Raw genomic sequence first — 64,509 nt, 5'->3', positions numbered from 1 at the left:
ACATCGAAATAAATAATAAATAGATTCAAATTTATTTGTTTGTTTTTTAAGTTACTTAGTCTCATAAACAAGAGACCTAAGGATTATTTGGCCTGTAATTAGCTTACACAACGCCAACTCAAATTTTCAGCTATTTAATAGTAGCTAAGTTTTCAATAGTAAAATTTGTTCAAAACAAGTGTCTTGCTTACCGGTTATAGTTTATAGTACCACGTTTATAGATTTTAAAAATTCGATTATATAAAATATTCCTCTCATTCCCTCTGTATTCAAAAATTCGATTAAATGATCGAATTCTCCAATTTTAGAAAAATTTACCCTTTGAGAAGAGTATTTGGAGCATGAAAAAATAATATGTGAGAAATCCTGTAGAACTCCACAATTTTCGCACATAGCAGAGTTTGCAACTCCCATTTTATTCAGGATAATAAGTGTAACCAGACAAAATTCTGTTTGCCATCCTCAAGTCGGCGGCCTTTCTGTTAGTTGGGTCAATGTCATTGTCCACTGTCCAATAGTCTTTTAGAGTCCTAGGAAAAAGACTCCCAAATTCAACGCCCTTGGAGTGTTTGATACGATCATATTCAGTGCTCCATTCTCCCTTGAGCATGGACTCAATAACTGCTAGGGCATCTTTCAGGGGCCAAGGAATTTGCATCAATTAGCCCATTCTCCTTGCATTACGTGCCGCATTATCTGCTCTCTCATTTCCGTTTATTCCTTTATGACTGGGAATGTAAATTATCGATAGCTTTTCAAAAACGGTCTGTTCATTTTGCCTAGAATTCTCTCGATTCTTTAGTGCAAACATGCTGGCCCTGGAATCAGTAAAAATGGCTAATTTACTGAAGCCATTTTGGATAGCGAAATCTATAGCTAATTCCATAGCATTCAATTCGGCCGAAGTTGATGAAAGAATTTTATGTGAAAAACCAGAGCTTGTCGAATTGGATCCCAAATGATAGAAGGCGAAACCAGTAAAATTAGTGCCTACAGAGCCATCTGTGAATATGATTTCATAATTGTCCTGTTGATAAGTGTAAAGTTTCTCCAGAAAGATGCTGTTTACAATTTCAGATTTAGCCTGATCTTTCCTTCAACATATTCCCTTAAAGAAATTGAAATCGAAGTCGATATTAACAACGTCTCCCAGATTGTTACTCAGAACTCCGACGTCATCAAAAATGAATTTATATTGATGAAAAACTGAGGCAACTCCCGTATTAACATCCTCCAGTTCATCAAGATAATTAGAAATCGGAAGTTTGTACACGATGGTCTTAAGTATTACCCTAGCGGTGGCCAAAATAAATCGATACTTAGGAGGCAGTTCGACGGCGAGATTATAAAGTATGTGGACAGGTGTAGATTTCAAAGCTGTTTTTCAAGATTAGAAAATGACGAAACGGCATACTCTATACGAGGTCTGATAAACGAACGGTATACTTGAAGTGCCCTCTGGGGTTCAATTCCCTTGTTTCGATGATTGAGCAAACGATAGAAGTTGCATGTTCTGTCGATGTTGTTGAATGTGGTTCATCGAGGAGTTATTGTAAGCGATTGTCCTACCGAGATATTTGTTGGGGTCTAATTTTTAACTTGTTCATAAATATTCGATACTTTTTCAATTTTAAATTTAAATTCAAATATTTTTAGATTTTCCAAATGAGTAACATTTGATTTGTTTTTTTTTGTCTTCTTACAATTTTGAATATTTGAACATTTTTATCTAAGTAGTCTTCGATTTTTTTTTATTTTTATTTTCAAATTTTAGTTTAAATATTTTTAAGGTTTTTCACTCAGTTGCCTTTGACTTTGTTATTTTGAAATTTAAATTTTAGTTTGAATATTTTTCTTTATTTTTAATCATGTTAGCTTTGATTTATGTTTTTATTTTAAAATTTGAATTTGAATTCAAATTTGGAAAAGGTAGAATCAACTGAGTTGGCTTAGATTTTTTCCTATTTAAATTTTAAATTTCAATTTGAATAATATTTCAAATAATAAGGCTAAGGCACACTTAGCCTTGCTTTTTACCCAAATTCAAATTATAATTCAAATATTTTTGATTAAGTTAGCATTGACTTTGCTTCAAATTTAAATTGCAATTCAAATATGTTTATTTTTATTTCAATCAAATTACCTTTGATTTTTGGGAATTCATAAAATGCTTTGGTATACTGTTTTGAAATTTGAAAATGAAATTTGAAATGTTTTAATATTTGAAAATTTTAATCTAGTTAGCTTTTTGGTTTTTTTGTTGAAAATAATGTAGAAAAATTGTATGTAGGTAAATTGTTATTTTTGAAATTTGAAATTTGAAAATTATATGTGATTGTCGTTTAGGAAATTATTTTTTTATCACGTAGGCTATGGTTTTGGAAATTTTGATTGTTAGATAGTTTTAGGTTTGTAGGAAATTATTCATAATAGTTCTGATTGTTGAATTGTGCGGTAATAATTTTAAAAAGGAAAAGTAAAACGAGAATATTAAATAGTTTATATTGTGAAAATTGTGTATTTTTGAGAAAATAATAAAAAGGATATTCTGAAAAGACTGGAAAGTGAAAATTAAGGAAAAAGGATAATAAAAATAGACACTATGAAAGGAATATTTTGGCAGGCCATGTTCAGCCAGTGAAGTTAAACGGATATTTTAATAAACGGATAAGGATTATTTTAATAGACATGTGGATAATTAGTGAAAAAAAAAAACAAAAAGGAATATGAGTGAACTTTGTAAGGAAAAGGAATACATGTCAATATATTTGAATGAGAACATATTTTATTGAAAATTTGAATATATCAAAACCTAACAAGATAAATGTGAATATAAAATGTTTGAATTTTACAAATGAAAACTAACGTTTAGAATGAAATGAAAATGGCGGAAAAATAAAACTTATTTGAAAATGAAAATTCTTCAAAGTTTAAAAATTATTTAAAATGAAACAAAAGAACAGTGATAAAAATTGCATGCATTATTCCTATTTATGTGCATTGTAATATCACAAATATTTCGAGTTAATAAAATATAATTTTATGTGTACATTAGAAAATGTATCAATATTTTTAATAAGTACTTTAGTTTACAATTGGTACTTTTGTACGCAAGGGTAATTTCTTTACACTTATTGACATTTACCCAACACTGGTAAATGTTCTCACATTTAGAAATGATCATATGTTATTATCACTTATTTCTTTTTGTACAGATATCATGTAAGTTGATCTACATGATAAACATACATGATAATAGGGTAGGTGACTGAACATGCACTTTTATTACATGTACTCTTTTGAAAGCTTTAGAGTTTTTTTTATTTCTTTTAATGAGTTAAAAGTCATTAATTAATACGCAAAAAAAGAAGGGTAATAAAAGATGTTCAATCCCCAGTTCAGGTCTTTTTGCATAAAGACATTGAACAATTAACATTAAAAAGTGTGGAAAGAAATACAAGTAAAGAAAACGTGCCATATATTTAAAGTTTCTGGAATTTGTTCAAGTTTAATTAAATATTGTCTAAACCTAATTTAGAAAAAAATCTTGTTTGAATTTCCAAATTTGAGAAAATTTTGTACATTAATCCATCTGAAAATATATAACAAGGTAAATATTTAGTGCCTTATGTCATTTTATTGGAATTCATAAGTGTAATTTTATACATAGGAATTCAAATACTCTCGAGGAGTCTTCTCGGAAGACACGTGGTCCAACCACCTGTCCATTCCATCACCCTCGAGAGACATAACGAGCGGTATTACCCATGGAAACACTCCATCATATTTTCCATCACACAATCAAATTTCAAAAAGATCTTAGATGTTGTATAACTAGAGAACACATGGTTGCAAAAGAAATTTAGACAGGCCTATTCAACATAATCTACGCATTACATTACGACATATCACATGGTTTGAACCAAGTCTACCTAAAGTTTGGACAAATAAAAATCCTTAAATAATCTTCAGCCTAAAACCGTGAAATTAGAATACTGACCTAAAATAGTCTATATTTAGTATTGATTTACTAAATCTAACATTAATTTTATTAATAGGAACAAATATCTAATATGTCTTAATCCAGTTAAAAATTTCTTATAAATAATATCACAAAGTTCCTAAAACATTAGCACCAAAGTTCTTATAACTAATATCACAAATTATCTATACCTAAGTAATATCACAAAACTTCTACATCTAACATCACCAAACGCTATAAGTTTATGAACTAATTTCTTTAAATTTATTTACTTATTTTCAATATAACAAATATTATCAAAATATCAGTATTGAATATCATAAGCAACTAATCTTGCCATGATTATTACCTAATCTTGTATTTCCTACTTATTATGTCTTCTAATTTAAATCTATACCTAAAAAAACTACAACAATTTAAAAAGAAAATGTCCTACTTCCTATTCTAAAACTGACCTAAATTCAAAACAAAATATAACACTTTATATGTATACAACTAATGTATGTATAAGATAAAAGCTAAGTCTAAAACCTTATACATTTTTATGTTCTAATCTAAGCTAAAAATTCCTACAGTCTTATGCAAAAAAACTTACAACATGCTTACTAACCGTTGTTAAGCTAAATTCGATAAAAGTATATCCAAAAACGATAATTAGCTTAAAATACCTGTAGTAAACCATTGTTAAATATACGAAAGTTAATAATGGTTCAACCGTACTTTAAACCTATATTAAAGTCAAATGTCATTATTGTATTACAATTTATAACTGTTGACGTTTTGTGAAAAATATTGTTGTGTTAATTTTTTAAATAAATTATAAAAAAAATAAATAAATAAAAAACAATATGGATACACTCAATTTAATTGTCTCCATATTTTTTCTTTTCTTTTTGCCAAAAACATAAATTTTGTTTATAAAATAGTTTAGTGATGTGTAAAATATCAATGCAAATTTAAAGAAAACGTTACTCGATTACTTTCTTTAATCAAAATATAATTTTGCTATTACATTAGTTGTTTTATTTGATTTATACGTTGTTTTTATTAAATAAACAAATACAACCCCATTTTTATGTTATTAAATACAATTATTTTATATAAAAGCAGAAAAAAATAATATTAGACACGAATACCAAATGAACTAATAATCGTCCATATACAACATTATGAAAATATTGACAGAATAAAATAATGGTGTTGCCAGCATCAAATATAAAAAAACATTAAAATGTATTTTAGTTAAAATACTGTTTTTGCATATACTTTTTTAATAATGGATTATTAAGCTAAAAGTCGTTGTTAACTAATGTACACTTTAAGGTCATAATAAGGTTTTTTTTTGCATAAGACTGTTAAAGATTAAAAACACGAAAGATTAAAATCACAAAATTCACATATACAAAATGAAACCAGTTTAACATTAATAAAAAAAGTTTGACATTTACAAAATGTAAACAAAGTTTGACATTAATTATACACCACGGCGAAAAATGAACATAATAGCAAAAAACTATCAGCTGTTCAGATAACACTACCTTATAATTAATATATCTTTAGGGTTCTATAGTTGAAACGAAAAGTCGACTTTTCAACTTTTTTCATTTAATTAAAAGTCGGCTTTTAGACTTTTCGACTTAAGTATATGTTAAGTGTTTTCGACTTCTAGTCGGAACTATTTTTTGACTTTTTTTCGAGTTTTTCCGACTATTGTAGAGTTTTAGACTTTTTTCCACTTTTTTCAAATTTTCGACTATTTTTGACTTGTTTCTACAATTTTTGAGTTTTCGACTTTTTCCGACTTTTCGACATTTTTCGACTTATCGACTTTTATTAACAAAGTTGACTTTTAGACTTTTTCACAGACGATAGTCGAGTTATCGACTTTTTTGGAACAAAATAGTCGACTTCGACTTTTTTCGACAAAAAGTTGATTGTTCGATTATTCAAAAGTTGATTTATAGAACCCTAAATATCTTGGCTCTATGTGTACATTTCTCTGCCGTTGCTATCTGGACAGACGTATTTTTAAATCAAGGCAACACTAAATTAGAAAAATTAAAAAAAACCTTAATTATAATTAATTTATCTTGGTAGGATGCACTAAGTAAGGTGAAATCGTTAAGGCAGCTGATTTTTATTTCCTTATTTATAAATGGATTGGATTGTGTCAAAATAAATTTACTTGTATTCTAAAATAATTTCAAAGCAAAAAATAAATTTAAAATTATGAATTAAAATATTCATAAAATGTTTTTAAATAAGAAAATTGAGATGAATAAGCAATAAAACATTGTCCTGCTGCAGATACAAGCTAAATGTAACGACGGTTTTATATATAATATTGTGAAATATACAATGTTTCTTATTTCTCAATTTTAGAAATTTAAATTTTTTTCAAAACTACATACATACATTTATACATACACACACACATACATACATACATACATACATACATACATACATACATACATACATACATACATACATACATACACATGTATGTATTTATATAAAGTGCATTAATGTACACAAACCTTTTTTGACCCGTATTTTAAGATTATAAAGGTGTTGGACAAGTTTTATTTACATTTTATAAAATTATTCGAACAAAGAGTTTTATTCGTTATTCGTTCGAACCGAATAATTTTTAAAATTTGGTCGAATACTCGAATTATATATTGAATGTTTTATTCGAATAATTTTTAACGCGAATAATTGACATCCCTACTAAACAGTATTTTCGATGGCTTTTTTGATTATTCTTACTTACAGTGTCTCTCATAAGTATTCGAATTTAGGTATTGTATGAAAAGAAACCAAATTTAATAACATATTTTGTATGCAAAATTAATAAATTAATTTGTTAAATTGTTTAGACAGTCCTTAGCTTTAATATCGCGCTTTTTAAAACTTTAAAAATTCACATTTACTTAAATAAATTTAGCTTTATTTAAAAATAGTCAATAAAATTACCTCACAAAAGTATACAAATTTTTTCTGTATTTCATAATTAGAATCGAATAATTTTTTTGCTAAAAATTGTTTTAAGGGGTAACTATCAACCGAATGGATATTTTTTGGACCATTTGGTCCACAACTTTGAAGCATTTGTACCATCTTTTTATGTAATATCATTAAAATGGCGGTTTTTGGCAATATTTGTATTTTTTCTCATTTTTCCCAGAGATAAAACCAAAATTTGTTATTGGGATTTAATATACCCCTTGGGGTATCTAAAAATAATATTTTTTATTACAAGAATCTGTATTTAAACGTTCCAAGATATATTATTGGAATCATTCTTCTATCGCTAATTCAATTTATTGGAACTCAAGTCCATTTTTATAATACTAGGGTAAAAATATTCGGGGAAACTTGTCTTCTATATATTGTTTTAGTTATCAGCTGTTATACATTTTAAGTTTTCAATATATTGAGGAAGTTTATAACTCCAAAGCATGCCTCGAAGAAACGCCATTCAATATAGTGGAATCATTATTTTTATAACCAATGGCCTCTAGGCTGAATGTCACCATATCATTATGGTCTAACTCAAAAATATTAATATCTATTTAAATAATATCTACTATGATCATAATAAGCCCAAAATTTTTTACATTCAGTGTTGTTGTAATGGGCAACATAATCGTGAATGTTATGAGTAGTAAAAACTAAAATCTACTGTGTAGGATGACGTTTTGTTAAGGCTTGTTTTGTAGTTGTACACCGCTACGATGTCTTAAAAATTTAAAATATATTAATGCTAATATCTACAATTATATATACTAGCCAACTTTGTTGGAAAATATCGATCCTAGTGGTACGAAAAGGCACTTAAGATCCAGATAATTCAGTTAGAAACAGAAGAGCGATACCAAAAATATATCATGGAATGCTTAAAGACAAATCCTTATAACAAAGATTATTATTTTTAGATACCTGAAGGAATCTATTAAATCCCTATATTAAATTTTGGTTTTATCTCTTGAAAAAGAGAAAAAATGCCAACTTTGGCCAAAAATCGTAATTTTAATGATATTGTATGAAAAGATGGTACAAATGTCCCAAAATTGTGGACCAAATGGTCCAAAAATATATCCATTCGGTTGATAGTTACCCCTTAAAACAATTTTTAGTAAAAAAACATTCGATTCTAATTTTTGTGTTTCGTATAATATAGTCAAATATGAAATATAGAAAAAATACTTTTATGAGTTAATTTTATTGACTATTTTTAAATAAAGCTAAATTAATTTAAGTAAATGTGAATTTTTAATGTTTTAAAAAGCGTGATATCAAAGCTAAGGACTGTCTAAACAATTTAACAAATTAATTTATTAATTTTGCATACAAAATATGTTATTAAATTTGGTTTCTTTTCATACAATACCTAAATTCGAATACTTATGAGAGACACTGTATATACAACATACTAAACAACTTCTTTGTAAGAGATATTACAAGTACTTCTTTAACTCTCTATTTGCAAGTGTTAAATTAATAAGTTAAATAAAATAAAATAATAAGTTAAAATGCTTCTCCATGCCTCTCCAAATTTTTTGAACATATGGTGTTTAAGCAAATAAATAGTTATGTATGTATATCAATGTCAATAATCTTATTAGTGATTGCCATTTCGGTTTTCGTAAATCTCATAATACCACACCTCTATTGTTAACTCTTACTGATAGACTAAGGACGGGTTTCTTACTACTCAGTTAAACTAGGCTTAACTTGCTGTTAAAATAAACTCAGAACAAATTTAAGCGAACTTTAACCGATGATTGTGTTTTTCAGTTTTGGATTTAAGTTCAGTTAACTTTGTTAGTATTGCCAACTTTTCACTCAAAAATATAAACATATAAAGTTATAAAGTTAAAATTTTTGGAAAAATGTTAAATGAACATTTAAAACAATAATATATAAGACAAACCAAATCAAAAAAGTGCAATTCATTTCAAATAATAAGTTTTTGTTCTTTCGAAATCATTGGCTCCTCAGTTAAACTAAGATAATAAGTAATGTCACTGTTTACTAAAAAACACAAAATATATATTAAACTGGGTTTAAACAAAGAATGTAAATTATCTTTATCTGAAAAACCCGCCCTAAGACATACTCTTAACAAGAATGGAGTTGGTGTTCTATTAGCCTTCGACTTATCCAAGGCTTTTGTTAAAATTAACCACAACAATTTGATAAATAAAATTTATACACATTTTAAAGTTCTCTTTTACTTTTCAAACAGACGGCAATTTGTGTCTTTTGGGAAAACTCGTTTTTCACGCTTTACATGAACGATTTTGTAAGCCATTGTAATATACCAACCTCTGATATCTTCTTATGTATATGTAGATAATATTCATTTAATTTTCTTAGGTGAGAGCCAATTTATTGATTCCTTGAATGAACGTATTAATTATACTTTGTCTATTACCGATTCCTGGATGGGTCACAATTTTTACACATTAACGTGAATAAGACAAAGGATATGAGTTTTTAAAATAATAAATCCCTCCTTAATTTAAGGATGTCCCATAATCCTGTCGAAATTGTTGATAATGTTCCCTTTTTAGGTGTAATTTTAGACGAGAAACTTACTTTTGTTATACATATTAACTCAGTTAAGTCTAAAGTTTTGTTAGATTTATGGTAGGTATTGGGAAGTTTATTCATTATTCGTTAATAAGATAGTCAATAGAATTGTTAGGTACATTTATGGATTGACGTTACATGACCATGTCTCTACCTATGTTAAATGTTTCCTTGGTTTATCCTTCGTATATAAAACTGAGGCTACTTTTAATATTTTACATGATAATTTATACAGGATATCCGAGGGCATTAAGGAATAATTTTGTATTTTCCCACTCTAGTCGTTCGCCACAGATTGTTATAGACAGAATTTTAAGATATTCATATGAACATTCATTTGTGGTCAGAGTTTCTCGAATCTAGAATAGACTAACAAACAATCTTAAGATATTCTCATTTATCTTGCCAAAAGCCAAATTGATTTTCTCCGACTTCTTATCCTCCTAATTGTCTTAATGTTCCTTGTTGGTGTGATGAGTACATTTTCTTTTTTTATTATAATGATAATATAGTTCAATTGTTATATTATTTTTATATCTCTTATATGTAACTATTAATAAAATACATACATAAATAAAAAAAATGTTAATGAAGAACTCATTACTTTTCAATGTAAGTTTTTCCTGGGATACTTTACTTTGTGTGAATTTGTATTAAAATTCACATAAAATAAAGTATTATTTTAATATATATTGTGATATGAAAATCTAAAACATTTTGTAGTTTGAAATGTATTAAGCTTTAAAAATTACGTTTCTTCATCATTAAAAAATTAAATAATATAAATATATTGAAACAGGTGTAATAAAATAAATATTATTAAGTTTAGTTTCCTTTTACACAATTTTAAATAAATTTTCATAACGTAATAGACGGCGTACAGTCAGAATTTTTAGTGTCAGCCGCTGTCGTCGTTAAATATAGTCGGCGTAGACTTTTGCTAATTTGTAACAGCTGATATTAATATTGGAATGATTCAACGCGCATTTAGGCCGGCGCAATTTTCCAGTCTTCATGAAAAATTGTTGCAATTTTTTTTCTAGACATGGTTGTATTTTTAAGTATTTTAAATTTGTAAATTTGTTTTAATAATTAAAACTAATATGTTAGGATCTTTGAGGCAAAATAATTTTGTTATAAGCATATAAATTATATATTATAAACTAAAAAATAACTACAAAAATATCAATTTTAGAACACGAAGATAATTTCAATTTGTAACGGCAACACTGACTGGAAGGTCTGGGCAACCCTACATAGTGTAGAAAAATACTACTGCAGAGACAAAAAATTTTTTCACACTACAGTACTTGATTTGATTTTTGTCTGCCATTAATTTTTGTGAAAAAATCTTATAATGGCATAGGTAAGTCAAATAATTATACATATTAGTTAAAATTTAAAACTTTATCATGTGAAAGTTGTGAAATTATCAAATGAAATGTGAAAAATATTGTAACAAGTACATTATAATCTGAAAGAATTTCTGGAGTCTACCACGAGCTCAAGAACCTAGCGGACGAAAAAATGTGTGTGATTGTGTAAAAAAGTTCTTTCTGTGCAGACGTAGAGACCGAAACGAAAGAAATAAATATCTAAAAGATTTCATATTAAAAATCTATTTTTCTTATAAAAAGTGTTTAAAAAAATCATAATTTAGATATAACTATTTAAATGAAGGGCATGGGAAAGCGTCGTTGCAATGAGAGAAGGTGGAAAAATTTTGTTCAAGGACACAATTGGCCCCAGTAAATTGTTCAAACGAGTGTGTGCTTCTTCTTATATTTCTCATACATATAAAAGAATTTTTGAGTTTGTGTTGGTTTTATTTTTTTTTGTCTACTCAGAGATTCCATGTTAGAATTTTGTGCTCTTTTGTGTATTCGTCGTGTAAAAACAGAAACGATAATTACGTTCTGTTCTGTTTTCGTACTGGGTGTAAAAGTAGTTATTGAAAAAGGAGACGGACGAGAAAACGTGTGGTCGTCGTAATAGGTGTATGGATGTTCCCTATGGTAAATTATGGTAAAAATCTGTTTTTATATATTATGCACTAGCTACCATTGTAGCAGTGGTAGTAATTGTTGTAGTTGTGTTCTAATGATGTTGCTATTTTTTTTACCCCAGACTGCAAGTCGCGATTGCATTAATATATAATAAATATTTTTATAATTTCTATTGTTTATTTCTTGTTTATATTGAAATTTTTAGGTCGGGAAAATGTATTAGCTAACAAAGCTAAAGTAAACACTAAATTCAATTAAACCTCATGTACACTTAGCAAAAAATGGCAATGACTTGTACTTAATTAACAACTTACTTTTCAATAACTAGTAATGACTTAAACATAATATTCCTACTCTAACCATTAAAGATTTGTACATCTAAACAACTTTAAGTATTAGTTGAGAATTTTAAACATTCAGTTTTATGTGTTTATTATAGCACAATAAAAATCCCCTTATTGCTTAAGAAAATTATTCCCAACAGTTTTTATTATTATTTTATTTATCTGTTATGAATATGTATATATGTAATTATTATTATTTCAATAATTTTTGCTTCACTCTTCGTAATTTTAATATCAATTTAAATTAAGCTATATTATATAAATTAAAGCCAGTTGTCAATTTTATAATAATTCTATATCACTCTCATTAAAAATTTTAATTGTGAGTCCAAAAAGGAACTTCCAAGGTAAAGTTGTATCGTTGAAAAAATTGTCTGCTTCAAGAAAATGGTAGAAAATGTATAAATATATGTATATGCTTAGGTTTTTGTTCATAAACTTTTATCATAGGTTTATAGGTCAATTTTTCATACAAAATTGGTTCTGTAAACATTTGATAAATGTTTATGAATAAAAAAATATACCTCTTGAAATTCATAACTAACTTGTGCAACATTTTTGTCTTATCAACATATTTTAGACCGTTCAATCCTGGTAACGCTTGTATAAGAGAAAGGTGAAATCATTCACCGATATTACTCATTTTCAATATCAAAAAACCTTATAAATAGATAATTTTTATAAAAACTTTCAGCCTTTTAGTTCCTTCAGTAAGAGTTTTTTTTTAACTTGGTACTATAAAATTTCATTGATGATACATCATTTTGTTTCAGAAAAAATAAATTCAAAATAAATAAAAAGTTAATATTTTTTCTTCTGAAATTGATCTTTTATCGTGTTTTACACATAACTTTAAAATAATCCTCTTATCTATAAAATAGTTTTAATTTTATAACGTTTTCCTTTAAAACTATAAAAATTAATGATACGTTATTTTGCATTATAGTGACAATATGTATATAAATAGTTGAATTGTTTTAAAAATTTAAAGTTTTTAATCTAAACGTGTGAAATTTCATTATGAATCGGAAAAACCGTTTAGAAGTAACAAAATTATTTCCTTCTCCTATATTTCTATACCACTATGAATCGCGTGGAATCTTAAAAAAGATATTTCCTAAATTAAGTTAAAGAAAAATTTAAGATTTTTGTTTAATCACATATTTTTGTATATTTTATCCATAAGAGCATAATTTTGCTGCAATATTTTATTCATAAGATCATAATTTAGAATATGTCGTAAGTATATTGAAGACATATTTCGGGGAATTAAGATAAAATTCAAAATTATTGCTAAATGATACACATTTTTAACATTTTCATTGTTTTTAAATAAATCAAGGGATTTAAAAGTTAAACCAGATTTATATATTTTACGTTTAAAACAAAAAGTCAATCTCATATCTGAGATAATAGACAATGTATGTATCAAGAAATCGACAAATCTAAATCATAGACTTTAATATGACGAACGTTTTGTAGCCCTCAGTTCAAAAAATGAAAGATTTATAAATATAAGAAATTTATAAATATATTTTTACATACATATGTAAGTATGTATATTTTACACTTAAGACGGCGTTAATGCAGATAGTCCACACGTCATAGCACAATAGAATTACAAATTTATTTTGTCATGGTTGCATGCATACTGTTGGTTTTTGTTTTCTTGACTACAAACATTAGAATAAATCCCAAAAATTTTATTTAAAAAAAATTTTTTTTAAATAAAATTTTTTTAATTTATTTTTTAAATAACTTTCAAACTGAATTGAAGATCGGATAGTAGTTGTTAATATGTTTTTCATCTGAACATCGTTTTTAAAATTGTTAAGATAAAGATGTTAATGTTTAATATGATACATATTTTCCAGTACTCATTCAATCAATTGTATATTAGATACATATCGCACTTATTAACTTTAATACATAGTGACATAACTTAAAAATTGTTTTAACTATGTGCTGCATCCAACATTATAAAATATTTTATAACATTGAAAATATCCATTACATAAAGTAAATAATTTTTGCATAAAATAACGCAAAATCATATACCTCAGCTTTCAAAATTTTTTGTTATCCCTAAAAAGTAAAGTTTCTGTTAAATGCAAATTCACAAAATTTATAAGTCAGATAAGTTCATATTTTAAGTAAATTGATAAAGCAAATTTTATTTGACACGACATTTTATTCGAATTCGAATAATATGAAAGAATGTGTATGTACGTCTGCGGATGATTAAAATAATGCTGCGAAAAAAAACAAATTAACACAATTTAACAAAAAATAATATTCTTTTATATTTTGTAATACATTTCAAAACAAATTTTTAATTTGTATTTGTTTTATTTTTTTCTACATTTACAAAAGCATCGTGATTGACAAATATATTTAAACTTCTACTTCACAAATTCCATAGATAGTTTGACACTTTTAAATTTCCACAATTAAGGAATGTGAACAACCTTTTCTCATGAGATACCAAGATCGCTCATTCCCCGACAGCCGGTTCTACGTACCGGAATGACCCGAAATTTTTCGGCCAAGGGCAGTCAACCTCAGCAACAACTACACAACTACTACACAAAAAATGCTACATGTTCAATATTTATAACGTCATCCACGCACGGTGGGAGAAATGGCCAATCTGGGGTTTACTCTGTAACTCGATTCGAATGAAAAACATTTCGAATTTGTATGTTAAATACATTGTGTTTCGAAAAATTTTTCTTTCGAATCGAAATACGGAGTAACCGCACTGGTGTCGCTTTAAGGAAATTTTAAATTTGAGAATTCTGAATTTTTTTATTTTTCTGGCAATTAAGAAACCAAAGAAATTTTGTTTTTTTTTTACTTCATTTCACTTGCTATATTCTCACATTAGCGAGCTTCTTTCAAACTACATATGCATATTTTTTATCAATTGGATTAATTATTTTTTATTTTTTAAAGTTTAACTGTTGAGTTGAAATTGCAACAACTTAACTTTAAAACAACACAACTTTTTTTGGTATTATGAATTACACTCAAACCGATTGAGATTTATTAGTTTCGCAGAAAAACACACATTCGAATTCGCACAAAACGATACACTTGCGATAATTGGGTTTTTAATAAAAAAGCGCACTATTTCAAATTATTCCCTCAAAAGCCAAACAAAATCGCATAAAAAAATCAAGAAAAATTTAATTCTATACTGAAACTATTAAAAAGTGATGAAAAATAATGGTAACAAATAATAACACAATACAAATTCCAAATAATGAAGTATACATACGTACAAAATTTCTTAAAAATACAAAATAATATTTCTTCGTGTACAAATGATTCAAACAATACTTTATATATCCGAACCGGAATTGGTAAAAAATCAGCAGTAGTACTTTGTTCACTAACATTTTTCTCAAAATTATTTTTGCAAATAAAAATTTTAGAATTTTGAAACCGCACTAACTCAAATTCGCATAGAATAAATACGCATAAAACGAAGTTTGAGTGCACAACTAATTTCACTTGAATCGTGTTGATATTGTCAACCTAAACTAATTAAGTAAAAAGTTTATAAAATTATGTTTTTCGTTAATGTCAAATGTATTGAACATCTTTTTATTGTAAATTCGTTCGAAAATCAATGATTAATGAAATTTAAGAAAACTTACAAAAAAATTACTTTGTTAAGTTGTAATTTTTTTTCAAAATATGTGTAATAAATTCCAACTTAAAATTTCAATAACAAATTGCAAAATTTCAACCAAAGAATAGTTGATTTCTTAAATTTAGATACTTTATTTGGAGTAGGTTTAATTGAAATTATTACGAATGTATTAAGGAAAAAAATTGGTTTGTGGCCTCTGCTTGTAGGGGTTAGTCCAGAATTGTTTGTACAAAAAATGGCCTTTGTAGGAGAGTGTTTTATTATGTGTAACATAATCTTCTGTTGAATAAAAATATGGTGGATTCGACAAGTTCCGTTCAAATTTTTAGTTTATTAGTCTTTTTGGTCTATTTTCTATATCAAGTAAGAAAATTAGCTGCAACTTTTTGACTTATCACGTTTTTATTGATTGTTCCAAATAAAATATAAATACTAGTGTATCGATGATATTTAGCAAAAATAACTTTATTATAAACATAAATACCCCCGCTTTATTTAATGAATATTGGTCTATGTTTGGACCTATATAGCCCTCTTTCAAAAAATAATATTTTGGAATTTACATAGAACTTAACGGAAATGGGTTACAAATAAAAAATAAACCACATTTTAAATATTAAAATACAAAAATAAAATTAAAAATAGTAATAGTTTCGGTCCATGCTGACTTTAGGGTATAAGTCCAAATACTAATGCATATATCACTTAAAATGTCGAAACATGATATCGTTTTCAAAAAGTGTTCAAATCGAATGGAATACAAAAATTTTAAACATAATACTACTATTAAATATATGAACTATCGAGGCAGACCGATACAACACTTTATGGCGCAGCACACCCTGTAATAATGTGGCATGTTCCATTTGTAATAGAATAGATAACTATTTATAAATATATAATTGAAGATCCAACAGACAGACCATTTGTCCCACTGTGCCATGGTTAGGTTATTACAGGTAGCCGATTTCGACTTTACTTCGGTCCAGGTTGATCCCTTTGTAAGAATACCTGTTAGAAGAAAAGAGAGATAAAAAAGACAGGATACGGTAGGATATTGTATAGGTGAAAGACCAGACCTAAAAGCCGTGATACACGGTTGTCAGATCTTACAATGTCAGTAAAATGTTCAGAAAATGTCTAATAATCGTGTGAACTTACAATTTTTCTTTCGCAAAGTTGTCAGAAAAAGCATTACCGAAAATATTGCAAGACCAAATTTGTAGGTTGACAGTATTATTAGACATTTTCAGCAGATTTTACTGCCAACGTTGTAAGATCTAACAACCGTGTATACATAAAAAATATTAATATGAATTTTGGTTTTTAGAAAATAATACACATCTTGAACATGTGACACTGCCCTATATATTAACTTGTTTTATTATAAAAAATGTTTTATAAGTAACCATTGCGTTTAATATGAATTCAAGTAAAAAAAAATATATTTTTATTTAAATTTTGCAGGATGATTGAGAAGCAGACTAATAATTAAAGGGATATAAACAAGCGAGGCCAATACAAGGATTCTTTTTGTCAAAGACCAAAAAGAAAATAAAATCCAGGGGAAGTGAAAACAATTTTAAAATACAGAATATATATATTGTTTAAGAAAAGTGAAAACAATCAGCAAATTTTGAAATCTTTTAAAGACACTTTTTGCTGTTTGCATCATATTTTTGAAGCTAAAGGCGGTGGCACATTGTTTTTTTTTTGTTTTTGTGAAGCATCAAAATAAATGCAATAATTACATCAACCAATAATTATAAAAGAAAAAAAAAAAAAAAAATAAAGAGTTATATCAAAATAATAATAAAAATAGTTCACATAACCAACAATTATTGCAAATATTTCGCGAATCTTTTAATGAAAAAATACCAAAAAAAAAAGTTTAATAAATCAATAAATTATTAACAATTTATATATAAATTGTTTAAAATATGAATAATCAACCAACTAACCAAAAAGTATAACGAATATTTATTCATTGTAATTTTTCGATTTTAATTGAAAACAAGACAAACTTATGAATTGAAACATTGCCTAAAAAGAAAAACTGCATAACTTAAATAAAACTTATATTAATTTGAAAAGTGGCTTTTGGCGGATGATTGATTCATATATACATCAAAACAAATAAAAAGACAGGATATTCTCGAAGAAAATACAACAATAAAATCCAAAGACTTGCTTTTAAAATAATAACATATAATGTTTTATGCCATTTAAACAAAAGTAATAACAACAAAATATTAAAAAAACTACGGCCATATAAAAATTAACATTCTATTTAACAAAGAAAAATACTATAAATATTTATTACTTAACTAAATATATTGGGGAGAAAAATTAACCCTTTCAACGTTCCTTATTATACAAATACAAATTATAAAGAATTCCTTCATAAATATTATCTATCACCTTGTGTTTTAATTAAGCACGGTTCAAGAGTTTTTATATATGGCAACTCTCGAGGAATACGCACCTAATATATTAAATAGCTCCGCCTCCAATTCCTCTTCTACAATAACTACCATTGCCACCACTAATAGCTGCACTTCTTCTACCAACTCTTTTGAATCCTCTTTACCCCCTATTACCAAAGCATTAGAATCCGCTTCTAATTGCAGTGCTTCCACTGTGGATTCAATTGTTGATAAGCTCGTAAATTCTTTGGATTTGAGCGATAACCTTCTGGCAAGCAACGTGATTGCAAAGGATTTAAGAAGCGTTTCGTCGCGTTCATCTTCAGTCGCTGGTAGTCTAACTTTGGGAAGCTTCGGTGGGGGCAACATGTTTAGTGAGGTGTTTGAAAGTAACATTGGAACTGAGTTGGAGTCTGGTTCTTTGGAAGACTCATCCGGTTCATTGGGAGAAGGCGGTGTGGATAAAAATTGCAAGATCTGCAGGTAAGTCTTTTTGTTTTTTTACTATTGTTTTTTTTTTACAATAGTGCCTTGTTTTGTAGTTCCCGCTTGCAATCGCCTCGTGTACTTTCATGTCTTCATGTCTTCTGTGAATCATGTCTGTCGAAGTTGTTAAACGACGAATCAGGCAATATTTCTTCATCGTCTTCTATTTCTTCTGTTGGCGGGGAAAATATTTCTACAAATTCTGCTAAATCGCATATTGAGTGTCCTACTTGCAAGCAAGTTACTGTGGTAAGTTTAAGTTTAAATATTTACATTGTTAAAGTTTAAGTTTTAAGTATTTTTAAATTATAGTAAAAATAGTATTTTAAATACATATTTAATATCCTAACAATTTGTTACAAAGCAAATCATTATTGTAGCTATAGTTGTTATTGCAAAAGTGATTTATTTATCTCATATAAAAGCGTAAATATGTACATATGTAGCATTAAAAAATTAGCTTATAAAATGTTATAACTATCATATTCATTCTTAATAGGTTGGTGTTAAGGGTATTCAATCATTGACATGCGATTATATTTTAACCAATATTTTGGATTTGGCTACAATAGAATCGGAACAACTGCATTGCACTTCATGTAAAAGTAAGGAGAATGCTATTTCTCGCTGCAATGATTGTGCCAATTTCTTGTGTAGTGGTTGCGACAATGCTCATAAGTATATGAGATGTTTTGAGAATCATGGAGTTGTTAAACTTGAAGATTTGCAAAAGTCAGCCGATAGTGATAAGCCCTTGGTCATACATAAGCCACTTTATTGTAACGTTCATGTATCGGAGAATCTCAAGTACTACTGTTTTAATTGTCAAATCCCAGTATGCAATGACTGTTTGATTGCTGACCATAAGGGTAGTGAACATCATTATGATATAATTGGATCTGCTGAGAAATCGGTGCGTGGGGATGTTGAAAATTTAATGAAGGAGGCAAAATCGAAGGTCAGTAAATATGTATTCGAACATTTAATGTTGTTCGATATCATTCTATAATACATACATATGTATATGTAAATTACAAATTTTTATTGGCGAAACAAATCTCTTACATTCTTTATAATTGCAAAAAAAATTTCATATCTTCCTACGCTTATTAACGTTTCTTTAAAAATAGAGTAATGTTTGCATTTTATTTTAGGTGCAATATTGTGATGATGCTGCTGCTAATTTGTCCAGTGCATTGACTGAACTTCAAACTCAACATGATTCTGCACGAGATCTCATTCAGGAGACATTTGAAAATTATAAGAAGATTTTGGAGAAATGTCGCGATCAGGCATTGATTGAACTTGAAAAATTGCATTCCGAAAGGGAATTGAAAATAATGGATCTAATGCAAAATATTGAAAACACTATGGGTAAAATAGAAAACACTTGCAAGTTTACCAATCGTGTGTTGGAACAAGCTAATGCTACCGAATTTTTGTCAATGAAAAAGTTGATTGCTACTCAATTTATTAACTTGATCAATACTACACCCAAATGCGATATAAATTATTCGTTGACCTTTGATACGAAAGCTGAGAAATTTGAGCAGGTGGCCCAAGAGATGTTCGGCAAGTTTCGCACTGAATCTACTCCTCCATCTCCAAAAGAGAGCACTCCGCCGCCAACATTGCCTGGCATGCCACCGAATATGATGAACGGTAGTCGTGTTGGCAATGGAGGTAGCAATGTGGGAATGAATTGCTCTAATAGCTCGCAGGGTCAGTTGACCAGCTCAGTTACTGCTAGCAGTCCGATTTCTTTGCCAACTTCTATGCAAAGTTCATTTGATGGTGATTTATATGCATTAGGAAATGGTTTTATGATGTCAAATGTTCTTACACCAGATTCCCCGCCACAAGGTCAGTCGGGCATGCTTCACCATAATCATCAGCTGCAACATCAAAGTAGCACTTCTTCACATCACAGCGGTGTAAATGGTTTCAATAACATTGGATCAATTGGCACAGGTGCAGGTAATAATCTCAATAATAACATGAATGCTTCTTCCGCTGGCTTAAATGGAACATTGGCTGGGTCGCAGTTGAGTTCTGGTCTTAATGGTGGACCACTTATGGGCCCCCAAGGATTGAATGCTTTGAACGGTACTGGACCGTCCAATGGTCTTAACTCTCTATCCAATCCAATGAATAACACTCTTGCTGCTGGGCTGAATGGTTCCCTCGGCGGAAATGGAGGTGTCGGCGGTGGACCACCAAATGGAGGCTACAACAGTATACTCGAATACAATTTATCTCGTCTTGCCAGTCTTACAGAAAATACTCCTGATACACTTAATGACGCCCTAGTTGGACCGGCTGCTGTACCTTCCAACCAGTCGATTGTTCCCGCTTCTAATTCCCAAAATCAACATATAACATTAGCTGACCTTCTCTCTGGTGATCAACGTGCTTTTAATAATCTACAAGCTCTCGCCAAACTGGGCTTAAATAACAACGGTAAGTTTTATTTTTTACTTTTTCATATCAAACTTGACAACACATTTCATGAGAATATTTGTCTTTCAATATTTTCATTTTCTATATGTATGCATATGTGTGTATCGTTTGTGTTCAAAATCCCTTATATGAAAATTAGTTTCAACTTAAATTCTGAACTCGTTTCCGAAGACAATTTTGTAATTCAATTGCGATTATCGTTCTTTGTAGTAAGGTTTCTTGGTAGATTTGGGTAATATAGGACATCTTTTAAAAATAATAATATTTGGATCAACTAAACAAAATGAATTTATAATATTTACAACTTGGTATAAATATAGGTTCAATTCTTTAAAAATGTAAAATTATTAAATATAAATGCAAATCTTTCGTCGATAATGACTCAGATTATCATTTTTCACAAGCATATAGCTGCTGAACTCTGTATTTTATGTTATTTTATTTAAGACACTAGATATATATATTTTTTATTTAAATTGCCGGTCTAGTGATTGTATTATTCGATAATTTGAATAAAATTTCATCCATAGAACATACATATGTAACTGCATACGTTTTATTTTTTATTGTTTTAATTTCTTTTAGTATATAAACATATATACTTATGTATATAAACAATTTCTTGTTTGTTTAATATATTTTATTTATTAATTTGATTGTATTTATTTATTTTATTTTTCTTTTTTATGCTGTTGTCAACAATTTGTTTTGCCATTAATTTTTGGTTAACTGAATATACATACCAACTCCACTCCACTAACACTACCAACCACCACACACTGCAACTCACTGTTATTGATGAACATTTAAAAACAACTAAAACAAAATTCTTCCTTAAACCACGATCCATTAATATTTTTATTATTGTAATATACCTGCTGATTACCAACAAATTGCATACCACAAACCAATGTGTTGAGTACGCAATTTTTTGTTTTCTTGTTATTTTTTTCTAATGAATTAAATATTTTTTGTTGCCACTGGCTAACAATAATACTTCATACAATATACAATTATGTTAAAAACTCAAATTACAAATTACCTTAAAAACTGAAACTAAACTCAAAACAAAAACGTACATATTAAATCGAAAAATATATAAAATAAACTGATTGTTTGTTGATGTTGTTGTTGTGCTGATGGCGGCGCGTGTTATTTTTTGTTATAAATATAACTATTGTTATTATTGTTGTTGGCATATTACAAGTAGATTTTCACACAGACATGACAAGCAATCAGCTTTTATCGAGTGGAGCCTCACCAACTGGAATTGATTGTTTATTATCAGATTACTGCCTACCTACAGCACCATCGCCAAGTCTACCCACCTTACCACCGATGTGTCCTGGTGGTAATGGTGGCGGCTCAGTTGATGACATGAGCATGGCTAGTTTCCATGCACCACCACCCCCGCCACCCAATACAACTAGCATAATAACCGGTCGCAACAAGGCCACCCCAATGCAAATACGTTGCAAGTTTGGATCGCTAGGCACATCCAAGGGACAGTTTAATTCTCCTCATGGCTTTTGCTTGGGTGTTGACGAAGAAATAATAGTGGCCGACACCAACAATCATCGCATTGAAATTTTCGACAAGTCGGGCAATTTAAAATTCTATTTTGGAGTGCCCGGCAAGGAGGAGGGTCAATTATGGTATCCTCGCAAAGTGGCAGTAATGCATACTAACGGCAAATTTGTAGTTTGCGATCGTGGCAATGAACGTTCTCGTATGCAGATCTTCTCCAAGAGTGGTCACTTTATGCGTAAAATAGCCATCAGGTAAGCTATTTCATTGGCGTTCAAAATCTATCTTGAATATTACTTTTTAACTATAACTTTTTAATTTATTCTGCGCACTACAGATACATTGATATTGTAGCTGGTTTGGCTGTAACATCTAAAGGCCATATTGTTGCCGTCGACAGCGTTTCACCCACTGTTTTCGTTATTTCTGAGGATGGCGAGTTGGTACGTTGGTTTGATTGTAGCGACTATATGCGTGAGCCTTCGGATATAGCTATTAGAGGTATGATATCTATACTAAACACACACGCTTACATTTACAATATTTAATTTTGTCTTTCAGATAACGATTTTTACGTATGTGATTTTAAAGGCCACTGTGTAGCTGTCTTCCACGAGGATGGTACTTTCCAGTATCGTATTGGTAATGAAAAAGTTACTTGTTTCCCCAATGGAATTGACATTTCAAATGCTGGTGATATATTGATTGGGGATTCTCATGGCAATCGTTTCCATGTAGCTTGCTATTCGCGTGATGGAATATTGCAATCAGAATTTGAGTGTCCTCATGTCAAGGTAAGTCTTCTAGTCAACCCTACTTTAATTTAAAATTTTTTATGTGGTATTATTGATAACTACCTATAACTTTTAAGTTGAAATTTCTAAACACTTTTTTGAAAAAACAAGTAAGAGTGCTATATTCGGCTGTGTCGAATCTTATATACCCTTCACCATAGTGTATTTAAAACATATTAGTTTTATAAATTTCAAATTTTTTCCCGACTACATTATAATTACACCAAAAGAAAAGCAAAATGAACAACAACGCTTACCGAAATAAAAAACAAAATACACAAGGCAATTAAACCAACAAACATCTCAACATAAATAACGAAAAACACAGAAAAACAAAAAAAAAAAGAAAACATCGCAATAAAACCAACCTACATCCAAATATACGGACAGAATTCACAAAAAAAAAAAAAACAAAAACAAAATACACAACAAATAGCGATCTTCTCGAAAGCATGTCTAACAGAATTATTGAAGTTTCGGAACTCGCCGATATCTGGGGTCCTCTAAAAACTGATTTCAGCAGACAGACAGACAGACAGACGGACATGGCTTAATCGACTCCGCTATCTATAAGGATCCAGAATATATATATACTTCATAGGGTCAGAAAATTATATTATAGAAATTACAAACGGAACGACAAACTTATACATACAGTGTCTTTCATAAGTATTCGAATTTAGGTATTCTATGGGAAGAAACCAAATTTAATAATATTTTTTGTGTGCAAAATAAATAAATAAATACATTTGTTATATATTATCTAGACAATCCTTAGGTTTCTTATCACACTTTTTATAACTTGAAAAATTTACAATTACTTAAATTAATTAAGCTTTTTTTAAACGAAGTTCATAAAATTACCTCAAAAAGGTATTCGAATTTTTCCTGTATTTCACATTTCATCATATTATACGAAACATAAAATTAGAATCAAAAGTTTTTTTGATTGAAATTGTTTAAGAGGTTACTATCAACCGAAGGGATATATTTTTGGGCCATTTGGGCAACAATTTTGGGGCGATTGTACCATCTTTATAAGTAATATCATTAAAATTGCGGTTTTTGACCACATTTTCATTTATTTTTCCCTTTTTCCAGAGATAAATCCAAAATTTAATATTGGGATTTATTACAATCCTTGAGGTTTCTAAAAATATTATAATTTGTTGTAAGGATCTGTACTAAAACGTTCCATGATGTATTTTTGGGATCGTTCTTCTGTTTCTAATTGAATTATCTGGATTTAAGCCCCTTTTCGTTCCACGAGGATCGATATTTTCCGGCAAAGTTGGCTAGTATATATGTAGATATTAGCACATATTTTCAATTTATTTTTATCATCGTGGATAATATTTAACCAAATATCAATATTTTGGAGTTGGACCATAATGATATGGAAACAACCAGCCTGTAATCCATTGCTTATAAAAAGAATGATTCTACTACATTGAATGGCGTTTCTTCGAAGCATGTTTTGGAGTTATATACTTCTACAATATACTGAAAACTTAAAATGTATAAACGCTGATATCTAAAAGAATTAAGACAATTTTCCCCGAATTTACCCTAGTATTATAAAAATGGACTTAAGTTCTAATAAGTCGAATTAGCTACAGAAGAATGATCTCATAAATATATCTTGGAACTTTTAAATACAGATTCTTGTAACAAAAAATATTTTTTAGATACCCCAGGGGTCTATTAAGTCCCAATATCGAATTTTGGTTTTATCTCTGGAAAAAAAGGAGAAAAAATTACAAATATTGTCAAAAATCGTCATTTTAATGATATTACATAAAAATATGGTACTATCCCTCCAAAATTTTGGACCAAATGGGCCAAAAATATATCCTTTCGGTTTATAGTAAACCCTTAAAACAATTTTAAGCATAAAAACATTAGATTCTTAAATTTGTGTTTCGTATAATATGATGAAATGTGAAATACAGAAAAAATTCGAATACTTTTGTGAGATAATTTTATGAACTTTTTTTAAAAAAGCTTAATTATATTAAGTAAATGTAAATTTTTGATATTTTAAAAAGTTTGATATGAAACCTAAGGACTGTCAAGATTATATAACAAATTTATTTATTTACTTTGCACTCAAAAAATTTATTAAATTTGGTTTCTTTTCATAGTATACCTAAATTCGAATACTTATGAGAGACACTGTATGTGAACGGTATATAGAGCAGCGCTGAATGCGAATCTTGCCTCAGAATATCTTGTCAACAAGTTTGAAAACCCCAGTTTTTGACCATATTTGGTATGCTATAACAGCGCGAAGTCAAAAGTCCAATAATTTTTTAATTTCGCGGTACTTTCGCTGATATAAATTCAATATTAAATAATATTTTTCATTTAAAATTGCATTTATTATTTATTAGTTATCAAATAAATTTTTTGATATACTGAATGGGGTGACCATATTCTCTTCTAATAATATTTAATTTCTAAAATTATATAAAATTTAATATATTTTTCTTTTAAATAATGATAGAAAACAATATGAACCAAAAATTGTACATAGCAAATTACTTAATTGATTCAATGTATGTATGTAAGAATCTTACTCTCTCTCTCTCTCTCCTAACTTCAAAACTTTTTCGCGAAAATTCGTGGCTTATAGCACTTGAAAATATTTTTTATCACTTAACGTTATATTTTAATATTTTTTTGCACACTTTAAGTATTTTTTATAGCCCGAAAAGATTTAATTTTTAACAAATGAAAAAAAAAAATATTTTTATTTTTTTGACATTCAATTTTTGTTGTTGAAATTAAAACTGAAAAAAGCAATGTTGCAAATTTTCGTATGGTACAAGAAAAAAATATTTCAACTAAATTATTTCTATTTCAATATTTTGAAGATTAAAAAGCAAAAATACATTCATAATGTTTATAGATAAATTATGTTGCAAAATATTTAAAGAGATCTTTTAAAATATGAATTTAAATGTAATAATTTTTTTAATATTTTTAAATGTAATACATTCTTAGAGTTAGGTACCGACTGACAGTAGACTTAGGTACTTTTTGACAGCGTTTCACTTCTTACCCCCAATAACACAATGTCTAGTTATTCTTTATCTTAAGGTTAAATAGACAGTTTTCATACAAAAAATATTTTAATCGGCAGAATAACTTTCGGTTAAACGATAACCAGAGATGGAGTTAACGGGGCTTAGTGTTCAGTGGCTTAGAGTATCAAAAAGTAAAAACATTAAAAGTCCTACTAAAGATTAATAAAAGCTCGAACTTTATTCTTAAAACCATAAATACTCCGTATGAAAACATGAAATTTCATTTATAATACATAATTTTGCTTCAGAAACAATTTATTTTATTTTATTCAAAATGTATAAATTATTTATTAATTAGCTATACTAAAAGCCTTTGTGACCAATAACGTATTACATATGTTATAACAACGACTACAAGAACTATGTAATATCCTCGTATGTTTAGTTCGCACAAGTGTGTTTTATTCTTTCAGAGCTTGTCTGTGTGAAGAAAATAAAATTTTATGTTTGACAACTGCTTCAGTTTCGCCTATATGTATCTAATATATGGGCATTTCCACCAAAAAATCTACTTTTGTCACATCACGTCACGCAACATTAAATGCCTATATCTAGCTCATCCTCACACAACCTACAAATATCCTGTGTGTTACCGACCCCATTACCCCTAAAGGCTCCAATTGAGCAGTGTCCGGTTAATATCCCTACTAAATCTTTATGCTCTTCATGCCCAATCCTAATAGCATTCTGGTTGCTTTGGGTTTAACTTCGGCCATAGTGTCCTAGAAACCCTATAATCCAGTCTATTGTTCCATGATTGGTTGGTGGAGTTTTTGAAGTATTTGGAAATTAGCCTATAGTAAAGACGGGGGGTTTTAACGAATAGACCCTTCTATCGAGCTCTAAATCTGAGCCCTGTCGGGCCAATTCATCTGCAATGTATGGCCCTAAGATATTGTCATTTAATGTGCGTGACGTGATGTGACAAAAAATTTACTTTTTGGTGGAAATGCCCATATGCTAAAACCCATATTCCAAAAAGTTTTATGTTCTTCAAATCTGTATTTAGTGGAGATATTTTCACACTAAAATAAATAAAAAATCCACTTAAGGTATTTTCAGACTACAATACTGAGCACACACTTCAAATTAAAAATAAGAAAATAATTCAGATTTTCAAAAAATCAATCCGAAAAATACATTTTATGTTTACACTATAATATTTGTAATATTTTTTATCCAATTTTTAATTGTTTATGCACTTTTCGTTCTTATTTTTAATGTATTTTACACTTTTTGTTTGTTTTTTATTGTATTTATAAAATACATACCGAATACGTGTGAAAATAAAAAGTTTTCGAATTGTTTTAAAAAATTTATGAATACCGACCGTCTGAAAATACCTTTAATTATACTTTGAAAAATTAAAAAAAAATTTAACTAATTTACACATTTTTGGCGCTATGTATTAAAGTAATATTTTATTATAAAATAATATTTATTAATGTAATTTCGTATTTTCTCTTTGGATCAACGATAGTTTCAACTCTGAAATGCATACTCTCAAACAGTTTGCAACACGCTTCATGCCTGATGAACATCCATACTTTATGGCAACTCTCTCAGAGGTCTGTTGTGCTTTTGCATGGGTGTTCGTAATTGTAATCCATATTTTGACATAAATTCTCAATCGGCGTCCTAGGGGCCAATATAGCTATAAAATGTTAACACTTTTTAAAAAATATAGTTTTTTAGCCTTATATTTCTGGTCATTATCCAGCTGCATCATAGTATTTTAACCTTTTGACCTCAATAATTAAAATTATTCCGATAAAATGGCTTTATAATATCTGTAGACATTTCGGCATATATGTGCTTTGGTCAATCAGGTCAAAAAAGATTAATTTTTGGATTATCTGTCTATATAATATCTATGAAATCGTAAAACGGTCAGTTGTTAAAACCTTTTAGAGAATTCTAATAGAAGAGCTTTGATCATTCTGTGAATCATTCATTTCATGTCATTCTTTTCTCTAGCGGAATAAAATTGATAAATGACCTAAAATATTGTCGACATTTTAATTGATTAATTTAAATATATTTGTAATGATCGAGGATCGGAACGTTTAAAAAACTGGATTATGATTCCAAATATAAGTTAAAAGCACTGGATTTTTCGCCATTGTTAAACCCGATTAAGAATTTATGGTGAAATAAGCTCTGTGAGAGCTGCCTTGAAATATGGACGTTTATAACATTAGAAGAGTGTGACAAACTGATCGATAATAAGCTTTCAGAGTTAAAACTATCGAAGAATATATAATTTGCTAACATTTTTGTACTAGAAAATGTTAATATATAATAAAAATGCACCTTTAGTACTACGCGCTAAATATGTGTAAATTAGATAAATTTATTTTTTTTATTTTTCTGAAGTATGTATAATTAAGTGGTTTTTAATTTATTTTAGTTTAAAAATATCTTCAATAAATACAGTTAAAAAAACATAAAACTTTTTTTAATATCTTTTTTAAGACCCAAATAGACTACACAAGCGGCTTATCAAACATACAACAGTCCCAACAAACAAACAACAAGCATTTGTACAAAAACGAAGTACCCTAAAAGCCCAAATAGACTACACAAGCGGCTTGACAAACATACTTTTTTAACTTCAACACACACTACACAAACATTGCTAGTACAAACATTGATTTTTTTTACGTTTTTGTGGACTTGCAAAGATACAGATGTAAATTTTTCTACGAAATATATTTTTTTTAAAAAATTGGTTATTTATGAATATAAACAATACAAACGGTTGGACAAAAATTCAATATGTTTGTGTAAAAATCAAAATTTTTTAATTTTTGTACAAGCAAACCGCAGGCATTTGTACAAACACGGAACACCCTCATACACTACACAACAGGCTTGCACAAACGTATGTTTGTCAAGCCGCTTGTGTAGTCTATGTGGCCCTTAATACAATACACTACACTACAGGCTTGCAGAAACGTAAAATATTGGTATGTTTGTCAAGCCGCTTGTGTAGTCTATTTAGTTTAAAAAATTAGAACGAAAGTTTAAATATTTTCTATTTTACAAACGATTTTTTTTTTCATTTTCCATTAGGGCAGAAAAAAAAAACAAAAAAAGGTGTAAACAATATGTTTTAAGATAAAATATTAAAAAAAATACATTTTTTATTTAATACCTTTTGAACAACTGTGTTTATTTTTGTGCTTCTACTACTAGTTAGGTCTTTTACAGGGGACTTAGGTCTATGACAATGAAGTTTCGCCTATATACTACTATATGCGTTATGATTTAAAGTGTAAAATTATACAATTTAATTTTAACTTCGATAAAAGTGCTTTGCTCTTAGTATGAAAATCTTTGTTCTTTATGACTCCAAACATACTTAAGAAATATATTGTGACTAATGTAGTTGGTAATGATTTCCACTCGGATTTGAAAAAAATTCCTTTTTTCGTTTTTAATAAAAAAAGTACCGTAGATTTTGACATTTAATTGATGGTGTGGAAAGTTTCTTTTATATATTTTTGTTTACATATTCCAACTAAATTAAAAATTTATTTAAACACAGGTATCGCGTTGCTGCGGTTTAAAGATTACTTCCGAAGGTTATGTTGTTACTTTGGCTAAAAATAATCATCATGTTTTAGTGCTCAACACTCTGTATGTTCAGTGATTGCAAAAAAGAAAAGCACTGAGTGCACGAAACGATTTGTTACAATGTGGAAAAACTTTAAATATAACCAAATATCATAATCGTCATCAGCAACAACCGCTTCAGCAAAATTTGATTCAAAAACAACAACAACAACAATTACCACAACCACAATCGCAGTCTCAGTCGCAACTTCAGTTGAAAACCAAAGTTTTTCCTACAGCCAATAATACGGTTGTTAGTAAAAATCTAAATGTATCGTCGTTATCAACTTCGACAGGAGCAGTACCAACAGCAGCAGTATCAGTATCAGCATCAGCGGTGTCAACAGCAGATTTAGCAGCAATAAATTTCAATTTGCCTTTAATTAGCAAGCAGCTTTATAATGAAAATGGTGATAATATTGAACAAAACAAATTACATTTTATAGATTATGATGAAATTTAAGGCAATAATATTTTGTATTATTTTCATTATTTTTTATTAATATTATAATTATAAAGAAACAAAGAAAACAAAGCAAAAGAAAGAAACAAAAACTATAAACATATAATTATAACAACGCCTCCAAAGATACGACGAAATTTTGAATTTACGCCGCCAAAAGCCAAAAAAAAAATCATATTTTTTTTAAACACCTCTTCTTACTATTATTATAACTACTACAACAACTATTACTACTTTTATTATAAATTATTATATTCTACATCGTTTTACACTTTACACTTTTTTAAATGTAGTTAAAAATATTAACAACAAACAAAAGGCCGTTTTTATATACAACAATATTATTATAGCTTATATACATATATACATACATATATATATAGTATATAATTATATGAAGAGATTTTTTTTATTTTAAAATATATTCCTTTTTTTATTATTTTAATTACTTAAAGATTTTACGGTAGAATTTAAAAAAAGTTTTCTTATACAAGATTATTTTATATGCAAATTTACTAATTTAAATTTTATCAAAAGAAATGAAACAGAATATTCGATTAAAAATTAAAAAAAAAGAAAATAAAAAAAAACATTTTTTGTTTTTCAAAAATTAATCTCAAAAACCAAGCATACAATTTAAAAAATATTTTGATCTCTTTGTATTCAAATCGTTTTTATTTGTTTTTTTTTTTATAAATATAGTTCATCACTAAATAACAAACTTATTTACAAAAACAAAAATTGTTTCTTTTTTAAACTATTATTTTTTTTTGCCTTTAAACAATTAAACTTAACCATATAAAACAAAAAATAAACAACAAATGTTTTAAAAACGTTGCAATGTAAAGAAAAACAAAAAAAAAAAAAAAACAAAAACATTAAAAACAAAACCTATAAATATTGTTATTTTAATACTTTTTTAATTTTGTTATGTTTTCCTTTTTTTATTATATTATTTTAAAGAAAAGTTTTTACTTTTTGTTAGCTCGTAAATGTATTTAATCTGTAAACACATAATATTCCTTTTTAATTGAATCAATTTCCCCATGTTATTTTTTAAATAAGGCTGGTTTTCCAAGACATTATTTTTTATTTACTCACTTGTGTTATTTTTTTATTATAAAAATAAACTTTGTTAACTTTTTTTAAATAAGTAATTTACTTTTAAACTATTTACATAAACAAATGTTTTAGTATATTAAATATATAAAAACACAAACAAATTTTTAACTTAAAAAGAAATGAAAAAAAAAAAAACAAAAACATAAGTTTTTAATATTTTACTTTTTTATTTAATTTAATATTAATTTATGTGTTTCAAATATTTTCTTGTCATTTTTTGTATTTTTTTATTTTATTTTTTTTATATTTATTTTTTATTGTAAAGAAGAAATATATAATTTAAAAATAATATTTTTTTTATTAACTATTACAAAAGATTTTTTACATGTATACATTAAATTACACCATTTACAGTTTTGAACGAACGAAAAGAGAAAATGTCGAAAATACAAAAAAAAAAAGAAAATAAATATATATACACATATATATATTTATATAATTAGTTGAAAATTAATTTTATGCGAGGCTGTAGTTTTTAATTTAAAATTAAATTAAAAAAAAAAAAAAAAAAACAAACAAAAGAGAAAAAAATCTATACCAATCATACCTTTTTTATATTACTATAAGCATTAACAACGATTACAAGAATTACCCAAAAGCAATCCTTTATGAAAACATATTTATATTTTTAAGTAGTACCCAAATTAATGTTTTTCTCAATAACAACAAAACAAAACAAAAAACAAGTAAACATTTTTTAAACAAAGCACACAAAAACTAAAAAAAATCTAAAAGAAAAAATAAAATATTTTTTTAAATTATTTCTGCCTTATTCAGCTTATATTTGTTTATACCACATGTCGACTTTAATTATTATTATTTTTTTTTTTAATTTTACAACTTAATTTTTAATTTGAATAAGGCATACCTATTAGCTTTCTTTTTGTAAATTTTAGAATATAAATATTATGTAGTTGAAATATCAAACCTGAAAATGGAAAGAAAAACTGAAAGTTGTTTTAAAAGCTCTCCCTCTTTTTTTTATAAAGAAAAAAAGGCAATTTTTCATATATATTTGTAATGTTTGGCTGTTTAAATATGTAGTTTTTTATTTGTTAATTTAATAGTCATATACAAAACAAATTTTACTTTACTATTTATATAATATACATTATATATACATTATACATACGTACATTTTAATTTTTTAATTACATTTTAATTTAATAATATTAATCGCCTACTTACACACATGCGTACACACAAGTATTTGATTGACTCGAATTGGTCGCAAATGCAATTTCGGTCAAATGTTCAATTTTAAATTTAACCATTTTGAAACTCGATTTTAAAATGTCTAAATTAAAATGATACGCTTCTCTTCTGTAAACCAAATCAAACTTTTAAATATTTAATTATTTTCGAATACACAAAGTTTAATCACTTTGAAAAGACATTTAGTCTTTTTCACATTGATCATATACTTATGTATCTAGGTTTCTGTAATCCAATCCAATTTTGAAAATATATAAAAATAGGCAAACAACTCGAAAGACAAAATGTGTTCCAGTACTAGCCGTGAATTAAAAAAAAAAACAAACAATTTGTTTTATTTCTGGAAGTACTAATATTTTTGAAAATTTCTAAATCTAAGTGTCCTTTTTAAAAGTTTCCAAGTTTTCAATTTAGGTTATTCAAATAAAAATAAATTGTTTGACATTATTACATTACTGTATTTCAAATAATTTTTCGGTTGAGCATACAACGCTGTGGTCGATAATCGGCTTATATTAAATTTTGTGTGATTAATTTTATACATTTACTTCAATTTCGATTTTCATTTATTATAATTTTCTTTTTCAAGCATTTTGATAAGACGTTACAAAACAAAAGCTAATAAAATAACCAATATTTATTTACACACATCTAAATATATTTTTATTATTAACTTAATATATATATTTTTTTTTACATTAACATATAATGCAATTTTTTCAATCAATTGATAAATTAGTTAAAAAATATATACATACTTTTATTATATATATACACAAAAGCATAAAACAATTAAATATTAATTTACATGATTATATTTTTATTTTTATATAATATATCTGAAATATTAAACTTTGTTTTTATTAAGAAAATAAAAACAAACCAAAAACAAAAAACTGTAATTCCATAAGCTTTTACTTTAACTATTAAGTTTAATGTTTTGTTTCTTAGAATTGTGTTTATTATTCAATTTACAAAACACAAACAAAGAACGTTTTGTTAAACAAAACTTAAAAAAAGAATTATTTTTTTTTATTATTAAATTATATTTTTTAAATATACATACATATACATATTTTTTGTCGCATCATAGAGGTTTATAATACATAAAAATGCCTATTTTTTAAATATGATATTAAAGTATAGTTTTTTATTAGTTAAATAATTATTTTTTTCTGTTTTACAAAAATGTTGTATTTTTTTCTTGTTATAGTTTATACTTTTCCACCAATTTGCTTAACTTAATGATATTACAAAGCAACCAACAAACAAACAAACTTTATTTAAGTCAATTTTCATACAATAATTATACTTTACTTTACCTAATTTTATTTTTAATTTATAAGTTTGTAATCCGTTTTATTCTTTGTTGTTATATTTTAATATTTCTTTTTAAAAAAACTAACAAAATATTTAAGTAAAACGTACAGTAGTGTTTAAAATACCAAGACTATTAAAATTATATCGATTCAATTTAGTTTTGTTCTGAAACAGGTTGTATTAAATTAAAAACCAAATGCATTTTTATATACAAAAATTCTCTATTTTTTTATTCAATAAGTATTTTTATATAATTTATTAATATTTTTTATATTTTTAATAATTTATTAAAATATTATTTTTTTTAGTTTTTGTTTGTTTATATTTTTAACAAAATTATTTTCGGATTGGCCATAACTTTACATTTTTTTCTGTTTATTTTACAAACATTTACTTTATTATATGCAACACTAGTCATATACTGCATAATAAATACACACTTATATAATATTTTAATTTATTATTATTTTTTGTTTGTTTCAATAGTTTTTATGTTCATCTTTCTTTTTTCTTTTCTCTCACTTTTTGTATACTTTTTTATATTTTTAATATACACTACTGTACGCTGATTTAGTACACGCTTAATAAAACGAAAAGCAAAAGAGAAAAAATATGTTATTGTTAACTTTTCCACCTAAAATGTTTTTATTTTATTTAATAAAATTTTATTTTAATAATTCATTTCTTTCTTTTTGTATATTTTTTAATTATGTGGCGCATGGAAAGTTTTTCAATATTGTAAATTTTTAAGAGAAATAGATCACTTGTTGGACTTTTTATACATTTGAGATTTCCTTCATCAAGTCTAATGTATTGTAATTCGATTAGAAGAAGACATTTTTTGTGAAGAAAAAGTTGTCAAAAATATATTTAAAAATGTTTATCCTTTTATTTATTTATTAAGGTTTTCGATATTATAAAAAAATTAAATTCATTTTTGGCATCTTTTGATACAGAATAAAAAAAGAAATAGTATATAGTATCTATTCCAGTTGCTTTAGCATCAAATTCAGCATTGCTTGATCAGTAGAAGTATTTTTAAATATTTTTTGAAAAATGTACTTCGAAAAACTGTAATTTGGTATAACAAGGAGTGAATTTATAAAATCGACAGATTTTATAGATTTTCATTATTAATAATTCCACTTCAAATGGATATATAAACTTTTAAAATTATAAAATAAAAATATTTCCCACTTCAAATGGATATATAAACTTTTAAAATTAAAAAATTAAAATATTTCCCAATTATTCTTGTTCTCTTGACATCAAATACAGCAATGTTTGATCTGTAAAAGTATTTTAAAATATTTTTTGAAAAATTAACTTTTTAAAATTTTGTTGTCCTTTAAACAGGCCTCAGCATTCCCAAGATTTCGATATGGATGATTTGTAAAGGTACGACTTTCATAGCAATCAAATATTTGACATATCTATTTTTGTAGATACATAATTCTTCTTTATTCTCTTAATTGGAAATAATGTCGAAACTAATAATGAAGACATTCTGAAGTAAAAAATTTTAAGATGTTTAAGAAAAAATATATTTAAATTAAAATGTCGATTAAATGTCACGTAAATTATATCAAACGATTGATTGGTATGAACATACATTAAGATAATTTGAATATACTTTCTAATGATTCTCGAAATATTTTTCGAATTTCAATCAACATCGTCTGCATTATTTTATATCTGTGCGATAAGTTCGATTGTAGAATTACTGCGTATATTGGTTAGAAAGTAATATTTTTCTAAATATAATGCATTTAGCAAATAAATTCGAACAAGATTTAATAGTAATATTAACTATGAATGTTTTATTCATTCGTCCAATGAGTTCTTTTTTGACGTGTGCAATTTTCAGACCAAAAACAATGTCTTGTTTTGTAAGCTGACACCGCAACTGTAGTTCCGCTGCACAATCGATCCATTAGATAGTCTACTTACGTTTTATAGAAAAAATAAACAATAAAATTTATCTTTATGTATATTTACATAAAACTAAATCATCGCCACTTTTAAGTAGGATTTAGTGATTGACGATAACAAATAGTGTAGATTTAAGTTTTTTTTTTAGCATTTTATTTCTTATTTTTATCAGAAACGTGTTCATGTTTCGGTTTACAGAACAGGGATGTATAAAGGTTTGACCCTACTAATTACGTAAATTTTGACTGTAATGTTTTCATTAATATTTATAACTAATTATTTATACAGGAAACTACACTCAATAATATAATTGAATAAGATTTATCAAAAACTTATTTATACAAACATAAAAATGTATTTAAAATATTTTGTATTCAATTAATTGTAAACCTTTTCTAATTGTTGTTATTGTTCTTTTTTTCTTCAATCCTTTTTTATAATTTACCATACATATTATATTTAGAAAACATACAAACACATGCATATGTCTGTGCATTAATTTTTAACAATTTTCAAATATATATAATATACACTTATATATATATATAACTTTGTATATATATAATTACTATATACATTATAATATACATACATATATATATATATATTATTTAAAAATTAAAAAAAAGAAAAACAAAATAAAAAAACAAACAAATACAATCCTAGTGTATGTCAATTTTTGATGATGATATTTTACGCCTTATAAAAATTAAACAAAAATTAAAAAAAAAATGAAAATATATTAACATATTTAAAAACAAATTCCCCCCAAACATTTGCAATAATAATAATATTTTAGGAAGATTTTTGTTTGTTTACAACAAATACCATAATTATTTAGATTTTTATTATTCATATTAATCTTTTCTTGAAATAAAATACAAACTAGAAAACAAACAACAAATAATATTATTAAGGATAATAATAAATCAAAACAACAAAACATTTCATAATTTTTATGAAATAACTACCAACAACAAAAACAAAAAACTACAATAAAAAAATAAACAAAATTTTAAAATGAATCAAAATTCCTAGACTCAAGTTAAAATAAAAAAAAAAATTGAAAAAATTTTCCAATAGTTGAAAACCAAATAAATATTAATTTCACACACCCATACAAGTATAAATTTCATATAAAAAACTAATAACATGGATGGATTTTAACCTATGAAAACAAATTTACTTAAATAAATAATTAAAAGAAAAACAACACAATACACATTTACATACACATGTACACAGAATACATACAACATAAATAAATATTTCATAGGTACTCTAAAACTACATAAGAGATCATATTACAAATAGTTTTTAAAAAAATTACAAAAATGTAATATGTAATAACAAACAAAAAAAAAAGACATTTTTAATTCAATACAAAATTATAAATAGTTCTGAAAAATAACAACAAAACAAAATTAAAATAAACAACAACATAAAATTGCTTTACCTGGTGGTGTATAAGTTCCTCAAATACTAAATTATAATATCTTTTTGTATCATTTATTATTTTTGCATTAATATTTTTATTTATTTCTAATATATTTTATATTTTGTTGTTTTAAATCTTATTTGTTCTGTTAAAAAACAAAATAATTTCAACCCAAAAACTTATTATATACAACGTTTTATTGCAAGTAATATTTTATTTAAACTGAAAAATGTTAATAAAATTATTTATATTTAAACCAAATTATAATAATTATTTTGTTTTATTATTTGTTTTTATTTTGATGTATAATTTATATTATTGGGAATTTCACACTTCAACTTCACCACTATTGAATTAAACTGGTGGAGATCAAATAATACTTTTGATTTATAATTCGTTCGGAGCTCCAATATTCTATATAAAGGTATAGGTCGATTGGAGGGCGAATTAACGTGGTATAAACTGATTTTAAAAACCAAAATTCTGATTTCAACAAACACACAACTAAATTACTAAAATGAAGAGATCAAAATATTTAAAAGTCAAAAACTAAAAACCTTAAACCTTATCTGCGTTGGATTATTCCGATACTTACATTTGAAACCCCCTAATGAGAGTTTATATGTATCTCTTTTATTTAGTTATAAACTGATTTAAGTTCAATTTCATCTTTTATAAGAGGCTTACTTACGTTTAAATAAATTTCAGAAAAGGTTCTTAATTTCCAAATTTCAAACAGTCGACTGAATTTGTTTAACACTTCAAATAATTTCTCATTAAAAATTTCGAAATAAGAGACTTTACACAGGGTTTTATATATAGTTGAAATTTTGGAAAGATTAATTTCCTTTTGATTCCACTTACTTTAGAAAGGTGAAAACAATATTAAAGCGATCAACTTAATATTTTCAGATAATTTAAAAAATATAATTTTTCTGACAAATCAGCAATGTCTTTATTAATTAAAAACAACAATTTGAAAAACACAAGTTAAATTAAAATTTTATTATATTTTGTTTTATCAATTGTTTTTTTTTTTCAATTTATGATTTATTTTAATTTTTAATTTACAGAAATATTTCAATAAAGTGTTAAAACAACATATCAAAATTTAAACAGCGAATATTTTGATTTTAATAAATATTTTTTTTAGATTTTATTTAATTATAATTTTAAAACTAAAACAATATATTTCCAACAAAAAAGCAGTGCCATTAAACAAAATGAAGAAAAACAATTAATAACAAAATTTAACCAATCCTAAATATACATAAATACATACATACTTACATAATTAAGAAATAACAGAAACAAAAGTGTTTATTTTTCTAGATATTTAAAAAAAAAAAATAATTATGAAGAAAAAGAAGAAAATAATATAATTTTTAAAAGATTTCACAACCAAAAAACAAAATTAGAAATGAAATATTCTAAAAATATTGAAAACAAAAAGTTGCATAAATAATATAATTTAATTAAATTTATTTTTTAATTTTTAAAAAGTTTAGAGACAAAATAGTAAAGGCGATAAGAAACATATAAAATTAAAAAATAAAATATATTATATATATATATATATATTATATATATATATAATATATATATATAATATATATATATATATATATATATATATATATATATATATATATATATATATATATATATATATATAATTTACAAACTTATTCTTCCTACATTTTCTCAGTGTCTACATAAAAAAGAAAAAAACAAAAACACATAAAAATTAATATACAAAATATTTTGATTTTATTAATTATAAATTGTCTGGGTTGTTAATGTATCATACAAAGTAAGATTAAATGAAATTATAAAACATTAAACAAAGTAAGAAAAACAAAACAAAACATTTACCGGTAACTAATAAGTAGTTTTTTATTTAGTTTGTAAGCACTCGCAAAATATATAATAATACTTAATTGTACTTAATACAATTTTTAATACATATACTTAAAATTATTTATAAATGTATAGTGTATGTTTGGCATTTAAATCGCCCTTAAAAGTCTTTAAATGCCTTGAATGGATCTATTAAAAGAAAAATAAATTAAATAGAAAATACTTAAACATGATATTATAAATAATTTCCAATATCGTGTTTCCATTATCTAGTAGGCTGTATACTCCATAAATTTGTTTAAGTACTAAATTTTAAAACTACTAGGTCCATTTAGGGTATTTGAAAAAATAACTAAATACAACGAAGGGCCGATTAATTTATTTGTATTTTACATAAACTGCAACAACAAATATATACATTATAATTAATATGAAACAGGCATGCATATACATACATACATATATACACTTCTAAAAAAATATTATTTGAACAAATAATTAACAAGCAACAGATCGTTATATACATATAGTTAAAGACAAAGTAATTTAATCAAAATTATGATTTGAATTAAATTAATGGTCAATTCGAAATCAACATTTGCCATTTTCTATTGTTTTTACATTATTAAAAGTGAAAAAACAATAAAATTTACATAGGCGTATCATTGAAATAATGTAGTTTATTTTTGACATCCAAATATGGGTTACTAGATGTAGTGAAAATACTTCATCTTTTTCCACACTTTTTTTTGCTGGAATAATTGTTTTTTAAAAGCGAATTATATGTAATCGCATTTTTAGATGTGATTAAGATGTTGTTTAAAAGTGTGATCAATTTTTATGCTGGAATATATTTGAGTATACTTAAGAAACACAAGAATTAAAGACGATGTCATTATTTATAATTTATAAAAACAAATTGTTTCAAAATTTAGTCTGCTGTCTGCTGCTTAGATAGTATCGGTTACATATACTTTACTATTACCATAAAAAATTTTTAAACTCACATCTGAAATGACTGTGGAATAAGAGATATTCAATCTCTACATGTTTATTCTGTTACAATCGATAATAAATTTTAGCAGTAAATAATGAGATGCAGCATTATTCCTTTGTTAGTTGTAATCTTGCTAATATTTTACTAATATTAAAGAGCGAAACAAATCGATTAGTGATTCTATTAAATATTTTGTCTAAAACTGTATGTATAGAAGTATTTATATGTCTTGAAAAATAAATATTTAATAGATAAGATCAAGTACAGACCAATATTTAAATATAATCTTAAAACAAAAACAACAAAAAAGAATTTTAAAGAAAAAACTTAAAAATTGAAAATTATTTTCAAAAAAAAAAAATATATATGGTTACGCTTTAATAATACAAAAAACTTAAATTAAACTTGACTTAAAGTTGAGGTCATGTTTACAAAATAATTAAAGAAAAAACTAAAGCAATAAATAAATACGTGGTTTTAAATATATTTTTTTTTTATAAATCTACAAAAACATTATGAAATTTATGTTTATTTTTAAATATAAAAAAAGAAACACAAAAATAATATTGATAATACAAATACAGCCGAACACCATTTGAAAATTTAACTTTTAAATCAATTATACAAATGCTCGTGAATTAAAATCTCTCAAATTGCTTTCAAACATTGTTAATTAAAATGGTTTAATTAAATTAAAAATCAAATATAAATCACAAAATGCATCAATATTCATGTAAAGGCAGCGAAAATTTTTAATTAAACCCAATAAAGATGAATGAGTGCAAGGCAAACGAAAATAAATAATCAATACAGACGGATACAAATACATGTTATGTATTAAGTATTTTCTTAGATTAATTTCAATTTACGATATATTACACATAAAGGGATATTAAATGCAAACATAATAAAAATGATATATTTATACAGGCATATGTTTGTACAACTACCTATCTAACTATGTTTGTATATTTCAGTTTTATTATGTACGTATATTCATATGTATATGTATTTATATTCTACAATATACATATTACATTCTTACATAATAATAAAATGAAGTACATACATATATATATATATATATATATATACTTATCCCCTTATTAACAAACAACATTTTTATTTTATAAAAGTTTTATAAAAAAAATTTTCACACAAAATCGAATTTATAAACCGTTTATAAAATAAAAATTGTGTTTGTGAATAAGGGGGTTAATATACTATACAACACATGCTTTACCCTGTAATTTGTATGTATGTAAAACACTAATAAAATATTCAAATGAAATGAAAACAAAACCAAACAAAAAAATAATTGTTGTGACATTGTATTGTAGAAATTTGCCAATTTTAATTAAAAAGAAATAAAACAAAAACAAGAAAAATTATTATAAAACCGAAAAATATCCAATACATTTTTTTTAGAAATTAAGTAAATATTTATATAAAATATACACTAATTAAATATTTATATACAAATATTATTTTTTAGTTTTAAACTACACTTCCAATTACAAAAATAAAAAAAAACAGAAAAGAAATGTGAATGAACATACATTTATGCATATTTAAATTAATATTAAGCCAGATTTTCAGAATTTCTAATTAAAATTATTAGAAGCAACAAGAATTTTTCTTAAATTCCCAAATCACGCAACATATGTATTTTTACATGAAATAAACTCCACAAATGGGCAAGTAGTATTTTGTTAAACATAGGGGAAACAAAAGTTTCTAATAATAATAATAATAATAATAATAATAATAATAATAATAAATACTATTAAATATAATAAGATTGCAGTATTGTGATTTTACAATTTTGGCACAAAAATGTTCTGATTTTTTTCTGGTAGCGTTGCCAGAAAAAGCATTTCTGACAAAACTGTAAGTTCACACAATTGTTAGACCTTTTCTAAACATTTTTCTGTCAACGTTGTAAGATCTGACAAACGTGTGTCACAGCTTTAAGCAATTTTTCCTAACAGTATAATATGCTGTTAATAAAAATAGCCAAGTTTTCAAACAATACTGTATAAATAAAATAAAAGAAGTAATAAATTTGAATATTTTGGTTTGACAAAGTAATTTATTCCAAATCCTCTAAAAATATTAAAAAAAAAATAACAATAAAAAATTAATTAAATACATAAAAACAAACGAAAATGGAAAAAATCAAAATTTATACAAATTTATTAACTCAAAAATATAAAAAATAAAGAAAATTCAGATAAAAATATTAAAATGTAATTAGATTTTAGCAAGAGTTAAATGTGTTAGTTTTGTGTTGTGTTTAATATTAAATGTTTCATATTAAACATTAAATTTATAAAATAAAAACAAAATAAATTCAATTCTAATTAGTTCATTTTTTCAGAAAACAAAAAATAAATAAATAAAATATGTATAAAAGCTGCCTCAATTTTTATTAAATGAAATATAATATTAAAACAAATAAAAAACAAAAACTTACATATACAAATATTTAGCCATTTTTTGGCATTATTTAAACAAATATTATTATTATTATTATTTTTGTGAAAAAATAATGTTAAAAACACCAATAATCTTAAACTTTATCCTTCTTCAAATCTTAAATTTTAAACAAAAACCTATTTACAAAAACAAAAAAAAAAATATGTGTAGTTAAAAAAAAACAAAAAAATATATATAAAAACATGTATTAACACAATAAAAAAATTATTAAAAATAAACATTTTGCTGACTGTATTCCTTAGGCTTTTTACACCGTTTATTATAAAACAACAAGAACAATTATATAAATTATATGTATATACATACAAACAAATGTATATAATTGTGTGTATGTATACATACATAGCATACATATATTATATATACAAAATATATATATAATCTGAATTTTACATACATATTTATAAAATACATAAATACTACATGTATAAGTGAATAGAAAGAAAAGCAAAAAGAAATCCTGCAAAGTTTATACATACATACTTACATACATTAATATTTTATTAGTAATTATTACATTAACATACAAACATTCATACTTATGTATGTATATTGCATTAAAAAATAATAATTAAATAATTACATATTTTTTATTAATTAATTTATTTTTGTTTTTATCTCATATTTTGTAATTGTAAATTTTTGTTTAACTTTTAGTTATTCCCACCTGTGATAGTGTTTAATAAAAAAATTATTAGTTAAAATCATATTAATATGTTTTCGTATAGATTTAATTATTTTATATTACTTATACAAAAAATCGATATAAGAAAATTTTGAAATTTTTTGAAAATGTTTCTTTAATCCCGTAGACAATATTCTTTTGGTTTGGTTTTTAGATATTAAACAAAAACTTAAAACATAAAAAAAAACAAAAAAATAAAACGAAATGCCTTCACATATCTTATTTGAAAATTTTGAGAAAAAATCTTTATAAAAATGTTTTGCCAAAAGAAGTACACACCAATTATATTATTACCTTTAAAATTGAAAAAAAAACAAGCGGTACTCATTTATATACTCGATATATTTATATACTATTTAAATATATCTGTTTTTTACTAAAAATATTTTTTGGATTAATATTTTTAAAACTTTCTACATTTTGTATGTACATATGTGAGTTTTTATCTCGTGTTTGTGGTTTGATTTTACATATATTTTTAAATAAATTTCAAAAATTGTGTTAAATTTAATAGTACATTCAACAAATTATGATTAAGTTAAAAAAATTGTATTTTACATTTCACATAAATATATTTATATTAAACTACTAATTTATATGTACTAATCGTTTCAGAATTTATTTTTATTATGGGTATGCAGACAATTTATTTTGGGTTTCAGGAACACATGACTCGATATAAAAATCACCTTGAACTTATTACTATATTCGTAATTAGTTGGGCTGAGCGGTTAGTGAGGGCTTTTTGATAGGATATAATAGTTGCTTTTAAACATTTGTATGTATCTATATTTGTACTAAGTGGTGGATCCAGTTTCGTCAAATTGTTCTATAATTAACTGTGATAATACCTGAAATGTAATGATTTTAACACAGGTTTGTCATTGGAGGGATGTCCTTTTAATTTTATTCAAAATTCATTAAATTTGAAGTCATTCTCAAAATGTAATTTTTATGTTCTATTTGTGGAAGTTATTTCAAAATAAAATTGCAGTATTTTGGAATACAAATAATTTAATTTAAATAATGTTAACCTTTTTTTTTAAATAATGTTAAATTTTTTTTGAAAGTCAATAAACATTACTTCCACAGATGTTAAATAAATTAATTTAGTGCTACAAAATGTAATTCTTTTGGAAATACTTTGTTTTATTTTTGCTGTTATACATTAGGGTATAACCATTTTTTAGGTGGTAAAATACCACATCACTACCTTATTGCCAGTACTGTTCTGTTAATAAAAACCAATATTTTAACTCAATTTGGTGGAAAAATTTCCTGCACTGAGATAAATTTCCAATAATTTTCATATAAAGTTATATTTTTAACTATATAGCTTAATATAGCAATTTATTATCGGGATTTATTGTACATTTTGTAACATTGTTGTAAAGAACAATCCTCTCTACATGATAATGTTCAATTAATTTGCAAAATTGTTAGGTAAATTTTAATTATGCTCATTAAAAAAAGTGATATTTATAATACAGTGGACGTCCAATAGTACGTACCTTCTTTATTACGAATGTCCAATAATACGAATGGCAAAATTGTTGCATTGTCTACACTATAGTACGAATAAAGTCACAATTTTTCTGTATTTTCTTGCAATTTCGATTACCAAAGAGATGAAATTAAATTTAATGAACATACGATCAAGTTCAATATTTCTAGTTCCGTATTTGATTGTTGTTTCTATATAACGTGTGTATTTTGTTTTTATTGTTTGATGTCATACTTTATAAACTACATCTTAATCACATCTAAAAATTTATTCACTTTTATATACAAATATTTCCTTACAAATGAAAGCCCAGTTAAAAGTGAGAAAAGAGATCTAGAAAAGCCATTACAAATAACATATTTGAATTACAGGTTTGGCGAAAAATCAGTAAAATTTACATAAGCGTGTCATTAAGAGTATGTGTTTTATTTTTGACATTCAAATATCGGATTTTTACCGCTTCTATAACTGAGATTATATGTAGTTCAGAGTTGCCAAAAATGAACAACATCCCTCCAATGACACTAAATTAGCGTTCACCCGAATTTGAAGCACTTCGGGTTACAATTTGTGATGAGAACACTCATCTTTTTCCACACTTTTTTGTTGGGTACAATAAGAAAACAAAAGTGAAATTTGAGCTCAAAATACATCTTTTAACAGTCCTTTTCACTGTATCTTCAGTGATAGAAATAACAAATAGGAAAGTATAGCCAGGCATTTCCGACTTATATATTCATAAAGAAACTTTTATGTTGAATTTACCTTAATTCCAAAGTTTTTCAACAATTTATTAGTGAGAAACTAATATTCTAAATAAGGCTTTTAGAGAAATGTTAATATATTTAACTTAATTATTGTATAAAAAGCTCAAATCGGAAGGAGCAGTTTATATGAACAGCCAGACGGTCGGTATACTTCAAGGGTGGTGCAGGATCAATATTTTTGTGCGTTACAAACACCACTATAGCGGGTAGGGTGGATGTGGCGTTTTACTTGAAAAGTTATTTTTTTTATTCTTAAAAGCGATATGTTATTAAAAAACCATTTGAAAAATATAATTGTAATGATAAAATAGTAGAATAAATTCTACGTTTGTGGAAAGATCTAATAAAAAGGAGCACCATTTTCCCCCATTATGTCTTCGAAAATTATGTTTACAAAATATTCCGTTTTGAAATCAATACATTAGAGATATATGTAACTCATACACTGGTCTCTGCATTCATTTGTTCGGGAAAATTTGTGCTTTCAAATGGAAAAACATTTCTTAATGTAAAATATAATTTGCTCCCTTTTACACCCAAAAATGATTAAATTAAAAAAAATACGAAACAGGTGTCTTATAATTATAAAAGATGTATCCAATATATTTACAAAACTTTTATTATGTTAAAAAAAGTTATAAAATCCCCAAAAAGTACCAAAATCACTAACCAGATGATATATGTTCGTTCTATTTATTATATCACAACATGGTCTTATACCATTTGAAACCGTGTAGTTTTCAAAATGAACTGCAATATTGTTAACAATTATATGGAACAATTAATTTGTTTATTCAGTGAGTCGGTTTTATATGTATATATACATATTATTTAATTTCATTATTTTTAAACTTTCAATCAGTAAGATGAAGTGCTTAAAAATATTTTTGGTGCGTACGTTTTTTTGCAAACATTTTAGAAAATGAAATTAAAATTTATTTTTTATATATTATAGTTTGGTTTTAATGCAACAATGATTTTTTTATACTAGTAATATGCAATATTACCTCATGGTTTCATTTTGAACTTTTTCCAAAAATTTTCAACCCCCTAATACCCGTCTCTTCCTTTTTATAAATATGTACATTATTATAAATATAATGAACAAAATAAAAAACGATATTGGAACATTCTACATTTTAAACAAAAAAAAAAAAAAAAAAAATAAAAATTCGACTAAAATTTATAAAAAATTAAATGATTACATAAAAAAGAGAATAATAAAAGTATTAGATTTAGGGTTATATAATAATTTTTTTATGTAGTTAAGTTAACTCTAATGTAGAATGGTTTTACAAAATGGTAAAAAATAAAAACAAAAACCAACAAATAAAAAAAACAAAAATTAATAAATTATTTAGATAGATAAGTAGAAAGAATATTGAAAGCAAAAAGATAATATTAATATATAATAAATATTAGATTCACACATTCCATCCAGTAAAAAGTTTTTTGAACAATTTTATTTCTTTAATCTGATTTTTAAGTTATCTATAAAAAAACAAAAGTAAAAACCTACAAAATTATTAAAAAAAATAAAAACAAGAAAAAATAATAATAAATTTAATAAACACAAAGTAAACCGTTAACTATTACTAACAAACAGAGACACTTTTTAAAATTTATATTTAGACTTTAACTCAAACTTAAAACAACTATTAGCTATTAAATTAGAACAAAAAAAATAACAAATTTTTAATAAAAAACCTAAATAAAAATTATTCAAAACAAACGTGAAGAACAGATTTTGATGGTGAAACAAAATATTTAATAAAAAATACAAAATTTTAAAAAAATTTCTTTCGGATATTTATTAGAAATTTTTAAAGTGCTTTTGCACTTTTAAAATTATTAAAAATAATAATTTAAAAATTATATATATGAAGTAAGTAAATATGTATATGTACGTAAAAATGTATAAATAAAAAAAATATAACTACATATGTATATATGTTTGAATATTTTGTTTTGTTTTATTAAGCATTTAATAAAATTTTTGCAAAAGCACCAGTTAAAAATAAAAATAAAAAAATCATACTGAAATTGTTGGTAACCAATATGCTTTAATTTTTATGAATTTTTGTAACAAAAAAAAAAAAAAATAATAAAAAAAAATATAAATATTTACACAACAAATACTTTTTCACAATTTTATGTCTTCCCAAAATAATTAATGTAAATTTAATCAATTTCTAACAACTACTCTACATATAAAAAAATAAATCCAAAGTAAAAAATAAAATAAAAAACTGCTGCAAACTGCAACATTATATTTATTTATTTATTTTTTAACAGTAAAATTTGCTTTTAAACCATATTACAAAATTATTTTATTAATAAAATTTTAATTATAAATTTAAAATTATAATTTTATAAAAGACATATTTAATAAAAAAATAACAATAAATTTGTACCAAAATGCTAGAAATGTCTATATGACCTAACTCAACGCACAATATAATAAAGTCAGATTAAAAACATACAAACATGCAACTTTTTATATGTCTGCTAAATGAAAAATTTCATTCATTCAAGAAATAATTTGGGTAGTTGTATGAAATATCATCGATTTTATTAGAGTTGCCTGATAATAAGAGATCAAAATGAAGAGCTAACAACAGTTGCGCAAGAAAAAATTCCCTTTCAATTAACAGACTTATCTTAAAATTTAAAAAATGGCGAAACACACACCAATACTTTCGTCTAGTCATGGGACTAACCATTTCTAAATTACAGATTTACTCCTTTACTGTGCGGCATTGCTTAATTTGGAACATAAATTCGTTAAATAATTGTGAACAATAATTGTTAAAAAAAACTAAAATGGTATATCACGAAAACCACTTATTACTCTCGTATTTCAAAGATATATTATAATTTTATTAAGCATTATTTTGAAAATAAATTCAATTTACAAGTTCGACAAACCTGAAATACATATGTATATTTATATCTTAATAATTGTATTAAAATGTTTTTGGTATTAAACAAATTTACATACATTTGTATAAAATAAAATCTATAAATTATTGCCTTTTTTATAAATTTTTGATGATTATAACAAAAAAAGTCCTAAAATACTCAATAAATATTTATAGACATTGTGCTAATTTCATTGAAATTACATACATACACAAAATATTTCATAATTCAACGAAAAATATATATAAAATTTATATTATATTCATAAATATTTATACAAGACATACATAAGATTATAATTTGTCTAAATTGGTGCAATATTTTTATATTTAATAAGATTTTTAATTATTTTTTATGTTATATAATTATAAAATATTGATAAAAATATTTTATTTAAATAATTTAAAATGGAAACAAATTATCGTTTGGAATTTTCTAAAAATGCGGATGTAATTATTATGATACTTGAATAGTTTTGCTCTGAAAATTTTATTAAATTAAATGATAATAACAATCACTTGTATCGTTGCATAAAAATTATACTCTGTTTTTAAAATATTAATAATATCGACTTGAGTTACATAAAACAGTTCCACATCTGTGCAGCCCTATTCGTTACTTAAATAAAGTCTTTTAAATATTTAACGTTAAAGAGCGTGACAATTGAATTTTCTATAAAAATTACTTACGAATAGTTAATAGATGAGACTAGAACAAAGTAAAAGACATTTTTGTAAATGATTCTGCCGATCTATGTTCATTGATCTACTATGCTATCTAATCTTCCGAGATGTAAAAACATTACTTTCGTTTATAACTAAGAAGATGGATGGCCTCTATTGATTCGACAACTACACATTGTAACGTAAGCTTAAGACTGAAATACAAAACAATCAAATATTCACAGAGAACACACTGTGGTTAGTCTGGTATAAACAAAGTTAATACTGAACATATTTTGACAAGGATCATCGATCACCATTCAAACTAGCACACATCACATTTATCCGACACACTCTTTGGGAACAACATTCGACAAACTCATTCTATCATACATATATGTACCAGGGATGACAAAATTGTACTTTTTTAATACAATTCTATCTGCAAAAGTACAATGTTACATCAATGACCCATTTTGTACAATTTTAAGAAATATTTTCTTATTGTAATAAGAATTTAAAAATTTTACTCTTAACACAAATTTCAAAGAACTACTGAATTCGCTCAAATTTTTACTAAACTTCAGAAGAGTATATTGTAAAGAATCCTGGAAGAGATTAAACCCAGACAACATTTAAAAAAAGAGCACTTTTTAGAATTATTTTTTTTTTCATACGATTGCTATTCTATTTTCTAAATTAGAGTTTGGAATATAATATGAACTATTCTATAAACTAGACAATACACTAATCTAATGTATAATCTACAGAAAATGTTATTGTTTAGATTATAGACTACTCTATTCTCTAGTCAATAGAGAGACAGTAGACCGTATATTTTCAAGTATTAGATCCAGTCTATTGACTTTACGGTATGATTAATCTGTATTTTAAAGTACTTTAAACTCGACGTTTGAAGTAGGGACTATTCTATGATTCGCATTTGGTTTTCTATCGTCTCAATACTGAAAACAGTATACTTTTTTTTTGTGAAAATATGTGTATAAAATTATAAATATTTTAAAACAATCAATAATTTATAATACACGCAGTTCAAAAATTCTGATCTTGTAGTAAATGAGCGAAATTTTCAATATAGCATTAATAATAAAATGTCATAATAATTCGAAATTCTAATTTAATAAAAACCATAACTTTGTTTCTAGTTTTTCAAGAGAAAAAACTAAAATTTTACACGCGCATGAAGGATATTTTAACCAACTTAGGGGATTTAAAATACTTTTGAGGTAACGAATAGCCAATTAGTTTTTATTACTTTAATATATTTTATATTATTTATAGAGACCAAAAATGATGTTAGAATTATTTACTGAAAAAATAAAGCAAAAAGACTTAATATGTTACCTTTTTAAACATTATATATACATATATGTAATTATGTATTTTTATTATTATTATTTTTTATAAATAAGGTTGTGAAAACATATTTTTTGGAGTTTTGATATATTTAAAAAAAATGTGTTTTTTATTTTTAAGTTGGAAAGCAATTGAAATTATATTCAACAAATTAAAAATATCAATTTTGTAAATGAAAATAATGTAATAAAGGCTTTTTATTATTATATTAAATTATATGGAAATATTTTGAGTTTTATTAAATAAAATGCACAAAATTAATTATTATTTCGGTTTTATTATTATTTATTTATTTTAAGATGTATAAATAAGTTGTATATCAATTATGTGTACACTGGAATACAAATCATACATAATTGTGCCCTCCTAAAAAAAAAAACAAAAAAATAATATATATATAAAAAAAACATACTTATAATCTTACAAATTTAAATATTTTGCTCATTGTATCCATTTCTTAAAAGTACAGTACATACATAGATACATACATACTACTAATTACTATTTATATCAAAAACAAAAGTGGTGTTGATTGTAGTTCGTATTGTTATTTACAACTTAAATGTTTTACTAAATGAAAAAATATATACATAAATACATACATATGTTGTACTACTATTAAATACATACATACTTATTTAGATGTATTATTCAAAATAGTTGTAAGTTAAAGTTGCTAAAATGGGATAAATAAAACAAAAAATATAGAAAAAAAAAACAAATATATATATTTACATTTACGAGTTCCCAAAATCTCTACATAAAATTAATTAAAACAATTTAAAACCAAGGAGTTGTTGCCTAAAAAGTTTCTTTAGAAAACATGACATACAATTGTATGACAATTATAAAAAAAAAAAACTAATAATAATAATAATCGAATACAACAGAAACATGTTTTGAAAATCACAATTAACTGCAAATGCAATCAGGTATTTAATGACAAAGATAAAAATAATAATAAAAAACAAATATGTATTAAAAACCAAATCAAAATTTTTCTTATTCACATTTTATTTTATCTAAAAGTACCATGATATTTATGTATATTTTATAGAAATTTTCCAATTTTACATACAAACTACTTTCAAATATATAAAACATACATTTATGTATAAAAAGAAAAGAAAAAATAATTCTTACTTAGTTACTATACATACTTAAATACATATAAAATTAAATAATTATTAATTATATATTTAGAAAAAGAAAAAATTGCACATAAATACATACATATATCCTCAAATAAACTATTTAAATTCAACTCTATTCACTTTAAATAATATCGGATTATTTATTAATTATTTATATTTTCAATATTTATACATTTAAAGTAGTGATTATAAATTTTGAAATTGCACCAATATTTGCTTCTTTGCTTCTTTTCACAATAAATTGATTGCTTCTTGGAATTTTTCCAGCAGATTATCGAAAATCAAACATCTTTTACAGTGTCAATTTGAGTCACATATACATAGCGACAAAATCGATGGTTCGTAGTCAAGACCTATAATTTTAACCAACTCTCTTTTACCTTGAGTTGGTGTTTGATCCCAAATAAAATTACCCAGAGGTTATTAAGGGTTACATCTCTAAGATACCCAGATTCTTTTTTACATTACATGGTAATGTCATGTTTATCATAGCGTCATATGAACGTTATGATAAACATAGTGACCAAAGGTCAATAGAGACCAAAGGTCAAAAAAACTTTATTTCGAGACCAAAGTTTAAAAAAACTTTATTTCGATAAAATATGTATGGAAATACCCTAGATTTTAAAATCCTTTAGCCAGCCCGAAAGCCTTCTATACAGGACACATATACCAGGAACATATATAAAAATTAAGAACAATTCTAACAGGGGATAAAAAGCCTCTTTCATAAATTCAAAAGAAATAGTCCATTACACTTTATTATAAAAAGTACCGCTCCACTCACTTATTATTAAGTTCCCTAAATATCCACATAAATAAACAGAAAAAAACATAGTTCGACATGGTTACTATAACTGAACTATGTTCACTGTAACAATATATTGTTATCAAAAACATATTATTGTTATTTTAATTCTATTTAAACAATATTGTTGTTACTGTAATCGTTTTCATGTTCATGGCAATTATAAATTTGAGTACGATTCACTGAAAAATTATTTTTTCAATAACTAACTAATGGTAACGATGAAATATAATGTTATGTTGCTGTTGATGTTATAAAACCATTGTACTTATGTTATGTTGTTATAAATAACCATTATATGTTTTGTTATTATATGTCTGTTGCAACAACAACAACAACAAAACAACATTAGCCACACAGTTATTTATCAAAATAAATTTGATTTCGATACATATTTTTTAACGACATTTTGATCACATTGGATCATAATATAGTCATGTATAACAAACAACGTTATGGTAAAAAATATTATGATAAAATATTTTAGCTCATTTTAATCATAATATGATATTTTAAAATTGTTACAAAAACCATAATATATTTAGACTACAATCATAATTTTAACCATAATATGCTCTTAGAACATAGTTACCACAACCATGATTTATTGGTTGGCATTGGTTTCTTTTCATGCGAAAAGTTTCCCAAAAAAGTATTCCTGTGTAGACTGGTACAAAGAGCACGATATTGAGTAGACGCTTTAGACTTATAAACACAAAAAGCAACTGTACAGTCGGGTCTTGAAAGTCCGAAAAAGTCTGGTAAGTGTATAGTTACCACTTGTTTTTGCCTCGTTAAACACTAAGCTCCAGTATATCGCGTAAGTGTAGTTTTTGCTAGTGAAATAAATATAAATGTCTGTATTTTATTAATAATCACTAAATATTTCAAACTATTAATTTATAAAACACATTTACTGCTAACGTTGTAAGATCTAACAACCGTGTACATAGCTATAGTGCTGCTGATGTTTTTTATTTGGGACTGTGGATGAAAATGCATTTTTAGTTGTCGGCGATACTTTGCGATATGTGAATGATTATTCGAATGTTAAAGCAATGCTTTTTTTAATCCTTTTTTATTTAATTTTCTTTCAAAAGCTTTTAATGATTTTAAAAGAATTGAATATGAAAATATTTTTTAAATAGAATTTAAATAAATATTTATATGTATGTACTTAAGGGTCAATTTGAAGAGCTGGAAAGAGGTCTAAAAAATATTTCACAATTTATGATAAAAAACTAATAAAATATAAATCATTTAAACTAAATAAAACATATTGATATTATTAATTATTTCCAGCATTTTTGAATATAATAAAATTAAAACTGTTAAAGTTCCCAACACGAAATAATTAATAATTAATAATTAAATAAATAAATTACTTTATTACTAAAATTGTTAACATAATGACCAATTAATGAAAAAAAATCCGAAATGCTTTAAAATTTGTATTGTCAAGTTGTAATTTATAAATAATTTATTATATTTTTTTAATTATATACAATATATTTATATGTATAAAAAACCAATAAGTATAACGAATTATACAATTTTTTCATAAACTAAATTAAATTTTCATAATTTTGACTTCAATTTTAAAATGTATCAAATTACTTTTTTTATTTAAAAAAAACATACAAACGAAATAGTAAAATACATAAAAAAGACGCTTCTGACAATAAGCTTTGGCCACTTTTTTGGTTTACTTTTTTAAAATAAACAAATTTTTTAATTTAAGCATAAAAATTACGAAAATAATACAAAAATAAAATAATACAAATTTAAATGTTGCAATGAACCAATATTTTTTAAGTTATTAACAAAAATTAAAACTAAACAATAAAAACAACAAAAATGGATTAAACAAAATATTGAAAATTCAAAAAAAAAAAAACAATAAAATTATATAGTGAATGGGAAAATATTTTACAAACCAAAATTTATTTTACATACTTCATATATATTATATATTTATTGAAACGTATTTTATTCACAAATACAACACTGAACAAAAAATAATAAGTTAAAAGAACAAATTTCAAACGAATAACTTAAATAATTAGTAATAAAAAATTAAAAATAAAATATAAAAATAATAAAAAAAAAGCATTTGTATTAGAAGTTCAGAAAAAAACTAAACAAATAACATATCAAAAATAGTTTTTTTTGAAGAAGTAATAAAAAATAAATTATACCAACAGACATGTATTTCAAATATGTATTTATAAGAATTTTAAAAAATAAATTAAAAAATCCTAAAATAAAAAAACACGATAATACAAATCTACATTTTCTTGCTGAAAAAAGTTTTTTTTTTTAGCAATTTAGAAACATGTCACTAATAATAATAGTAATTGCCAAAAAATAATAATAAATAAATACTTTTCTTTCATATTAGAGTTTTATTGCTTAAAAAACTACAGTTTTGCTGTGTCTTAGTCCATGTTAAAACGAATTTATATATAAAAAATAAAAAAATCGAAAAAAAAAAATATTTTAAATTTTATTTGAAGAACGAAAGAAACAAACTTTAAATAACGCCTTTTTTATTTAAAAATAATTTTATTTAAATGTAAGACAATTGATTGTTTTACAAAAAAAAAAAAAACTTATTCAGAGTTGAAATAAAAATAATAATAAAAAATCAGATAATAATGAAAAAACTCACATTTTATTACTATTAGACACCAAATATTTTATTTAACATATTTATTAAATATATAAAAAAAACAAAATATTTTTTCTAATAAAAATATAAAAAATCTTTTAAATAATATAAAAAATAAAAAACAAACGGTTTTATGTAAATAAAATATATAAAACTACTTAAACCACAGAAAAATTATTGACTTTAACTAATAAAAAAACAAACAATTAATATTAAAACAAAATCTATATCTATACATATTTTAAAATATACAAAAAAAAACAAAAAACAACAAAAAAATATATATACATACATATATAATATATACACTCTTAAAATGAGAAAATATGTATTTACATTATTATTAAAATTAAAACAATACTTATACATTAAATATATTAAATAAAATATTTAAAAATATTATAATAAACAACAAAAACAAATAGTTTAAATGTTTATTGTATTGTATTGTATTGTAACGTATGCATTGATTGATACGAGTACACCACACACTTAAACTTAACACTTTATGATTAACAATTTGTAACCTTTAAAAGAAATGTGTATTTGTTCCATATTTGAATATTATTAATAAAAGTCATATTCAATAAAAAAAACTAAAAAACACAACAGTTGTTTTATTTACTTTTTTTAATAAATATATTACGTGTTAAACTACTTGTTTGTCCAATTCACATTCGATTAATTTACAACAATCGATTACGTTTTATGTCATTAAAAATGTTCAATTAAAATTTTATGAAACGAAAACAAATCAGTAATAAACAAGTAAGAGTGTTATATCCGGCTATGCCGAAACATATATAAACATCAGGGTTATATCTGGAATAGGGTTTAAGCGTTTTTTGTAAACATTGTAGCCAGTAATGAGTGTTGAAGTAATTTTCTAAGGTTATCTGGCCGATTAGGTAGAAAGATTTTTGCTCGTACATTTAAAACAGGAATGAACAGGAATCATTTTGATAAGAGGATCAAGTATGTACCGATCACAATAAAATTTAGTAAATAGATTTTGGCTCATTTGAAACTTACTAATGCCGAATTTCATCGCTATACTCGTATTTTTTAAACCAGTAATGTGCTTTCTGAAGGGGCTTTATATGGGGGTTAGGGTCAATTATGGATCGAAACTCACATAATTTGGTACAGAGGTTTTGGCACATAAGAGACTCTTTTTCATGATGGGTATAAAAAAGTTGTGACATACTACGATACAACCATACAACTCTGGTTGTGAATTGAACACATTTATTTGAGAATACAGACCAACAAATATGCAAACCAGAGACCAAAGTACTTATTCAGAAATATGTACTTCATTATCAGACTTGGTGGTTAAGATTTCAATTACAATTACATTTGAAGTAATTGTAATTGAAGTATTTCAAATTACAAATAATAGTAATTGAAGATTTACCAATTGCGATTACTTATAATTGTAATTGAAGTTTTGCCAATTACAATTACTAGTATTTGTAATTAAAAAATATCCAATTACAATTATTTGTGAATATTTTTCCTTTTAATTACATGTAATTTGTAGTAATTAGTACCTAAATTTACAAGTAATTGTAATTGGTAAATTTCAATTAGAATTATGTACATTTAATTGTAGTTGAAAAAACTTTAATTACATTTACATGTAATTGTAATTAGTGTTTATAAAAAATGGACTTTTGAAGAAACCGGAATATCGGTTAACCGAAAATTGGCCATTTCTAAAAAAACGGTTTGTCGGTTAACCGAGAATAAAAAAACGGTTAACCGGAATGTATGGAAATCTTTAAAATATACTAATATTAAGTTGGAAGAGGACATTTTGCGAAACGGATCTGAAGTTGTCATCGATTAGTTAGGTATATGGATTTAGTCACAGAAGGATAAAATTATAAAAAAATATGAGAAAACAAGTATGAATGTATAGTCGTTCATATCTGACCTATGATACCCTACACTAGTCAGTATGTGAAAAATGTGGATTATTGTTTAAAATGTAAAACGTTTAATTTGTTTTTTAACTTTATTCCAGAATATTTTTAATTATTGTTGACAAAAAAAATAGATTTTCTACAACAGAGTTCATAGTGGATAAGGAGCAAATATGGCCTTGTCACAAAAAAATAATATTGGTAAAGGAATTTACATCTACTTCAAAGTCATTTACGTAGAATTTAATGGTGTTATAGTGTTTATAAATGAATTTTGGCCTTCAAGTCATTTTCTGAAGGGGAGTTTCTATGGGGGTTAGGGTCAAATAAGGCCCGACCATATAAGAATCGGTAGTGTCATTAAAAGTTCTATAAAACAAAGTTTTGCTCATTTTTGTCAAATTAATGTAACATTTAACATAATTATGAGCCTAAAGTCCCATTCGGGTGGGTACTGTTGTCATCAATTTAATTCCAACTTTTTACTTATTTCCTTTCATCTTCATTTTATAAGTACAAAAGGAAAATAATATTTAAAATTTGTTTTCCAAAATTTTAAAAATATAAATACAATAAAAAATTGTAAATGCGTTTATATGGGAAAAATTGCACTTTTTGGATATTTTTCACAAAATGAGCCTTTAAGTATTAATTATTACACCATTTTATAGCAAAATCGTAATGTCTACAAAATTGTCTTTTCAAAAAGTTAGAAAAACTAAAAATTGGTTAAAAAAAGTTTTGAGTTATTAAAACTTTCCCCAAGAATTTTGCGTTTCTGAAGACACATAAAAGTAAATATAAGAAAATTTTTTTAGTTTTGAAAAATTTTGGTAAATAAGAGCCATTATTTTTACAGCATCTCCATAACTCTATTTTCAAACTTAAATATATAAAAACACAAAATGAATGAGCACAATAACTGTCATAGTTTTAACGTACTTGCGATGTGAAGTTGAAGGATTTCGGGAAAAATGCAATTTTTGCCAATAATTAAGTAAAAATTATATTATGTATTAACAATTTTTGCTTAATATTGATCAAATAAATTGCGATTATTATTTCCGAGTCTATGGATAGTTATATCCGATCAAATTTCCGAAATTAAAAATCATTAACTTTAGAGGGTTAAAATTTTGAATATTTTATGTTCTTGAAGAAATATTGATGGATATTGATGAAACTCCTTAGAAGTTATTTTACTACATTTAAATAATACAATAAACCAAATGCTGGATGTATTCATTTATTTATCAAGAAAATTGATTTTACAAAACTTCTTTTAAAAAGTGTTATTTAGTGTTTAAAAATTGAATTGACCCCAAGTACGACAGAGAGTTAATTTTTGAAGAAATTTGATTCCTAGATTTCTAAATATATTTTCGTGTAGTTTGTCAAAATGTATTCATAATTAAATACACAATATTTTGCTATTTTAAATGAATACTAAATATACAATAATTTGATTTTGACCTCGGTTTTTCGAGAGTTAATGATTTTTAATTTCGGAAGTTTGATCAAAAATAACTTTTCATGGACTCGGAAATAAGAATAATGGCCCCACTTTTGACCACAGACTAAACCGAGTAAGCATTATCCAATTTGAACAAAAATTCGTACTAGCACATTTATAAACCTTATAAATTTAAACATAATATTTGCTTATACAATTTTTCAAAACTGAAAAAATGTTCTTATATTACTTATATGTGTCTTCAGAATGGTGCAATAATTAATACTTAAACCCTCATTAAAAAAAAAACCCTAAAAGTGCAATTTTCCCCATATAAACGCATTTTCAAACTTTGGCAGCTATGCGTGGGCTCTTATCCTCAAAATAATTCAATAATATTTTACAGTCTTTCATTTGACATTAAAATACAACATAATTTTACTTTTAGAAGTTGATCCTATTTTCGACCCACCCTTATGTATATAAAAGTGCACAAAAAACAAGTAAGAATGTTATAGTCGGTCAAGCCCGACCATATAATACCCTACACCACAGTGTATTTCGCGGAATAATTAGTTTCCTTCTAAGTTTTTAATTAAATATTTTAAAATTAAGAAGTACTTAAGCCCTCACGCCACGCCACGCCTTATTCCAAGGGAGAGTAAATATGTTATTTTACATATTCGATGTCTGTAATAAAATATATTTAAGGTTAAATATAAAATTTAAGCAATTATTAAACTTTTTCGTTTCTAAGTCATCAAGGCTAGTATAAAACTTGGTTTGGCAGGTTATTGTCCGGATACGGGTGTATTAAACACAATTATGGACTTAAATGCCCTATTCGGCGGGTTCAGTTGTATGGGGGCTAGGTCAAATAATGGACCGATGTAAACCATTTGCAACAGGCTTCGTCTCTGGTACAATAGAATATCGAGTGCCAAATTTTATTGAATTATCTTCAAAATTGCGACCTGTAGTTTGATTACAAGTTTTAAAAGCCCTATTCGAGGGGTTCAGTTGTATGGGGGCTAGGTGAAAAAATGGACCGATGTTAACCATTTTCAATAGGCTTCGTCTACGATACCATAAAAGATCATGTGCCAAATTTCATTGAATTATCTCCAAAATTGCGATCTGTAGTTTGATTACAAGGTTTACAAGCCCTATTCGGGGGTTCAGTTGTATGGGGGCTAGGTGAAATAATAGACCGATCTTAACCATTTTCAATATGCTTCGTCCCTGGGACAATATAAGATTCTGTACCAAATTTCATTGAATTATCTTAAAAATTGCGACCTGTAGTTTGATTACAAGGTTTACATGGACGGACGGACAGACGGACGGACATCGCTAAATCGACTAAGAAAATGATTCTAAGCCGATTGGTATACTTTAAGGTGGGTATAGGACCAATATTATTGTGCGTTACAAACATCAGCACAAACCCAATATACCCTCCCCACTAAAGTGGTGTAGGGTATAAAAACGAAGTTTCGAACTTTACTCGTCCCCCCTCTATAATTGTTCTTTGGGTTTTAAAACTATGTCATGCAAAAAACTAGGCTGATAAGATAACGTTAACAGGTGCCGCAAAGGCTCTGAAGTTTCCAAGTGCATTTACAAGGGGAAAATGTAGATTTATTCAGTTTTTGCTAAAATTATGCCATTTAGTAATAAATTTTGCACATTTTTGTCAAGGAATCGTAATTTGCACAGAATAAGCATTTCGGAAAGATATAAAACACAAAATGTGCTTGGAAATTTTAAAAGTTATTGCAAATTCCCCAGACCATTAAGGTGTCTCGCAGCACATGAATTCTAAAAGTACATAAAAATATCTATATTAATATATATAAATATATATTAGACCGAGTCTTTTTATATGGAAAGCGAAAACGCGTTTTTGTTACCCCTCTCAAAATTTACCTTGCTTTGTTTTATGATGATTCCCAAAATATTTTAAGTCTAAAGATGGCCATTCGTGAGCTGGACCAAGTCAAAAAAAGGTATATTCTAATAATTTATTTTAAATTAAGGTTTTTGTTTAAATTAAGGTTTTTAAATTAAGGCTATATAATAACAGGGAATATTTTGAGGGGGCAACTAAAGCACCTTTTTTTAGAGTATTTATATATTTTATATGTGTGGCAAATATCATTAAAATCGGCGATTGTGAATCCGACTGTTGTCCGCTTCCATATGGATTTTCCCTACTATTTGCTCACATACGGCAGTTTAGATAATCTAAAAAACTTAATGTTTATAGTTTTAGAATTATGCTTTTGGCAGCTCATTTTGACTAAAATATTTTTCACTTTGAAATAAATAATAAAAATATATGTTTTCAGTTCAAAACAAGACTCGAAGTGTGCATGAACAATCCTACTTTTGCTATTTAAAAATATGTTAACTTTATTTTACTAATAAATTACAAATTTTCATTTCATTACATCAGAATTTATTTTTTATGTTGTAAGGTTTTAAAATATGTTTCAGACATTATGGTATACTGAGGATGTCTTTTTGCCGATTTATTTTACAAATATTTTGGCCTGTGTAGTTTTCACTTGGCTATGTAATAGACCAATTTTAACCATTTTCAATTAGCTTTGTGACCTTGAAACAAACATAGGCTGTAAAACATGCACACAAACATACATACAGACCGACAGACATAATAGCTAAATCGAACAAGAAAACAATTCTGAGCATTGGTATACTTCAAGGTGGATGTGTTCACTGAATTATCGATACTTTTGACGAAATTTTTAACTATGTGGTTCAATTCTATTTTTTAGCGCCAATATTAAATTAAAAAACCAAATGAGACCATATTTGTTATGCAATATTTTTTAAAGCAAGTTTTTATTTTAAATTTTGTTTCCTATTCAATTTGAAAGATTTGTATATTTTGTTTAATGTTTTTCTAACATAATACAAATAGAAATTTAATTCTCCATATCAGATGCCAAGATTAGTTTCTAAATACAGTCTACATATAATAAAACATTAATATTGAAAAAATGCAAAACATGTTTTACATTTTATTCTTATACACACATTAGTTTTGTGTCTACATTTTTTTTTAATATATGTAAGGAACATATTTGTTGCATCAAATGCATGTTACAAATTAATAAATGCTACATAAAAATATTAAGGCATTTTGGTAAAGTGGAAATAATTAACAACGTTCAAATGGAATAGCACCATTAGAATAAACACATTCTCCATTTATCCAAGTAGATAAAACATTTAAATCGTCATCCAATAGTATGAAATCAGCATCAGTTTCAAAACCCAATGTTCCCTTAGAATTTTCTATTTTTATACATTTAGCTGGATGTAGTGTAGCAGCTTCGATTGCATAAACAGTAGAGCAGCCTAAAATAGAAGAAATTAAATAAATTATAAAATATTTTTTATTTGAACACTTAATATCTAATTTATTAATAATTATGTTGTTCAGTTTATTTAAAATGTACCTGTAGATTTTTTGAAAATTCGTACACATTCATCCATGGGAGCAATGCTACCACATAAAGTATTTGTTCCGGCAATAAAAGCTTTGGAATCTCTTACTTCCATCTTTAGTTGACCAATATGATGTATTCCTTCTTCTAGTCCTAATGCTGAAATTGCATCGGTAACCAAAATTAAACCCTCAGGATGTGTTCGATAAGCGATTCGCATGGCAGTGGGATGTGTGTGAACTCCATCGGAAATTAGGCCAAAATAAACCGTTGTTCCAACAGGAATTTCATTTGACGCAAGAAGACCAACTAAGCCGGGGTCCCGATGATGAAACTAGTTTAATAATATAATAATATAATTAAAATTGTTTGTTTATGTAAAAAATACAATATATTCGTGTAATGAAAATACATGTGAATATCGTATTTTTAGTTTCATTTCTGATCGAAACAATTTTGATAAAATTTTGGTCTCATATGCATCTAAAATATTTTATTTTAATCTCTTTTCGGTTATGCTGAATACTATATACATACACGCATTCGTTTTATAAATGCAAAATCATTTTATTAATTGTGGGTATAAAAAAAGAAATTTGAATTGAATTCTTACCGGTAGCATTGCATTAAAAAGATGTGTTATTAATGACGCGCCATTTTTGACAGCATTTTCTCCATCCTTTAAATTTCCCATCGAATGTCCACAAGCTACCGTTATACCCATATCGGTAAGTGTTCTAATTGTTTCGCCACTAGAATCCTTTTCCGGTGCCATAGTAAGAATTTTAACATTATCTAGTGAACCATATACATCAATTACAGTCTTCATTCCCTTAAATTAAAAAGAATCAGATTTTAGAATACATTTTTGGAAACATTTATGATGTAAGTAATACTACCTCATCCAAATCTCTTATGCAATTTTCAGGATGTGCACCTTTCTTTTGTGCATTTATAAAAGGACCCTCTAAATGAAGTCCTAAAATTCCCGCACCATTTGTTGCTTTCGGTATACGAGGTATAACTTTTCTATAAGTTTCTGGAGGTGAAGTGACGAGAGTCGGACAGAAAGATGTTACACCATTTTTAATTAAACCTTTTGCTACTTTATTGATACCTTCTTCTACGGTATCGGTATCAAATGAAAAATCTACACCATAACCCCCTGTAAAGAAATGGAAAGTTATTGGCAAATTTCCATTCATTAAAATTTGTAAAATTAAAGAAGTATGTATACAGAATATCTAAGATTTTATAAAATCCAAATTATAAGTAAATATTGAGAAACGTTTGCTGCCTTAACCTTTAATAGCCTTAATACCGCCAGACACCAACCAATACAAATTACCCAGCAACATCTTTACATACCCGGTAAGTAGGTAAGTAATATTGGAGAAAAGTGTAACTAGTTACTTTTTGGGTGAATAACTACTTATTTTTGTTCGACGGTGACCAATAAATAACTAGTTACAAATCTGCTTACCCGACTTTTCCGAATTTAAAACTGGGTTTACAGTTATTTTTCGTGTTTGATATTATATTCTCTTACTCAATGCCCCATTAAAAAATAGTTTTATCATTCTATCTGGAATGGTTTTCGCACAAATGTAAATATCAACATTCTTTGAAAAAACTTCCAAAATCGACTACGGTTAGAAACACTAACTAATTCCTTATTAGATATACGCTATAGACAATTGACTGTAAATTCCATTCAAAAAAATTAATTTATTTTATTGATACCATGTAATGTATGAAATAACTACATATCCTACAAGTGGGTCTAATTTCTTTGTTTATTGTTGGAATAAAGTTTAATTTGACTTCTTCAGGTTTAAAAGTATGCGATTACATCAAATAAAAAAAATATTTTTGTGATATCGTGTATTTGATATTCTAGTGGGAAAAGAACGACCACATAACTTTGGGGTTAAAATTGTTTCGAAACGTCGGCGTACATCTTTGTTCATAGTAAACTAGTGATATTCACCTAGATCCCATAATACACTTACCGAAATTTAGAATATAAGGCAAACCACGATATCAATATTATGACATAAAATCATGTTTTTCATTCGAAAATAACTTTTTTGTATATTGTACTTATATGTTAATATAATTGTCTTCCTTAACCAAACAGGTATTTCTCACGTAACTCTGGTAAATACTACATATGAACAAAGTTGTAGAACAAGAGATTAGAAATTAAAGTTTTATAACAACATACTTTTGCATTTACAGTTAGCATTTTTATTTAGCATTTTC

General features: G+C 25.6%; 2 protein-coding genes across 6 annotated transcripts in view; one reads left to right on the top strand and one right to left on the bottom strand.

Moving 5' to 3' along the window:
• Nucleotides 1-10,805: 10,805 nt before the first annotated feature.
• On the top strand, nt 10,806-30,661 carry LOC111683600 (B-box type zinc finger protein ncl-1). 5 transcript variants are annotated; one of them, XM_046946720.1, is made up of 9 exons: nt 10,806-10,949; nt 17,059-18,500; nt 18,560-18,752; nt 19,003-19,461; nt 19,658-20,963; nt 22,252-22,744; nt 22,828-22,991; nt 23,052-23,284; nt 29,924-30,661. In XM_046946720.1, exons 2-9 carry the CDS (start codon nt 18,052-18,054, stop codon nt 30,026-30,028), a joined length of 3,402 nt encoding a protein of 1,133 aa, XP_046802676.1. In that variant the 5' UTR covers nt 10,806-10,949; nt 17,059-18,051; the 3' UTR covers nt 30,029-30,661. The 5 variants fall into 5 exon arrangements, with proteins under 5 accessions (XP_046802676.1, XP_046802675.1, XP_046802672.1 ...); XM_046946719.1 differs by having other exon boundaries at nt 22,186-22,744; XM_046946716.1 differs by having other exon boundaries at nt 22,174-22,744.
• A 31,125-nt stretch (nt 30,662-61,786) lies between these two features.
• Nucleotides 61,787-64,509, bottom strand: part of LOC111683601 (N-acetylglucosamine-6-phosphate deacetylase) — a 9,082-nt gene continuing 6,359 nt past the window's right edge. Inside the window, exons 2-5 of the mRNA XM_023445695.2 lie at nt 63,144-63,409; nt 62,858-63,076; nt 62,257-62,578; nt 61,787-62,155 (exon numbers count right to left, since the gene is read on the bottom strand). Coding sequence (XP_023301463.1) covers nt 61,956-62,155; nt 62,257-62,578; nt 62,858-63,076; nt 63,144-63,409 — 1,007 coding nt within the window. The 3' untranslated portion in view covers nt 61,787-61,955. The remainder of the gene's footprint in view (nt 62,156-62,256; nt 62,579-62,857; nt 63,077-63,143; nt 63,410-64,509) is intronic.

Source organism: Lucilia cuprina, chromosome 3, assembly GCF_022045245.1.
Source record: "Lucilia cuprina isolate Lc7/37 chromosome 3, ASM2204524v1, whole genome shotgun sequence".
NCBI lineage: Eukaryota > Metazoa > Arthropoda > Insecta > Diptera > Calliphoridae > Lucilia > Lucilia cuprina.
This window is presented reverse-complemented; position numbering and strand designations above follow the sequence as displayed.

Bases quoted from the DNA above. Each gene is read 5' to 3' on its own strand.
- LOC111683600 (XM_046946716.1), top strand. From the start codon at position 18,052: ATGGCAACTCTCGAGGAATACGCACCTAATATATTAAATAGCTCCGCC. The intron at 18,753-19,002 runs GTAAGTTTAAGT...CATTCTTAATAG, and splicing joins CTTGCAAGCAAGTTACTGTG to GTTGGTGTTAAGGGTATTCA. The intron at 22,992-23,051 runs GTATGATATCTA...TTTGTCTTTCAG, and splicing joins TTCGGATATAGCTATTAGAG to ATAACGATTTTTACGTATGT.